Below are 71,629 nucleotides of genomic sequence, written 5' to 3'. Positions count from 1 at the left end.
ACTCCAGCTCAGGCAGCACTGCTGGATCAGCACCCAACCTCAGTTGAAGAGCTCAGCAGGATTCTGTTAATTCCTCCCTTGGTCTTCCTGGAAGAGGAGCGTTGGACTCATCCCCAGATCTGAGAATTCAGCCTGCGTTCCTGGTGCAGTCAGAGATGAGAAACAGGCACAACTCATCCAAGACGTCCAAAGCAAGACAACACGAATTGCCCCTGCAGATGCCCAGAGTGCTGGGGCATGAGTCCAGCCCCCAAATTAAGGGAGGTTCATCCCTCCAACACAGGGAGCCTGACTCAGCCCTGTGACCTTGTCAGTTCCCCTCTGAGGAGAGGAGTCCCCATAGATACAAGGCAGGTGGGCTGCGTCACCATCAGAGATATGACATGCAGCCACCCCAGCTGAAGATTCATCCCTGGGAAGCCATGTCCCAAGCCACAACCCATCCATCTGTTGGACAGGACTGGGGAGGAATCATGGAGTCTCTTGCTATACTTCCATCTCAGACTGGGATAGACCCCCTAACACCAAACGTGGTAGCACTTCCATCTAGATTGCAACGTTTTGTCGATTTTTGTTAAATCCCCTCTTATCCACAGATATAATTTCTCTTCCATCCAACTCACCTGTGTCTGAAAGGGGGTTTCTGCCATGTGCATCTCACCCCAAGCTTTGCAGTGGCAGAGGCAGATGTGGCTCCCTGCTGTCACACAACCAACATCATGGAGAGCCCAAGACCAATCAGTGTTTAAGGGCTGACTCCCTATTTTTTGAGGGTCTCTCTCAGTAAAATGCCCTACTTCAGTTCCTCCTCCAGGACAGAGGTGCTCTCCTGGTTCTGGAAGAAGCTTCCTGCTGCTGTGCAAAGAGCAGTCACAGAAATTCACCATGTGTGGCTGGATGAAGTGGTCATGAGGACCACATGCAGTCCCACATGGTCCTGCAGCTGAGGCCACATGGAATCACAGGATGGTTGAGGCTGGAAGGGACCTCTAGAGATCATCTAGTCCAACCCCCCTGCTCCAGCAGGGACACCCAGAGCACGGGGCACCCGGGCGCATCCAGGCGGGTTGGAGATCTCCAGAGCAGGAGACTCCACAGCCTCTCTGGGCAGCCTGTGCCAGGGCTCCGGCACCCTCACACCAAAGAAGTTTTTCCCCTCATGGGAAAAATTCCCATCTCCTCATCCCTGGTGAGGCCACAAACTGGAAGACAGGCGGGTCCTTCTGGCAGCAGGTTGCCAACTGGGAATGGGGAGGGAAAGAAGATGTTGGAGCGGTGGGGTGATAAGATGGGGGCCTCAGCAATGGAAGGGAAGCAGAAGGAAAAAATTCGTCACCTGCTTTTTGTGCAAAAAAAAAAAAAATCCCAAGCCAAAATGTTTTTAAACCTTGCAGAGAAACAGCATTTATGAAAGAGCCTTGATGACCCCATGGGACCCTTGTGTCCAGTCCAGGGCTTGAATCAATTAAAGCAATCACAGAGCAAAGGTTAATCAGTAGCAAGTACATCTTAAGAAACAAGTAGCCTTTTAAAAAGCAATTCCTCCTGCCAATTTTCCCTCCTTCTTTTTATAAAGTGTCTTTTATTTCTCTGATTCTGGAGACTTTCAGAAATAAGTTCAGTGATTAAGAGCAGCTGGCGAAAGGACGGGCCTGAACCATGCGGGAGCAGAGAGGGCTGGACCTGGTCCTTGTCGTGGAGGCCTTTGCTGGCCCCTTGCTGGACTGAAGCCCTGCAGTCCTTGGTGCTGTGCAGATTTATGAGGCATTGAAACCCTTCCAGGGCCTTACAACGTAGTGAGAGCAGGTGGAGGCTGGAGAAGCAAAGAATTGCTCACAGTTGAGCTAGAGAATGGAGGGAATGAGGAAGAGGGTGAGGAAGAGGGTGACTCAGAGACATTTGTGCATGAGCAATCAGACTCCATCCTACACAGCAAAGACTGCGTCCATCGGACGGAGGCCCTCTGTTCATGGACTATTCCCACCCTCAGTTCGGCCATATCTCCTTGGCTGCTGCTGCTGCATGTGATCTGCCATCACCCTGACTTGGTGAGTGACTAGAGAAAAGGTCTGCCACGCTGTGGTGGCCCCAAGAGCCCTCCCTTGGTGCAAGGCCTAGGGAGAGGAGCCGGGGAAGGGCTCCTTGACCTTCTCCTGTTACAGCAGGCGCACGCTCGCAGCTACCACCAGCCAAGCACCAGACGGGGCCTGGTCCAGCAGGAGGGAGAGCTCTTCTTGACCTGGAACACAGGTCCTCCCCAAGCTTAACCCAGCATCTTCTCTGAGGACACCACAAAGACTTCTAAGGAAAACCTATGGCGGAAGACTAGGACATGTCCTGGGGGGTGGCCAGTAAGAGACCAGAGACCTAGGCGTGATGCAGTGAATCTATTCAGCCCTCCACAGCATCACTTTTTCATCTTTCTTTCCTCCCCATGCAGGCAAGGGTAGAACGGCAGCAAGCACTGAGGTCCTGGTGGCCAGGAGAGTCACAGGGAGCATGAGCCAAGGGCCACTCCCTGTGGGCAGGAGAGTCTCATCAGATGCCAACCATCATCAACCAAAGAGCAGCCTTCAATGGCTCCTTCTTGAACACGGCCAGGAGAGCAGGGGTCCAGGATGTGAAGAACGACGTGAGGATGTGAAAACAGATGAGCAGCTGCAGGCAGTCTGCACAGGTCCCTCTCATGAGGTTCTGGAGCTGCAGCAGAGGTTGCAACATGGAGACCAAACTCCTGCTGCTCTCAGAGGGCGCCTGGCATGGAGGGATGCTTGCACCGGGACACTTTCCGAGCTGCAAATAATCTTACAAGTTATCACCACTTTTCTGTGCTTAAAGATCTGCATTTTCATCTGAGAAAATGATGTGCAAAGCAGAAGACACCAGTCATCTTCTTAGTCCTAATGTCATGGCATAAGAAAGTCACAGAACTGGTCATGAGACCCAACTTTTAATTCCTCTGCAAAGTTTCCAAGTCTCACTGGAAATCTTGCACGCCTTGTAAACAGGGCAATAACGAGGTTGGAAAGGAAGCGATCTCTTTGACTCATTTCATATTTGGAACAATTTTTTTAATTAATATCCAGCTGGTCTCATGGTACACACTGCGTCTCATGGTACACACTGCGTTTCTGTTATATTGTAGCTTAAGAGCTCTGAGCAGCTGTAGGAAATCATTTCCACCTGGTGTCATGCACGCGAGGACGGGTCCTGAGAGATGCTGTATTTGGACCATGGTGATATGAAGGTTGCCAAAGAAAGAGTAAAATCAGCGAGCGGGAGGTGATAAATACCATGGGCCAGACCTCCTAGCAGTGCAAATCTGCATCGTCCAGCTCAGACTTGGCCTAGTGCCTGTCCTCTGGCTTGCATTAGGTGGGCACCCAATCCTGAATGGAAGTTGGGTCTTTCCTAGAAGTCAGGAATCACTCATTTCTCTGCTAGTTGAGTTTATACCCATGAGTATTTGGGTAACAGCAAGCTGAAACGAGGTCAGATCCTGCTTTCTGCTGCAACCCAGCACAGTCTCCTGGGGACTTTTTTCTCCCTCCTGATTTACACCTGCGTAACAGACACCGGCACCTGGCCCACGGCCAAAGCATCCAAGTTGGAGCAAGAAAACAGGCGCACACCAAAAACTCACGCAGCAATTTGCAGCCGCAGGGGGAGAAGCCAGACGGGGCTGCTTTTGTCCCGCGTCACTCCCAGCCTTTCTAGCCGGCTCCTGATTATTTACAGCTGTTGCCAGATGTTCCCGTTTCATGGGTTATTTATTCCCCAATCAAGCTCCCCGTTCACACGCTAGGCAGGACCGCGAAGCAAAAGAGGCCCCTTTATCCATTTTACTATGGAAACCGCCCTTTTATCAGAAGCATCGCGGGGATTTCACCACCGCTTCCCTCCCACCAAGCACCCCGGCTCAAAGCCCTGGACCAGCCACCCGGCACTTGTGCCTCTTCCCTGCTCCTTTTCTCTCCTCAACAACTTAGAGCCAGTTTGCCCGGCAAGCGAAGCAGCACTCCTAACCCACCAAACCCTTCTGGCTTCAACGGGGTGGCCGGGGGCTCCTGCCGAGCCACCAAAATCCCCCGCTATCCAATAACCCCCTTCGCTCCCCATCAAAGGCTTTTGTTAGCGGTCCTCCCCATTCCCCAGCTCTCCAAGCTTTGTTTCCCACTGCAACCCACTGTTTCCACTATCAACCACCCGCTGTTCGGTCCCAACCAGCCGACGCGCGCAGAAGTCCAAAGGGAAAAGTCAAAGAAATTCCCCCCCGTCCCGGTGCTAACTTTTACAGCAGGCAGGAAGGAGCCAGGAGAGGTTCGAGTGTCGGGCGAGCTCACTCACCTCCCCGGGACGCACGTGGACGAGGTGTTTTTGCTTGCTGCCGCTCTTGGATGGCTCCGTGCGCTGCTTGTCACTCTCCTGGTCCCGAATGGTGGCACCGCTCTATGACACCCCCTGTGCGGGAGGCTGCCGGAGCCGTCCCTCCCACGGTAGGAGGAGCCACGTGGGGCTTCATAAATCCAGTCCCAATGGCTGGAAAAACTCAAAATCCAGTCCCAAAGGCTGGAAAAACTCAAAATCTGGTCGTGGGGTGCAGGCATCTCCTCACCGTGTGGATCTGGGGGAGGCTGCGGGCTCCCCGGCACAACCAGCCTTGACCGATCCCTTGCCCTGCACACAAAATGTTACGGATTCATATGAAAACGCTGCTCTGGCAGAGCTGGGTGTGCTGAGGATGGGGTCTGAGGAAATGTCTCCACGGGAATTGGGGCAAGGCATGATCCTTGGCATTAAAGCCACTATTAAACATCGTGCGGCAAAAAACTCAAAACATCTCCCATATCTGCAATCTCCAAGAAAGTATCCACAGTACCAGATTTTTAAACCATCCCAAATATGAATATTCACCTTTTTTTTTTTTCTCAGTGTTTTGGACTCTGATATCTAAATCCTATTAGAGCCATAATGTCCCTTGGAGGGGTGAGGGGCAGATCCGCAAACAAAAGCAGTTTGTGTGCTGGCATCTTGCAGCCTCCAGTGAGTTTTTGAGCCTGAATTTGGCCTTTCCGAGAGGCATCTGTAGAGGTTCTGAGATTAGAAAGCTATTCAACCTCACACAGCCCCTCCTCCTCCTCCTAAATATCTCCTTGCTGCACAAAAGACAGAAGAAATATCCCCCTGCTCCCAGCCCCGGAGAGATGTAGTGCACCAGTAGTGTAGTATTTTCATCCCCGTTGTCTCTCACATTCTGAGTTTTCTTCTTGAATGAAAATATTGGGCCGGAGGGTCCCTCAAAAATGAGTAGCACAAATACAGCGGGGAAGGAACAGGGCAGAAGTGATAGCCTTGCAGTTCCTGGGTCTTTCAGGCTACAGAGATAAATTTCTAATTGTGCATTGTGCTAAGAAATGGGCTACACAGGTGGCAGCCTGATTCACTCTGAAACCTAGTGATGAACATAGGAGATGTAATATTCCCACTGTAAAAGTAGTATTGCTCATCCTCGGGTAACCTGGATCCTCAGATACTATCATTTCCCTTCCAGCTTGAAATATTAAATGAGGGCACTGCAAGATGTGTGCTGAAGGTAAAAGCACTTGTTTTTGCTAGTAAACATTTTCAGCCTCACTTGGGGTCTCTGGGGTCAATAGACACAGCATGGGATTGAGTGAAATTGCTAGTATATTACTTGTTTTATGTTGGGATTCCTGGAAACCTGGCGACAGGAAAGCGTGAGGCTATGGAAGCTGATAGCACTGATGAAATATAAGGAGAAGCAGGAGTAGCTTTTCCAAGTACCTTGCAGGTTGGTGTCCAGCAATATGAAACTCTAGTTAATGTCTTTTTTTCTTTTTTTCCTTGATAGTACATTTATGTAGGAGAAAATGACCTAGACCACATTCACGGGAATCTCCACACATTCACGGGACGCAGAGCATGAGCTGTCCTGTAGCCATCTCCTGTTTGTAAGCTAACATGGAAAGAACTCAGGTTCTGGATGTCTGGGTATTTCTGTGGACTACTAGAACCCCAGGAGAACATCAGCACAGGTACAAGCAAGTCAATCCAGGAAGCCCCTGGGCCGTGTGGGTCACGTCCACCCATTTAGGAGCTGTTGCTGTGGGTCCTTAGGTCCTCTGTGTTTCTTCTTGTTGTGAGGGAGAGAGCCTTGAAAACCCAACGAGGGTGGCCATTAAAAACACGGCCATAACCCCATCCCCAAAGCAGCGACGGGAATTCCGGATATCTCTTTTTTCTGCCCTGAAATAACACTGCTCTCTTGCATCCTGCCCTTTCTTCTGGGTGCAGGGATGCAAAGCCCGCGGCGCTGCGGTTTGCTCCGCGTACGCCTGACTCAATGACGGGGCAGAGGCTGCTCCAGCTCCGGTATCTTCAGCTCAGAGGTCGCTGGCTTATCTCGATCGGAAAATCATCAACCTGTGATGATGAACCCAGCCCTTCCATCAGCTGTCGGTGAAGGCAAGAGAGCGGCGCTGTTACCGGTGGGTCTCATCCAGACCCTTGTTGGTGTCACATCAGGACCTGCTGGAGCCCAGCCTTGAAGTTTATGGGGCCATAAACAGCATCTGCAGGGTCCTGGTGCCATAAAAGCCCACTTGGAGAAAGAGGGGTATCAGCGGAAGGGTTGGCCTTGAACCCTGCCAAGTTCTGATTGAGTTTCCATCTGCAGGAGATAAAACTGCGGTGGAAGCAGCAGGGACGGGAGCGTCGCGCACAGCGGGGATGGACCCACCGGGACACCGGCCAAGATGGGGAGCCCAGGGCTGTGTTTCGTGGTGAAACATGCGTCCATGTGCACCCACCTCTTTGCCCACGCGCTCCCCTGCTTCGCCCAAGCAAAGCCCTCCATCCCCTGCCTTCTCCTGCTAGAAAACCCACGGCTGAGGAGGGCAGAGGACCCCTCGCTGCCCTCCCGGCCCCGGAGAGCCTTGAGGGCAGGTGACTCACGCAGGTAGCGACGTCCCCGTGAGATTAGCAGGAAACTGCACCGTTCAGCAGCGTCGGCATTGCCAAGAGCGATAACGGAGGAGGAAGAAGTGACCTGAAACTTCAGTCTCTGCTGTCTCACAGGACCCCAGCACAGGGCCGCTCAGTGCACGGGGAAAGCAGCATCGTGGTGCAAACGGGGAGCAGCCGCTTTTGCACCCCCCAAAGGTGTCTCCTTCCCCACTGTTTTATTTTTCAGGCTCTGAAAGGCTGCTTGGAGCCTGGGGCCGTTTGTATTTTGAAGCTCCCAGGAAACGTGGCAGCCTCCTCCCAAGTCACGGCAGGAGCAGGGAATAAAGTGGTAGAGAAGCGGAGCCCGTGGAGAGGTGCCAGAGATGCTGTAGTGTCTTCTGCACAAAACTCAGCCCAGAGCATCTGAATTCAAACGCAGAAAGCAACTTGAGGTGGCCAGAATTGCCAGCCAGTTTATTCAGGGGCCAAATACTGCTTCTGTTGTATAAACTAAGCCTCAAGTCACTTCGGTCAGAGAGGAAAATTGATTTGAAAGGTACCCGGTTTGATCGGTGAGGATGCAATGGGAGAGACGCAATGCGAAAACACCCGTTTTCCTCCTTGAGCTTCTTCGAGCAGACGAGAGGAGGGAACCAGCTCCGTGCACGGCACATCCTTCCCCAGGGAGACGCATACGTGGGGCAGAGGGGGAGCAGACTGGCCCCTAGCACTGCCCGTGCGTAGGAAACGGGCCCCGTGGTGCAAATACAGGGTCGTTGTGTGAGCGGAGGGCGGACGGGGGAGCTTTTCATAGCGCTTCAAAGGCGCCGGCGGCGGGCGAGCGGCTCTGCCCTCGCGGCGGTTGCTGCAGCAACTCCTCGCTGTCCCGCGGCAGGGCCGGCAGCGAGGACGCTGTGAAAAGAGGGTGAAAGACCGTCCTCTGCCACAGCCACCTTTATTTTGTAGCTGTTCTTTGCACCGTTGCATCGTTTTTTTCTTCCTGGGGTGAAACCAGGGGCGTTGCAATGCGCCCTGATAAGAAAAGAGCTCGCAACTTGGGCCCAAGGGCCAGGGAAGTCCCAGAGAGAAGCTGCAAGGAGCAGCAAGGAAGAAAAGGATCCAGTAAACCAGCCCCAGGCACCCCTCTTCCTGGTCTCACCTCTGCAATAGGCAGCGGGTCTTTCTCCAGGCTACCCAGGCTGAGATCTGCAAAAGGGTGGGCTCGAGCCACAGAAACCCGTGCCCGGTGCTCACAGCTTGTCCTGCAAAAAGCTCTTGCAGACGGTGAATGGGAATCGAGTGTCTTTTGGCTATTTTAGAAAGATCTCTTAACTGCAAAACACACAAAGAGAACAAATCCTTGTGTGAGAGGGAGGGTTGGAGCCTGAAGTGTTTGGAAAACACAGATTTACCTGAGGAAGTTTCTGCTGGAAGAAAGGGGTAGATATTTCCCATCTGGGGAAACATCATCCTTGGAGAAGCTCTCCTGAGCTTGGAGAAAGAACGAGAGGATGGAGGAGCGTTTTTCAGTCCCGTCACTGCCCTCCTGTGCCAGGAAACTAATCCCGAGCGCAGCTGCCAGGAGAGGGCATCGCTGCCACAGGAATCCCAAAGAGCAGCCAAGAGATCCAGGCTCCCTGCTCCCGCTGTTAGAGCGAAGCCACAAATCCTCCAGGAAGATGAGCCTTGGGAATCCAAATTGGGAGCTCTCCTGGGTGCAATATTTGGCATCTCTTCATGTTTTACCTACTAACTTACTGCTTCTTCTATTAGCACCTCCCTGCTTTGCTCCCAAATAACTGAGATCCTTCGGCTCCGGTTCCCACCAGGACTTCCCTTCCCGTCCTCTGCGGCTGTCTCAAAACTGAGGCCATCTGTTCCCAAAGCTTCTCCTCTTCTATCCTCCCCTGTGGCCCCTGCAATTTAGCATAAGGCATCACCTCTCTGTAAACCTTACGGCTACATAGACCTACGCCGGGATCAAAGAAGACAGGGCAGTAACTTCGGGGTGAGCAAGTAAACCCTGTTTGTGATGGTTTGTGAGAAGGGCTTAAAGATCTTCTCAGGGACGTGCCACACACGCAGCAGTAATTGCAAGTTTAGCCTCAGGACATCCCTCTGAGATAATCAGGTTATTTTCCCTCCTGTGGAAAGACATGAGGGTTGGGAATAGAAGGACATTTGGGACAAGGACATCCTGCATAGGATGCACCCACATCGTGGCACAGGGAGGCAGCCAGGACATGGACCAAGGACCTCCCCGCAGGCCCCAACCCATCCTTGGCAAAAGCAGGGAAAGGGGCTCCGGTTCCTGCATGAGAGCAGTCAGCAAAGCAGCTTGCAGCTAAAGCACAAGTTCTGGCCACGGGGATTTAACGAAGCAACGTGCTTGACCCTGGCAGAGAGCTCTCTGCTCCCTATCAACCTCCTGGCCGCCAGAAGCCGACTTGAAAATGTCTTCCTGGCGCTGGATTTGGTTTTAAATTTAACTTGATTTATTTAACTTCATCAGGGTAAAACGTTCAAGTCTGCCTCGCTGGAACAAGGAGGAAAGGAGCTGCAGAAGGACGAGTGTGGCTGCACAGGGCATCCTGCCCAACACGTGGAGTTCCCCCTTTCCCACTGGAACGAGGAGCTCGTGCGAGAGGCACATGGAAACACCAACTCCTGCCCTTGTTATCAGTCTTAGCTACTAACCCCCCACGAGCGAGTGATGCTGGGGAATAAAATATCCATCCGACAGCCTTCCCTGGCTTCCTTATCTGAACCAAGAGCCTCGGGCACCAGTAATTTCTCTCCTCCTCAAGCTGTGGTCCAGATCCTGCTCCCAGCCCGATGTTTCTCCAGAAAAACACGAGCGACAGGATGCCTTCGTGTAAGCCTGTCATAGGCATAAAGCAAAGTGACTGTGAGAAAGGCAACACCACCATCATTAGCAGGCACGGTGTGATGGGTTTCCTTGCTCATCCTGAAGGTCTTTTCCAACCCTAATGACTCTGTGGTCATCCCCAGGCAGAAAACTGGGGGCCAGGTGGAGTAAGTTGTTTTATGGCTTGGTGGTTATTTAAGCCTTAACTAGACAGACAAGGGAACAGCAAATAGCACCTTAAGTCTTTCTTAGATGTTGTCTCCATATTAAATATTAACATTGAGGGTAGCAAAGCAGTGCAGAAATGTGCTAGATAGGATTTTGAGAAAGTCAGAGCCTTAACTCCTGCAGAATTCATAAAAGAAGCAAAAATTTTTTTATAAACTACCCTCTAAGCAGCTTTTAGCATAAGTCACTTTGCTCCATCAAATAAGATCTGATTAATCTAAAATAGATCAGAGAAGCAAAACTCTGCCTTTAAGCACCCCCACTCATTTTGACTGTCACTTCAAGTGTCTTTCAAATAGCAAGGGAAAGAAAATCTGGTAATTCATTTAGGTTTTATTTAAAGTTTCAGTTTGGCTTTTGAAATTGCTGAGCTGGCCTCATACAGGAAACAAACGGGGCGATGAAAGAGAGTTAAGCCAAGGCAGTAGGAAGAAAGATAAATTATCTAGGCTAGAAATTAACTCTGCCAGCCCCAGAATCTCATGTCCCCATGCGATTTCCTCGCACAGCCGGTGTCTCTCCCCATTTCCCCCTCACAACAAGGCTCCTTCGTTCTGCTTCCCAGGTTGCAGCAGAACGATGTAATTTCTGCAAACCCTTTGGGGTTGCTGTTTTGGCCTGTTTCTGTTCAGTTCTTGGGTGTATTTGCTCTCTTTTATCATTACTTTATGCTGCAAAGACGATTTGAGTCAGACTTTACCTTTGACAATTCTAATGTTGGCGATGTTGGTATCTGCTGTGGAAATGGATTGCACAAAACTCTTAATCAGGAGTGACGTCTAAGTACATATTTTTTATATATTCTGGCCAAATTTTAATGTCAAGTAATGCTGTCAAACTTTTAAGAAACCAAGTACTTATCTACAGACACTTCAGTCTGTTCTTGCATGTCACCTTTCTGTAAATACAGCCCATCTGTACCAAAAAGCAGTATCTTGAGATGCATATATTGGGGCATTTACTGAAATACTGGCTGAGAAGGGACTCTCTTTTTTGTGCCTTTGACCAGGCAAATTTTTTGGCACTTTCTGAAAAGCTGGGAACAAACCTCAAGGCAGCCCCGTTGCTTTGCAAAATCCTGGCTTTTGTCTCCATGTGGTTTTTGCTCCCAAGTCTCTTCTCAAGCTCCACGCAGATCCCTTAAGTCAAGTGCAAGTGTCTCCATGGAAACTTCCTTCCTCAAAGAGCCTCTTTTCCACAGAAAACAATGTGCCCGTGTTGTTTAAGAGGAAAATGCAGCTTGGTAGGGGCATAACGTCTGCTTAGAGAAGAGCCTGTAACAATTAATCGGTCGGATTTATGTCCTTTGAAAACATATTTCATTAAGACATTTGAGGGATGGCTGAATATAGAGGTGCAGTTGCAGCAGCAATAGCCTAAGTGCTTCAGTCCCCCTCCGTCTCTGCCCTGGATCTTCCCTCTCAGCACTGCAACCCTTTTTCTAAAGGCACACAGGGATCTTTACATATAGGAAGTATCATGTAGAAGCCACAATCTGCTCCCTAAATAAGATCCTCAGGGCTTTGGAAGCTGAGTTTAGCACCTCTCTTCACCAGGCCCTGGATGCTATCAGATGTTCCTACGTTATGACGTAGCAGAATTGCTTGGGATGCCTCCAAAAGGAAGGAAAAGAGAAAGGAAAAAAAAAAAGGAAACAGATTTTCAGACTGGCTAGTCAAAAAATTAAATATTTCATGTTCTAATAAAGAAGAGACACTTGAATATTAATAGGCAAATAAATAATTTAAGGCTGTGATTAAAAATGGTTTCAGTTCAGTAGAATCAGATTAATTCATACAGTATGGAAAACACAAAAAATCTGCCAAAAAGTTATCTAGATGGAGGAGGGTTTTCTAAGTTGCTTTTAAATCACAATAAAGTCAAGACGTAACTGGAAAAATAAGCCACATAGATTAATTTTTACATGAGACAGTCACTATGTGAGAGGCAAACTGCTGTAAAAGGATATGCAAAGGCTCACACAGGTACTGGAACTGATGAACAGATAGAAAGGAGAACAAAAATTTCTCAGAAAAAAAAAAATCCTAGTCTCTTAAGCGTAACGTAGCTACAAACCTTTCAGGATTTCCTGACAGCATAAAAACACAACATGCCTGTGGAGGAGAAACCCAGAGGAGCAATTTAAAGGCGTGCAAACAATCCTGGTTACAGTCCTAATGTAAACTGAGCAGTTCTGCTGCAGAAAACAAGCTCAAACCCGTGCTCAGAGCTAAGGTGTATCTGCGTCCAGGCTCCCACCTTGGATGGGGGAAGGCCAAGAGTCACATCAGAACCTCAGGTTTCCATCCAGCTGCAGGTTAGTCCAGTTTTCCAGTGGGGAAAATATAATTGAAGCAACGCCTAGAGGCAGAGAAGAGGCTGATCCACTAGCAGGTCTCAGCAAGAAGCAGGAATGAGTTTTTGTGCAACACAACTGCTTTGGACAGGGAGAGGAGATTACTCCAAAACTTGTTTAAACTCTTTCCCAGGACTGACCAAAGTGATATTCAGAGAGCAGTACAGTCAGAGAAAGCGGCTCCCCCAGCTGTACCAGTCTTTTATCCAGTTCCTCTATGTGTGAAGTTACTCCCTTCACACTTTGTTACTCCACGGAGCTACAGAAGAGCTAAGAGAGAAGCTTAGATCACTTCACCCATCACATTGAAGCTTCCAGTGACAATGACATAAACAATAACCCCAACCTGACACTTCTTTGGTGACAGCGAATTCTCCAGTCCTCCCACAGCCTCAAGTTAAGAAATGCAGCAGTCGTTTTATTAAAAATCAGTATACAGTGTTTATGACAGATCTCTCTTGCACTTCTATATTTCCCGTTTCAGAGACTACAGCAACCAAAGGATTTAGAGTCAGTAGCATAAAGAAACCAGGTTACTCTTTCATTTCAGAAAAATTAAGAGTGACCCTGTGTTTCCAAGAAAGCAGCGTCTGTGGTCAGTCTTTCTGCTGGACTTGATCTAAGAAACAACAGTTTTCAACAACATTTTGCAGGAAAATCTTACCTTATATGGATAGTGGCTGTGTTTGCTTTATCATACAAGGCAGGGGTCTCTAACAAGCCTCACAGCACTGATACAATAACCTTAAAAGGCCTCTCTGGCATTTTCTTCTGCAATTTACCTTCTAGAGTATCAGAGACGCTTAGGAGATCTGTTTGAGTTGTAACTAGGGTGCGGAGGGTCTGATTCACAAAATTTGGCAGAAAGATGATCCATGAATTAAGTTCTGTCATGGCCACAGGAAGCAGATAGAGGGTTCTCCTTGTGCTCTCCAGGCATCCAGCCGTGCTGCAAGGGGCCTTCGGATTCCTGCCCTTGCCCCCCTGTCACTTGCTGCAGATATTTGGATTTCTGCTGGCTGCTTCCTTCCCTCCTCAGGTCATCCAGAGCCCAGTGGTGTAACAGCAGCTTGGCACAAGCAGGAGAAGTCCAGCCAGCAAAAGGTTTCATTTATTAAGATAAACATGGTCTAAGGCTCCACATTTATTTTTTAAAAATAAACACAATACGAAATATGAAAACAAAGTGGCTTTGCTACTTGTAGGTCGGGTTCAGACATCTCGGAAAGATCTTTTCAACCATACAGAGGAATCTTCCCCTCTCACCCCTGCCGAGGGGAGGGAAAGACATTTTGCTACTACGATCAGCAGTGTCCCTCTTGCGTGCCCCTTCATCCAGCTAATGCTACCTCTGCCACCCCTCTGGGGACATCAGAGTCTTAAGAGGAGCCCTATGAAGGAGGAGTGGGAGGGAGGAAGGGCAGGTAATTCAGTCTCTGAAATGAACAGCTAAAAGGCTTGACACGACTACGCTGAACTCCACCACTTTAATGGTTGTTCTTTGCTGCTTCTTTAGCTGCAATGATCAGAGGAGTGAGGCTAGATAGAGGCTTTGCAATTTTCAGGAACTGGTGCTAGAAAAGAGAGAGAAAAAATGGTTAAATTGATCAGAACATGCCGTAGGAATCTAGTGACCACAAGATCCTGGCACCTAAAGCCCATGCAAAGTCTAATGACCTATTCTAATCTCCAAGCACCCAAGAAGTTTGTCACCACCACGGACTTCTGGGGCTTGCCTGAACTGATACACTCCTTTGCGCCCAACATGCTTTCCAAGATCAAGCAGAATTCAGCAAGGATCCCTGGGGGATTATCAACCCATGCAAAATCCATGGTGAAATTCTGTGCTGAAGGAAAGTGCACTGAAAACAGCCCGTGGGCAGCTTGAACAGAAGGAATGGGGCTTCCTGCAGAAACCAGCTCTCTCCTCTGTCATTGTGGCTCTCGTAAAAGCCCTGCAATGGCCTTCTGCACTGCTAGAAATTTGCAAAATAGAACTACATTCTGAGAGAGCAGCACGGAGCCATTCAGCCAGACTCCTATTTTACTTTACAGAGCACCTCTGTTAAGTAAAATACACTAATACATTACAATGTACATGAATAAAATACATTAATATTGAACATAAAGCATACAACACCCTGCACATCACAAATTGCTTCTGGCAGAACCTAGTGTCTGTTGTCTTAGAGCAAGTTTTAAAATATGGTATCTGCAAGGGAAGAAAAGTTTTCCTGTATCCACAGTAACTGGAAAGCTTGTAATACTCCAACCTTGTAGAGGACGTCAAGGTTGAGAACAGAGAGACTGGCACTCAAAACAGCTTTGAGATGAGAGTGAAGGTTATTCAGCTGCTCCACAGGATGTTGTGGAGACAAAGAAACCCTACGTCCCACAGCCCTTCTGAGTACTGGAAGGGGGAACCATCCCAAAGCAGCTGTATTTGAATATGATTCAGAGATGGAATGAAAAAGGAGTTAAAGGCAGGCAAAAATGTTACGCTTCTTGGCGCAGGAGACTGTTTTTGACTGTAGCTTTACGTCTCAAATTTTGGTGCTGGAAAATGCAGGACAAAGAGTGATCTTTCAACTGCTGCCATTCTGCCAGCCATTCATGCTCCATTAATGCTCACAAGGCAGCAACACACCCAAAGCTGAATCCACTTGACAAACTATCAGAAAGAAAGGAGAGCAACACAGGGAATGCCTCACGGTTGAGGTATGAAGGCACCGGATCACCGGATATTTGTTTGGCAAAGGGTTGGAGCACGTTTTCCACCCCCACGGCAGGTGTGACAGAAGGAACATAAGAACATTTCTCATCTCTGCAGGCGAAGCCTGGCAGCTTGGTCCTCCACCTCCACCAGCAGTTCAGACAAGAAAGCCAGGTTTTCAGTGAAATAACAACGCATTTCCCCAAGTTCTGCACTGTCGCCCCCACTGTAAGGAGCAGCATGTGGCAAAATGTGGTTCCACCACCAAACTGTTGCAGCTTTTGCAAACATGCATGCCTTGATTGAGCCCAACTTCCCAGCATTTACCTGTAGGAGCTCTTTTGCAGAACCTCTCTTTTCTACATCCATTTCAAGACAGCGGTTTAGGAAATCTCGGAATATGGGCGAAAGCTTTTCCGGATTCTGCAGTTCCGGAGTCCCGTTGGTAGCAATGAGATACAGGGCCTAGAGCAGGACAAGCATCAAAGAGCCAGCAGGTTATGGAAGTGAGACTCCATCTCCAAATTCCAGACACCCATTTTCCTCTTCCTCCCCCCAGTAGAAAAAATAAAACTTATCAGGGAGACTATTCAATGATTAGTTCTCAGCAAAAATAGAATAGCTGCCTGCCCTATTTTTATGTGGATGGGATCCAATCCTTTATTGTTTTACCCTTGTAATCTGGGTTTGGATCCTGCAGTCATCTCGAGGGATTAGGAGGACAAAAACAACATTCCAGACTGTGTTTACATAGGGAAGTGAACTGGCACGGCTCTGCCAGCGTTAGTCTCCTGCAAAAACTATATCCTCATGGGAAAGGTGCTCCTGAATAAATAAGAGATTTAGTTCTGTCAGTAGCTGCCCCGTGTGGGCAAGGCCTAGAAGCTTAGTCCTCTAAAATGCAATTGGCTTCTTGGAAGATGTTCAGTAGATCCTTGAGCAGCACTTATCATCCTGAAGCATCATCCCCCCCACACACCCAGGCAGAGTTCATCTACTTCAGAGATCTCCTGCAAGTGAGAAACTTCCTGGATGGATTTTAAAAGGAAAAGGAATTAATGTGCAGCCCTTTTGAGCCCACCACCCAGCCAGCTCCCATGGGAGCTGTCTCGCAGCCTGGGAACTGGAGCAAGTGGAGTTAAATGAGGCCAAAGCACTGAGTTACTTAAACATCCTCATTTAACACCAAATACCTGCCCCCTTCAATCTACTTTGCTGCTATTCTTGTTTCCCCAAGTCACCCCCAGTGCAAGAGATGGAGACAAAAATTAAACAATATTCATCTAACTCCTGTGATCCTGTTTAGCTGAAGAAAAACCCATCAGCCTGGCTTGTGTTAGGAACCACTGCATCCCAACAGGATCTCTCCCTTGTTGTCTAGGCTTTAATTATCTGTGGGGTTAAACCCTCTTTAAAGGCTTACTGAACTTGGAGCTTGCAAGGAAGAACTGGAGGTACTGCTGCCTTTTTCCTGACACCCACCAGTAGGAAGATGCCACGTTTATAGACAGGTGACAGCTGCCCTATTTTTAGGGCCCACGGATAAATCTTTTGCCCAGTCACTGGGCACAAGGCTTGGAGAAACCAGCTGCTGGGTGCTGCAAGGTGCTCTTGCTGCCTCTACGAGCCTCTCCGGGAAGTGGGAAAACCTGAGTGCACACGTCTTAACTCATCAGAGCCTTCCAGAGAGTCTGCATCAGCAGGGGTTACACCTCAGAGGATAAAACAGCTACTTCCAGGGCAGAAAGACCCCACACTTCTGCTCTCTAGGACCATCTGGGGCTTTTAACCAAAAAATGAGCCAAATCGTCTTACTGCAACATCTAAGGAGATAGGGAGTGTGGGGAAACCTCCTGGGAGGATTCACCTCTCTTGTTTATAGCCTCATTTGGTTGGAAGGGTCAGTGAGAACTTAAGGCACAGAAGGACTTACTCGCAGGGGGTTCTCATTAAGGTAGGGGGGCTCTCCTTCGATCATCTCAATGGCCATGATCCCCAGCGACCAGATGTCCACTTTGGGCCCGTAGGCTTTCCGGGTCACCACTTCAGGTGCCATCCAGTACGGAGTTCCCACCATGGTGCTCCGCTTGCTCTGCTCAGGAGTGATCTGGGCGCAGAAGCCAAAGTCAGCTGGAAAAGTAAAGAGAGGGGAAGAAACAGACTTAGAAATCAGCAGGTTTCTCCCCAAACAACACTTCTGCATGCCACAGCAGTAGGACAAGTTAACATGCTGCACTGTCTGGTATGCTGCTTGCAACTCCAAAAGGAAGGGTGGCTTTGTGGCTAATACTGAAAAACTATGTGGAACAGTAATTTTCAAAATGTGACTCACTGAGGCCATCAGGACCAGAGAGGTGCTGACTTGTCCCTGTGAACGATGGGGATCTGTAAACAGCCTTATATGGATATTGAGAAACTTTGCCGTGCCTGCAATGTCAGGCAGTTGCAATATACTACACAGTATACAGTGTAAAGCGTGTTCTGGGGTATGTAAAAACACAAATCAATACGCAGTCAGATCTAAATAACAAAAACTGCACTGTTCTGCCTGGTAATGTCCCAGGACTATTACTTCCCCAGTGGATATATCATCCCTCAAACAGGATTTGCTTTACAGAGCAAACCTCGAGCGTTCAGAAGAAATTCAATGTACCTAAATCTATATTGATTATTTTAAGTAGACAGAAAGATTTAGAGCCTCTGCATGAAGAGTGCTGGCCCCTACGTCCTATTTGTATTTAGCTTATCAAAAGAAAACTAATTCTGTTTTTGTGAGGCCAGCAGAGTCCACACAGCAAGATGCAGTGCCCAGCCTGACTCCCTAGGGCACAGATTTAATTTTAGGCAGATGAAAATTAACCTGATCCCCAACTGAGTTTTCATCAAGGGTAACAACTAGGAAAGGTACATATGGTTAATAAACAGAGCAGATTTCCAGCAGAGCCAATAAGAAACTCGTGTCCAGAAGGTTCCTGCATCATATCCACAGGGAGTTTTCTAACTTCAAGCTACAGCCAGGTACCTGCATGTTGTGCTCAGAAAAGTTATTCCATAATGAACAGGAGAGCTTTGGCCTCCATCTGCCTATTCCTTGCCCAATACTGCAGATATCTGACTGCACCTAAGTGCAGCTTTATTCTAAAAAGCAATTATGTGCAGAAAAGCACCTTCTTACTCAGCATATCAGCGCTGTGTGAATTTTGAGTCATATCTGCTGTCGCTGCCGACAAAAATAGATTTATTCATGCTGGTTGGCTGCTAGCCAAGAGACTTGTCGGGGAGAGAAGGGGAGCACAGCCCTGTTAAAGTTATAGGTGGAAGATAATCGCTCAGCAGTTTCCAGGGTTATCTCTGAATAAGCAACCACAAGTGTAACAGTTACCCTAGCCCCAGAGGGGCAGAACAGTCTCAAGGTCTTCACTGCTGCTGATAACGCAGGAGGCAAAGAACATAAGAGACCAGTCTGGGCTTGGAGTTGCTGGGTTCAACATTTTGTTGTTATGCTACGTTTTCTAGTTGTGTTTTCTAGTTTTCAGCTCCACCCTCTCCAAGTACTGGCTGTATTTTCCGCTCTGAAGAAAGCTCACAGATAAGACCTGTGATCCTATGTCTTCAAACTGAGCTTTCCAGACTGGAAGATGCAGTAAAACTGTGTGATTTTAGTGAACAAAAATGGATGGCCCAAAGGAAAGGGAACCCCAAACCTCCTTTCAAGTCTGGTATCAATACACAAGGATTTATGCTTGGCAATACCCATTAAAAGAGATGCCACAGAAAAACCTGCAGGAGCATTTTTATAGTCTCATCACTATACTATCAAGCACCTCACACTCATCTTCCCCATAGGCCTGGCCCTAAGCAGGTAACAGGACAGTTAGCTCCTGGGTTGATAATTAAAAATTATCTTCAGATGTTCCCTGCATACTTAGTTTGACAGAGCCATCCATTCCCAGCAGGATGTTGTCGCTCTTGATGTCTCTGTGAATAACTTGGTTTGAATGCAGAAATTCCAGAGCCTGGAGACACTGGGGGGGGAAAAAAAGAAGAAAAAAAATCATTTTTATTGTGCTTGAGGTTATTCACCTGCCATGATTAGCCAGCTAATGGAAGAGTAACGTGCATTTTCAGTAGCAAGGGCTTGTTTTCTTAGAGGCTTTCTTAGATGCACACAACATATGCAGGACTGTGCAGAGATATCCCACTGGGATCGTCAGGTTCTTTGAGGGCAAACTGGTCCCTGGGATCTCTGGGGAACGGGGGTAACCAACAGGATCCCAACTCCATTTGGCATTGCAGCTCTCCCTCTTGGCAGTATCAGGCGTAGGCTGTAATCTCTCAAATTAAATCCATCCCAAGAAAAAAATCTATAATTTAATGGCAAGGCAGCTATCCCTAGGGAGCCAGTAAGGCACCGTGGGTAGCTCCTGTCCCCTTCTTGATCCCAGGTGGCTCCCAGGGCTTTACCTCTCGACACACTGCTGCGATCTGTCCTTCGTCCATGCACGTCTCCGTCACAACGTCTGTCAGGGAGCCTCCTGCCAAGTACTCCATGACTACCCACAGCTCTTCTCCTACAAGGTAACTGAAAGCCAGGAGCAGGTTATAAAATAGGCAGGTATCTGCACACCCCCATTTGCCAAGCCAGAGCAGACGGCATTTTAAAGCTATTCTATAAATGCAGACAAGCCATGAGGCTTCAGCAGCACCTTTAGCAGTACTGGGGGTATCAGTGATACTCTGGGGGATCAGATCACAAATTGATGGAAGAAAACAATCCACCGTTTGAAATTTCTGTCAATTCTGGGAAAATACATCAATGCAATCTGCCACTACATCAATGCAATCTGCCACTACAGAGGGAGCTGCACAAAACACTCCTGAAGGAAGGGACTATCAGCTTGAAAAATGTAATACGCATTTTCTCAGCCTATCTCCACATTTTTAAAGGTCAGGAGACAGGTGAGCCAAGAGAGAAGGCAGAAGTCAAATTAACAGCTTTGCTGACATTAGAGTGGAGCAAAGCTGTTGGCTTGCTCAGAGACACTGATCCTGTGGAATAAGGATTTTGCTGAAAGCCAAAACCAAAAAGCAGGACAGGTTCTGCGGAACAGTTAACTTGAGAGGAACTGTGAAGGACGAAGAGGTTATAAAATGTGACGGGGTTCAACGAGCAGGCAGAGATGACTGAGATAAAACCCACAAGACTAAGAATTGTGGTCTGAGCTGGGCCAGGATGACATTGTTCCCACTTAAATATCTTAGGAAAGTGTCCCCAGCTGCCAATCCCTTCCCCTCAGAGGGGCACACCGGTCAGTCAGCATCCTAAGCCTTCTTTATGGATAAACCCTTAAAGTCCCCTAACATTCTGCTTTGCTCAGGAGACAAGAACATTAGTTACAGGTTTCTGCAGCAGTGACACCACTCCAGCACCATCATGTACACAAGAAGTTAGTCTAGAAAGAAATCAGTGTTTTCTTTTCTTTTAGCATTTCTGTGCCACACTTCTTCAGTTTTTTACATTGATTTTCTAACCTTGGTTCAGTTTAGAAAGGGGACTGTGATTCCATAATGATGGCCACCATGTAAGACGAGGATTTGAGGGGTTTATTACATGAAGAACAGCTTTAAGAAGAAACCAGGGGCAGATGTTGGCTTTGCCTGATGCTCAGCATCTCACATCTCACTTTGGGTATTGGGTCTCCAAGACCCTCTTTCACACCGTGGGAGAAAAAGAGGCACTTCCAGGTGATTCTGCCTCAATAGCTCCTTGCCGCACAGTAAGAGGAGTGTCCTGGCAGTGCTCAAAAACGTGCAAATGAGGCACTTAGGGACATGGCTGAAGCTTGAAGGAAGCTTGAAGGAATCCCCTGCGCTCATCGTGGGAGCTGCTGTCTCCATTTACCACAATCCAACAAAAACGAATCCCTCTGAAAAGGGTTAGTGAGAGAAAGGTAAGGACAAAGGCAGCAGCTCCTGCAGCTGGGAGGTTAAACAGGAGAGCAGGATGTGCAACTACCCTACAACTAAGATGTCCTGGCTGGGCAAGGCAAGGGCTTGTGCATGGAGATGCTCAAATGGAAGAGTAGGTGTCTAAAAGAGCTATGCCAAGAAGCCTCTAATTAGCCACGAGAAATACTCAGTTTCAACCCGTATGCACTATTTTTAAGTGTTCTTTTCTATCTGTTTCATTCCACACAAGTAATAATCCTGCGCACACACACCTTCTACAAACAACTTCCCATCCCTTCAGGACAGGAGCCCTTTACAGCTGTGCACACAGGACACAGCGGCATTTGAACTCAGCATCAGGATTGATGCTGAAGTATTTGTTGATATGAGAAGTATTTGCTTTGGCTAAGACATCCAAACAGGCCTGTTAAGGGAACAGCAGATAGGATTTTGAGACACATGCTGAGTAGTACCCAAATATTCTCTCAAAGTTCAAGGGAGATTCTAGGCCACGTCCCTCCATAGTATCTTTAAAAGTAAAACGAGCTGCCAACATTCAATTCTGCAACTCAGCCTCTTGAGACACCGTGTTACCCTACAACAAACCAACCCTATAGTTCACCAAGGCTGCTGGATTGTGCCACGAGTGCAGCAGGCTGGAAATGCTGCTGCAGCTTCACTGCAACCAAGTGCTGTATCTTCAACGTGAGTGAAGGGTTCAGGCTTGATCACACCAAAGCCCAGTACAAACGACCACACAAAGCTGCTGCCTGTTCAGCTTTTACTGCTCCCTGGATTTCAGCACCTGCAGCTTGTGACTGTTTCCTAGAATCCAAGCAGAGGATGCACAAGCAGTCCTTGAACTTTCAAAGGCAGCTCCCTGCCCCAAAGAAGCACATTTACCTGTAGCTCCTTCTGAAGCTGCCAGTCTCTGAAGAGCTGATGATGGCAGCACTGCTACCATCGCCCTTATGCACAGCAACAACATCCCATGTACAGGAATGTGAGTTTTTACCTCACTCTCAGACATACTTGTTTGCAGACTTAAATATTTTACTGCCTTGGACTACAGAGTGATCACAGTGTTCAGGGCCATGCTCCTGGTCAGGACTACACGAATTTATTTCAAGAGGTTACACTCAAGGCAGCTGGCCTGACTACCACCAGCACACACACAACAGCAGCAGCGCTGCTTTTTTCTGTTCCTTGTAATCCTGACACAAGGAACAACAGCCCAGGGACAAGAATAGCAGGTCTGTACATACACAAGCTCCTAGGTGGTGCTCTGCCGTAAGGAGAAGAGGGGATTCAAGGGGCAGCCTCTCCATACGGATGCAATGCGCCCAAGGCTAAGCAGAAGTGACCGTGCAAAGTCCAGCTTTGAGCAGGGAATTATCTTGCTCCCTCTGTCTTCCAAAGTTGTTTTTTTATTTTTTTTATTTTTATTTTTTTGGTCTTTTTACCTACTTACTGTGCCAGATCTCTGACCCCAGACCTGCAATTGCATCTCCAGGAGTGAATTACCAGGAGCACAGTTATTTTTACTGCTCACACCCACAAGAGAGCAGCCTTGCCAGGCTATGTGCCACATATCATTCGTCTTCACCAACGTTATGCTATGGTTCAAAAAAAAATTATAGCAGACAATCAAAAGGAAAAGATTATACTTCTTTGCAAGCAGAAAGTGGTGCTCAGTGGAAGAATAGAACAAGAACAGCACAGTTCAAATTGCTGCCATCTCTCCCCCAGTTGCAGGAAGGAAATGACTTAAAATGTTAGATTTGGCAAAGGAGCGGAGAATCAAGCAGAATTCTCACAGCCTGCAGCTAATGTCTTTTCTGCCATGATCCCTAAGGAGAGCCTGGAAACAATGCGGATTCATCTCCTTCTCCTGGGATATAGATAAAGACCTATAAGGCACCCCCAACCCAATGTCGCCACATGCACTGAGCACTGCAAAGTTGTCCTCTACGTGCATGAAGCTGAGGATCGCTTAGGATGGTGACAAGGAAGGGCCAGAGCCCCTTTGTGAACTCTTCAAAACATCACTTACCTGTCCAAGTAGTTGACAATGTTGGGGTTTTTGTTTTCCCTCATCACAAGAATTTCATTGATAATCAGTTCTTTTTTGGGCTGCTGCTGCAAATTCATCTGTTTGATTGCAACCTGTGGTGAAGCAAGATGAAAGTGTAGAGCATAACTAAAGGTTTGCCTAGAAACCTGCCAGTACCAGTGATTATTTTAGTGCCATACTCACAAAAACAAAGGGGGAAGTGGCTTTATCAGCATGCATTACTGAGCCATTTCATAGCTCGGAGTTCCTCCAGCCAGTCTGTCTCCACACATATTGAGTTATTAATGCCAAAAATATCATACTGGACTTTTCATATTGGACTGTGGTGCCATAGACATCTCAAAGCTTTTGGTTAAAGAGCAGAGATCCCCTTAATCTACTATAGACTGATTTATCAAAGATGTATTTCTTTTAAAAAGATTCTTATTAATTTTATTTTGGATCCTTATTAATTTTACTTTGGATCAGTCATTTCTGGACGCTTGGGCTTCTCTCCATCTCCAAACAATTCCTGTGCTTCTAGAGGGCTGCAGCAGGGCAGGAGATCAGGGAAGAGATAAATTATATGGCCTAAGCATAGTTCGACGAGGTAATATGTAAAAACAAATTAAATAAAATTATTAGTCATCTGTCACAACAAGACCTAGGGGGAAAGAAGTTCAAAGTTTAGATACCTAAAAATACATGAATTGCATCAGCTTCATCCCCAGTTGTAACGAAAGGAAACAGGGGTGGATTCTCAGCTGTGGTCCTTTGGCTTTGTCACACTTTACCTGTTTCCTTATTTACCCACTCTGCACAGAAATGAGTCAGATACAGCGTGCTGCAAACTGCTACAGTCAACTATGTGTAACACCAGTACTTCATGAGCGACTGTACCTGGTCCTAAGACAAGTCTGCAAATCTGTAAGACTTCTTAGCACAGCAGGAGGCAGAAATGCTCCAAAAGATGCTACAATCCAACTGCATTTGTCAATATTTAGGCAAAGAAATGCAATTGTGCCTTTACAAAGCAGCTACTTGCAAAGCAAATGGCAGACGCTAGAGAATGGGAGCCAGAAACTGCAGCTCTCAAAAGTAAGGAGTAAGAGGAACAAGCCTTGGAGTGCTGATATAGAGATACAATTATCATTTTGATAGCATAGCAGGAGACTCTATATAAAGTCCTGACATGTGAGATAGGAAGAACAGACGAGGCACCATGCTGCTTTTCCACAGTACTTACAAGGTTGCCAAACTTTGCCCAAGTTAGACAGACACAAAAACCCCATGAGGCTTTTGGAAAAGACCAGAGAGGAGAATGGAAGACAAAGAGAGGGAAGACATTTGCTACATACACAGAAATCCTCGGTTCAGTGCTAAACAGGCTTCCAAGAGGTCCCTGTGCTTCCTCACTCCCATTCAGGGCTAGGCCTAGGTGTATAAAGGGGCATTTTCCTTACTGCAGATGTGTGTTATGAAAAAAAAAGCATTTTTACTCCCAAGAGTTGCCTACAACTCTTGTGTATTGCACAGGAAAGAAATTTCCTTCCAGGGCTTCTAAATGGAGCAAAAAGGACTGGTACCAGCAGCCACCAGCCCTTGAAAGAATGGAAAGAGTTAACAGAATACCAAGACTTCCAGTGATCCCCAAAACCATTCTAAAAATCAAGGGCCTGATCCCACTTGTATAATGGGAATGATTTTAAAGCCTGCTGTAATAATAATTCACATGTAATAACATTCACATGGGAGTCACTGAAGAGGTCCAGAAGGAAAGCAGAAAACCATCAGAGAACCTCCTCCTCCTCCTATAAATTTCCCATTGCTTCAAAATAAATGATGCTCCCTTTCTTCAGCGGCTGCAGCTGAACCATATTATTGCTTTGGGAATTGGAAAAAGGGGTAAAGTACTTAGCAAAAGGCAGAGAGTTATGAAACTCCCTGGTGGGCAACCCTGACTTTGTACCAATGCCGAGCAGCCGAGCAGTGCAGCAGACTTCCATAAATATATATGGAATAATGCATACATTTTTCTCTTTAGAAATCTTCCACCGAGCAATATTTGTTTCCATAGATGCTGCATAGCCATCACGACGAGTTTATTATGGATAAAGGCCGTATGCAGGGCACTCCTGAATGTTCAGGAAAAAAAAAATTAAACGTATTCCTTGCCTCAGTTCAAGGGCAGAAAGTGAGAGGGCAAAGGGTGGGTGAGGAGCTATTTCTATGCAAGTCAGCTAGCGTAAGCGTAGGAAGCAAAATAAAGAGGAGAAAAAAATGGGGAAAGACAGGAGCCTTTGGGATGAAAGAGATAGGAATCTTCAGGGTCACAGAAAGATTCTTTACAAATACAAAATGGTTCAGGAATGAAAATGTGGGAATTCATTTTTTCCAGTTGTCTGCTCAGACCACTCGACCGTGCCTCATTAGGAAAGGAAATAAATACCTCATTAAAAATGAGGTGTCATGAACCCCTGAAAGAATGTCTTTGTTTTGTGCCATCAACCAAAACTTTCAAAATGCACTAAAGGGGTTTTCCAGCAGCACTTACCTCCTGTCCTGTAGCTACATCCATGGCTGTGTACACGGTACCTGAAGCTCTAAACAAAACAGAAGAAAAAACCCACATTTATTAGTGCTTCCTGGCTAGGCTGAAAACTCCCTGCTCTGCTTGTCCTCATAAAACACTCCGATTCCCTTTCTTTTCCATGCAACAATTTCAGAAGTAAACATCATCTGAAATATTTCTGTATTTCTGAGCCAACTTTGCTGGTAAAGCAGTGGCCAGAGAGCCTAAGTGGAATGAAGCTCGTGACATGGGACAGGAGGTGCCACACGGGACAGGAGGTGCCCCCAACCCTCTCCTGCTAAACCAGCAACAGCTGCAGGGCCATGAGTTGATCCCATCTCAGCTGGGATCAGAAATCACCATCGTGGCCTCTGCCCTGAGCCCTTTTCTGCTAAGGGGGACACAGCACCAGCATCAAGGAGAGATAATTCAGAAAGCAAATCTGTAATTTGAAGGTTGTCTTGTACACTGAAAATAAGCGGTTTCTTCCCTGGCTGCAGCTATATTTAGCAACCTCATCATCTAATGACATATTTTCTCGTATTAAAACACAATCACACAAAACCCCCAGTCACTGTGACTCGACATTTGCCACGAACAGGAGAAGAGTGGAAGGAAAATATCACCATCAGCATTCCCACAAGCTTAGCCTGGTTGCTCTGCTTCCTTCTCAGTACAAGGAAAGGTACAGGACGGAGAGGGAGCCGATACCAACCCTTGTCCAATCTTCTCAAAATGTGTGTACTTCTTCTTGGGATCACCCACGCTCACGATACTCCCTACAGGAAGAGAACAAAAGAAAAAACAACTGAGATTTTTAAAAGTTCTTTTTAGCACAATTAAAAGAACCAAAGCCTGGGCAAGCACATGGCAAGAGCGGCCTCGTGGCCGCACCGGGCTCTGCAGAGCCTCGGGAACCACTTGTTTCAAATCCAGACGAGCACGATACCAAGGAAGTCCTCAGTTATTTACACTCATCATAGCTGTGGCCTTCCCCTCTCACAGATATTTCCCATCAGAAGCACCAGAAAACAAACATTACTCACATTTACAGCCAGTTACTGCACGCTGCTCTGCACAGGATGTGGATACACTGCCCTGGCCTGTGCAAATAGTCATTTGCTGAAAACCTGTGATTTTCAGTCACCCCAAACTTCAACAAATTGGATGACCCAAGACTCCTTGTCCTTGTGACATCTTCAGAATCTGGACTCTGAGGTCCCACTTTCCGTAGAGCTCATGGCTGCAAGCTAGCCCAAGACTTCCCTACTCCCTGACAATTCCCAGCAGAACAAAATGTTTTCTGTGTTTCCACACAAAGCAGATGCTACTGACGCAATGCCTGCACTGAAAACAACTTAGGGCATATTTAGAGACCCTTCAGAGCAAAACTCCCCCAGGATGGCCCAGGCAACACTCAGCTGCTCTGCTGGGAACCTGATGGCTGAAGGAAGTGGTTCTGGTTTCAAGAGCAGTTGCCAAGGGAGGACAGCACCGCTTGGCACCATCTCACCTCATTCCTCCTCCCGTGGCTGTTCAGTTGGAATAAAGCAAATTACTGCATCCCTCCCAGGGAAGACACTTGGTGCTCCGCAAAGCGGGACCGAGAGGGGCAGCTTGGGCTCAGGGAGGATTTGGCATCGATAAGGACACAGAGCTGCTTTCACAGGGGCTTGGGGATGAGCCTGGCAAGGAAACTGCACTCAGTCATCAGGCCAAGGCACCCAGCAGCAAACAGAGCACAGGCTGGTTATTTTCAGACATCACTGGAAAGCAGCCAAACCTGCAGGATTCGGGGTAGATAGAGGTAAGGGGAGGGGAACATGATGCACCTTTGCACAGGAGAAAAGGAAAAACTAGACTATATAAATCCCATTAAGAGCCCTAACAGCTGCACTTGCATTTCTCTTGATTACAGGAGTGAGTCTATTCACACTGCAATAACAAACTTCTATCAAGCAGTCCCTGCTTGTTGTGCCTGTTCACCAAAGGCCTCCAGTTCTTAATGCTACATGGGTCCAGCCTGACATCAGTCAAGCTGCTGTTATGACATGACGGGCTTCAAAAAGTAGTTTTTAGATAACAGTTTACATGGCACCAGTTCAATTTAGACTCCATTTTAGAAGAACAAAGCACTTAGATACCTATTTATTACCTTTTTAAGCCATAGCTTCATATTAAATTTCACTTCATCCAGCTATTAGCTTTCCTTTCATAACATAATGACTTTTTGGTGAGCAAACCCTCAACAGACACGACAAGTACGACTATAGGGGTGCTAACCAACTGACAAACAAAGTCTGTATGTCATTAATACAGGATTAGTAGTTAGAAAATCAGGTACCCTGCACTGAGGAAAGCAATCAATGGCACGGATGAGCTGGGCCAGCTGTCAGATGCTGCCACCAGAGCGTATCCAAACCATGCCAGGCTGTACAGCAGCAAGTTAAATAAGACCGGCGAGCTGCAGGTTGGGACTGTTAAAGGCAGTAGCAGGACACGAGAGAGACATTGATAAGCCATCATTTTTTTCTCAGAAATGACCACTAATTTGGGTTATCCACACCCTCCCTCTGTGTTTTAGCCACAGCAGGATGCTCTGCTCACCTCAGGTCTAACATTTCACACTCCTGAGCTGCGGAATATCAAAATCTGGGACAATCTCAGACTTCACACCTAAGGAGATGTTACAGAACCAGAGCTTGTTTTGCAGACCCTGAGGATCTGCAGCTCCCATGGGACTTCAGTTAACAAAGTCTTCAACAACAGATCATAAAACACTAACATCCTCATGTTAAGAAATAAACACAGTAAGAGCAGGACTTTAAAAATCAAGGAGGACCTACTCAGTTTTTCCAGTATCTCTTCATCCGACATTTTTGGCTTTTTCTTCTGTTTCTCCGTGTTCCTAATCAGCATGTCAGGGGCTGCCGTGTTGTTTTCGGTGGGAGAAGAAATCGGAGAGGTGGCCATGTCTTTGGTAGGAGGAGGAAGGGGGTCTATCACAGAGCGGGTGTATATCTGATTGGGGGGGTAAAAACACACACATCAGTAACAAGGCAGATCAAGAGTTGACCATTTCTAGTCATCTCTTGCTCTGATGATCTTTTATTTTTTGGTCAGTGATGTATTTCTGCAGCTGATGTTTTAACAGCTCCCCATCTCCTCCCTCCTGCTCCCAGGAGGGGCTCTGCCCCAGTCCCCACACGATGCATGAGGAACCACAGCCGAAAGCTGGCTGCAAAGGCAGGTTTTGCTCACAGATTTTGTATGTTCCGGGCGTGGAGCTATCACAGGGGGTGGAGCTGCGTCGTCTTCATCGTCTTCATCTTCAGACACCGAAGGCACTGCGGGCGTCTCAGACACAGCCTTCACGTTCTGCACAAACAGCAACGAAACCCCAAAAGCCTCGTTAGAAGCAAATCACAAATATTGGGCGATGCTCACAATAAAGAACACACTGAAGCAAGCACAAAAGGAGAAAGAAAAGATATAAAGTTGCCGTATCTAAAAAAATCCAAACCCAGATGGCTCTCATTCTACATGGGAGGCATTTAGGGGAGCAGCCCAGCCCACTCTGAGGCTGAGTTCACGCACAGCAGATCATTCACCCCTCTTCATGTTCCTTCTGTTCTGCTGCTTGTGCTGAGCCCTAATCATGTAGAGATTTCAGTCTTCCAATGATTTATTTACACCCAAATCTAAATGCTTTCTCTAAAAATTGGGAGGTCAAGTTAACATCAGTTTTGGTACTGTGACTCACACTCAAGTAACTGGAGATTTTGGAAACATGATCTGGTAAAAATCTTTCAAATCCCTACTAAAATCAATTCCAAAAGGAAAATCTTACGTAAAATAGGAACAAGAAGTTCTTTAAAAGCAACACAAGCAGTTAAAAAATAATCTGGAATAGTGTGGTTCAAAGTCAAAGCCATTTCTCCCCTTATAATTTGAAACAGACTGGATGTGAAGTTCACAGCATCCTTCACACTAAACATTTCGGAATAAACATAGCAAGTCTCTCAATCCACTAGACCAGTTATCCCTGTGCTCTTGCTTCCAATTTGTTTTCTATCAGCTACCTAAGAATGGCAAGGGAAAAAAATGGCTTTTAAAGCATTACACTGACATGCTCTATCAAATAAAGGAGAAAATGTAACATTTCACTGAATCAAAGGGTTTTGAAGTCACTGGCATTCTAACATAAAATTGCTAATGTGCCCTTGACATATTGCAAAAGCATAACATGTTCAAAAAAACAATGCCAAAATGCCTACGTACTGGGAAATTTTCTGGTTCTCTCCAACCTTAAAGGTTATCCGGTGCCTTATGAAAAAGAATAGGCATCTCAGTAGGCTCGTAAGTACTACTACTTTCAGGATTTACTTTCAACTCCAAAAGCCTCAGGCATCCTAAGCCCCTGAGCACTGGCACACAATGAGGCGAAATAATTCCTAGAGAAAAGAAAAGTTTCCTTTTTATTTTAGCAGAGAGCCCCTAAATGATCCGATAGGAAGGAATACGCTGGCTCCGGAAGGGAGCAGAACAAGCCAACTCCAGATAATGTCCCAGCAGTGAGAAAACAAGAGACGAGGGAACTGTGGGGTTTTATGAATCATCTTCAATAGAAAGTTTTGTTTATTCCATCCCTCCCCTCACCCCAGACAAACATTACAGAGCTTTTCAGTTCTGCCTCCCAACGTGGAGGGCAGGAGCCGTGTCTGCTATGGATAGAGGAAAGGTCAAGGAGAGAGGAGGAGAAGGAGAGGCTTTTACTTCCCTTTCTGCCAAGGGTGGCTTGGTTAATCAACACTACTTCAGTCAGACTTTGCTGGTTAGTAATTAAACTTCACTAGATGGCAGATGTTTACAGAGACAAAGCCGACAGGTTATCATCATCCTCGAGATTCCCACACCCAGAGGAAACACATACAGAACAATTTCTATGGAGAATTCACTATTCACTAACAAAAGCCTCTTGTGTCTACTTGATTCTCTCACAGCTGAAAGAAAAAGTTCAGATAAGTTGTCAAATACATACACACATATGTATGTTTAAAAATAGGTGAGTGGGAAGTGTTCATAAATTAATATGTGTTTAAAGGCACCATAGAGACACAGCTAAAAGTGCGTGGCTACACTTTAGATAGCCTCAAGATGACAGGGAAGGCTGATGAAACAGTTTCCATGTAGCTATTCCATATGTGCTTTTAAATTCACACACTTGAGAGATAACATGAGGTTAAGCTTACCAATGTGTTTGATGAATGGTATTCCTCCGTTGACTTATCTGAAAAAGAAAGATACTAATAAATAAATAACATGAACAATATGGAATTATTTGCAAATGTGGCTAAACTGGGGAAGGAGAGAGGAAAATGGTCCCTTCGGAAAGTGCTAGACAGGGAGAACTGCTGCTCTCAAGTCCACACTGTCTTGCCTGAATTTCCACACTATCTTGCCTAATTTCAAACACTTTGGCAAAGGCAGTTGCTGTAGATTCTCTCTACAGACAGCAGAAAAAAAAAATATATATATATATATAGACCAGCCTGTCACTCAGATGGAGTGTAGACGATGGACAGGGAAAGGAACATCTCATTTAGGCAGAAAACTGACCCTCTCCTTCCCAGCTACAGCCTGAACTTCCAGGCCAAAAGTTTTCATTAGTTCTTCGACCTTAAAACCCCTGAAGCATCTGAAGTCGTGTTGCTGCCCAGCGTTAGGACACCGCCAGGATCCAGGACACAAGCAATCCTTCTGCAGGGTATCCAGACGGATAGGTGCCCTCAAAGCATACCAGGAAAAGCCAGGCCTGAAGAGAGGCACCATTTGCTTTCAAAAATGAAAGAGAAAAGTCTCTCATGACAGACCCCACCTTCATGCGTTATCTCAGGACACAGCAATGTGAATCACAGCTTACAGGCAAGCCCAGAAACAAAATTAATCATTTCAAATCCAATTAAGCTCAAGAGAACAGAAGGCATTTTTTAAAGGTTTCTGACTTTCTGGGGTTGTTCTCCTGGAATGATCTATAGGTTGGATGCCATTTAGAGGCCCTGCACCCGAGGCCCTTTTCCGGAGCAAACGAAGTTCAAAGGGACTCCGCAGAGCAAGCTGACACCTGGCAGGTGTGGGAGCAGCAAGTTCTGCAGACAAAGGCAGGGGCCCCTGCTGCAGAAGGGTGGAATTTCCCAGAGCAACACCTGCGAGCCAGAGCTGTCATCCATCTTCATGCCCAAAACCTTTTCAAGAGGCTTAGGAAGGGCTAAGTCAGCAGCTAAGGCACTGCAGCTCACCTGAGACCTGCACGATGTTCAGATTGGGCCACTAAAACTTCCTGGAACAGCAACCAAGGACCCCACTAGTTAACCCGTGGGCTGCTTATCCAACTGCCCAGGCAACACTGGGAGAATCTGCATCTTTATCCCTGGAGACTGCCAGAGTTAACAGCAGCTCTGGTAATATGCCTCTTAAAAGAGTCAAGGCAGGGGGAAAGCTTGAGAAAGGGAGTGAGATTTGACAGGGAAAAGGAGTGGTGATTGCAGGAATTCTCCTGGAGGCAGGTAATCCACACCAAGAAGACAGAAAACCTCAGCAGCTTTGATTTATAGGGAAATGCAGCCAGCAGCTATCAAGTATCTAGAAGCTGAGCAATATTCCTCAATCAGAGCATACGGGGAGCAGAGAAAGCTCTCCCCAAGCACATGTGAAGCAACATCCACATGAGAAGCAAAATTTAGTGCCTCTTTTCTCCAGGGATTTTCATCACCTGGGCACAACACTAGGATTCTGGGATCTGCCTTCCAGGTGTTGTTTGCAACTTCCAAAAAACCCCTCTGTTTTTGGAGTTAGCCAGTTGCCTGACCTCCTCCTCCACACTCCTTCCCAATCTCCTTCCCAAGTTTTTGAAAAGGTGGATCTACTTGCCGTTTCAACCAGATACTGACCCGACTGTATGACATACGCAGTGACCCTAACGAAAAGCTGAACGAAGCAGCTTTGAGGCATGAGATGATGACCACACACCTGTGAAACTCATGTACTTCTGGCTGTTGGAGATCTTTTTGGAGTTGTAGAACTCCAGCACATCCAGCACTGCCTGGGGGTTCTTCTTCTGCTCCGACTTGGTGATGTTGGATGTCTGCAGCAAACGGGCCCATTGCTCTGGCATTCCCTGTTGGAGACGGACTTTGTTAGACTATAGTCTGGCTAATGCGAGTCACAGCACAGGTACCTGCCATGTTAGTCCTGTTGCACTGTTTCTGGGGTTATTTTTGGTGCTGTGAAGAAAAAGAGGAGAAAAGAAAAAAAAAAACGAAAGGCGGTGGGATGATATCATCTCATCCGTCATCTCTGTTAGAAGTCACATAAATACCACATATGTGGATACACAGATGCCACCGGATCTCCAGACACTTTGCAAGCTCAAGATCCTCGGAAGACCAAAACTACAGAGAAAGACACGATGCTGCATTTCAGGAAAAGCCTCAGGAAAACGAGAAAAAAAATCTTTGCACAAATATCCAAGAGTGACTACATAAGTAACATATATTTTACAACATCTACTACAGTAGCTGTGCAATATTCATTAAGATCTTCTTGTACACTATAGCATTTTGCTAAGAGGGGTTTGGGGGTTGTCGGGGGTTGCTGGGACAGCAGCGACGATAACCTCAAATAGGAGGTCAGAACTTCACTACAGACACATCATTTCCAACAAATCTGGAGGACAATTTGACCTGTGACTTCCTTCCCAAGCAAGATCAACAGCTGGTGCAGGTGAAGCAGGAGGTCACTGGGATTCCTTTTGCTCAACACCGTTACCTTCCCTGTATAAAGGGGCAATGGATGCACCACTCGGAGCCAATGCCCAGCTGGTACATCCAGGTTAACCTGGGCAGGTCTAGACGCAAGACACGCACAACATAACTGCACACATGGCTCAGGCTAGGAAAGCAAAGGCCCTGAAGGAGCAATATATTAAATATAAGCTATAAGCAGCTTGCTCATAAAGAACTTTTGCTGTTAAATCCTACCTTGAGATCAAATTAAGAAAAATATGATGAAGTGCAGTGGTGGCTCCCTAATAATTTGGATGTCAGTAAGAAAAAATATGTAGCAGTATCTGCCACTTAGCCTAAGGAGGACACATGCACAGGGACACAGAGCTGGCTCTCTCCTAAAGGGAGCTCTGAGCCCCACTGAGAGGGCACAGACTGTGCAGTAGCCCTAATCCAACTCTAGAAGGGAGTGGAAATAAGGGGAAATGTGTTTTTGCCCACAGCAGCTGAAAAACAGGAAAAGGAAAGTTTGCTGGGATGTGCCACATTTGACAAACAATCTCTCAGCAGGAATGAGGGGGCAGGCCCCTGCAGATGTTTTTCAAGCTCGATGATGGTAACAGCCTTTGTGGCATTGCTGTATGAAAGATTCATAAGCCCCAGCTCCTCCCAGTGAAGAGCAAAACCGCACGATCCCCCTTTCCTCCAATGGACTCACTGTGAATTCTCCTGTGACTGCATCAAAGCCCACATGGATCGTGTGCTCGAAGTCTGACGGGAGGGAGATCTCTGGCCGCTCTTTCTCCTTCTTTTTATTGGCTAGAAGAAATCAGAAAAGAAAGGAAAATCCATCAAGAACTACGATCTCCCCGACCGTCTGCAATTCACCCACCCATAGACCCACTTTTGCCAGTCACAGGATTTCAATCTGAGGCAGATGTTCAGCAAGTTAAAAACAATGTTCACCTCATTTGAGAGCAGCTGCAGTCAGTGAACAATGAAAATCAGAGTCCCCCAGCACAGGACAAATATAAGACAAGGAAATTGATATTTGAGAGTACCAACTGGCAGAGCTAGACTCAACAGCACAAGCACTATGCACCTAAAACACTCACTCAAACCTACGTAGGTCAGAGTGGAAGGAACTGGAGCCTTGGAGCTTTGACACGCTTTGTTTAGTTTTAAGCAACATATGGAAAGATCCTTAAAAAAATATATGCTGTTAATATGCACTCACCTCTCACATTAGAGAGGGACAAAACTAACTACAAATACCATTTATAAATTAACTTCCTCCATCCTACACCATCAAAACAGAGTTTATAAACAAATGTAACATGGGCACGCTTCTGCTATGCAACTTTACACAAGTAAGAGTTATAAGAGTTATATCCCATCTGTGCAACCTCCTGCTCAAGGAATGACCTAAACTTGGTTTTAATGATGAGCTCTGAACACTCAGCAAGAAAACAGAGCAGAATGTGGCGGGCGAGGAGCAGAAGTCATGACAAACAGGAAAGAAAAGAAATCAAAACAGCTGCACCCTTAAAAATATAAGATTATCATTATGTCTCCTATTAAGTTTATCTACATGGAATATGCAATAAAAACTCCACCTTTTTTTTTAATCTGCACACTACTCAAGAAACTGAGATCACTTTAAGGAAGAACCACGTTCTACTCCCATTTGCTGCTCCTTGCAGTTAAATAAACAGAGCCAGGAGAAGGTGACTAAACCACTTATGTTCTCCAGCTGCTGTGTTATGTATCTGAAGTCCAAGAGTTGTTTTGTAGCTGATGTTTTCCAACACAAATGCCAAAAAACAGGTATTTCAGAAACATGCATGGCTGATGTTTAACGCGATTATTTAAGCTGCTTCTGCTGGTGAGATGTGTAAAGACACCGAGAGGACCAAATTCTGCTTTCTCCAGTGATGGGCTCTGGCACTGCTTGCTATTTCTGGAGAAAGAGAAGACTCGGATGCTCAGTTGGGGCATGGAAAAAGAACAGATTGTTTCCCATTTCCTCTTTCAGACAGGAGAATGGGGGAACTTAATCACAGAGGAATGACTGACTTACCAAAGTAAGTACAGAAAGCTGAAAGATGCTGTAATGCTGCCATGGGTGAAACCACAATTGCTCTGTATAGATTTTAAATCTGTCTGACTGCCCCACTTGGGGTTTTATAGCACCTAGTCAAATACAGCAGCACGTGAGTCCACACGTAGCCAGAACAGGAACTCAAGGATATTCCTTGAGGATTCTCGCAGGACAAGGAATGCCAGAAGCTTTTCATCTGAAATGTGATGGATCTAAAAGCCTAAATGTATTAAAATATTAATAATATAATTGCTTTCTGTAGCAGGTATTTATGTTACAGCAGGAGGTATGAGCTAAAAGGAATTAAGAGAGAGACAGGCACTCCCAACCTGATTTAACACTTAATCCCCCTTTACAGTTGGATTAGCCTTGCCATAAAAGCCAAAAAATCCTCAAGAATCTTAAATAAAAGATAAGTACAAACCAAATACCTGCTTGGTTGGCCTACCAGCGATTGCTTTATTCCTAAAATACCTCCTCAAGAAAAAGGTGACACATCGGTACAACAGCCACTCCGGAAGCCTCCTCGGGATGCTCTGGCAGCTTCACAGCACAATTTCCAACAGCAAAGCGACATGGAGAGCCCATCCTAAAGCCTTCTGAGATGAGAAAGGTCTTTTCCACCAGCTCAGAGGAGCTGTGTGTGGCACACATCAACCTAAGCCTGCTTCCTCTCCCCAAACAGGACTTTGATTAGGCTACAGCCACAAAAATTACAGTGCTGCCAACTCGTTTTGGAAGCAGCAAACAGATGCGGAGCTAGATCGTCCTGTACCAGGCCAATGTGCTTTTAAATACCAGATTTTGGGTTTCGCCTGGGACAGATGAAACCAGGATACCAAATCATGTCTTAGTTTTGCAAACAGAGCAGGGCAAAGCAACCTAACAGGGGGACACAGATTAACAGAAGTGTGTGCGCCCTGCATGTGTTGAGGGCCAGGATTTAGACCCACATGGATTTGCACCATGGCAAATGAACAGGTCACAGATTTCCCTAAATTAATCTACTCCAATGGAATAGAAAAAAACTATACCAGATAAACCAACAAGCAGCATCCAAAGTGTTTCAGGTACAAAAGAAAAAAACACTCTGTAATAAACTCATTTACTACAGCAGCAGGCGCTGGGAACTTAGTTGCCATCTTAAAGGTTGGAAGAAGTTTTCATTAGATGAAAAACAACGAATCCTGAGTGAAGGTGACAGCGTTAAAGGCATTTTTCTGCAGAACAGGAGCTAGAGGACAGGAGCAATCACTGCTGCTTGAGCAGGTGCACTGCAACAGAAGGCTCTGCTGGGCTTGGCTACACAAAAACCTCTCGTGTCTCGAAGCATCTGCCACGTTGGCAATATCTGCAGGGAACGCAGGCATCTTAAAATCAATCTTAAAATCTCATTTTACCTGAACCATTCACTTTTTGCAGCTTTCCTTGAAAATACAGTTCAAACTAGCATTTCAGCCTTTTAATCTCTTCTAAATTTCAGGTGATTTCTTCACGTTCTTCAATTGTTGAGATTAAAGTTTTTTTTTTAAGATATTCCTTTAAAATAAGCCAACCAAAAAGTTTCCACAGCTCTTTAAGATTAATACTCAAAACAGCAAGTTCTAACCCAGCTCCTGCAAGCTTTTAACACTGAGTTTATGGATTACAGAATTACACGGAGTTCACGGATTACAGAATCAAAAACACTGTCTGAAAACAATCCAAAGTTGCCAAAGGTATTTGATGCTTAATAATGAATACATTTTTTTTTTTGTAGAAACGAAAGTTTTCCCAGAATACTATCTCTCTTGCTTATTTAAAGCAGTAGAATTACCACTCCGAGTGGCTCTTGGAAATTGAGGAGATAGCTTCCCTTCTGAAGGTCATGAAACAGATGATAACCAGACTTCACTTCAGTTACCCGGTGTCCAAAAAGCTGATGCATTAGAAATAAGAACTCCCAAAATAGGCCAGATATAAAAAGAAAGCACAGGTTAGAGATTGGATTTTTTTTCCTGACATCACTTCAAATGATTCACATGATATATGTATTTTTAAAATACTTTGATCCTAAAAATTAGAATCGTACATACAGTTCACAGCTCTTAGCCCCATTTCCATCTGTTGTAGTTCCTATAGCAGGAGAAAATTCCTTCAGTTCCCAAGAAATGTGCAAGTATTTAGAGAGACAGATTATTCTTAACAGCAAGTAGACAGTGTCTGAACCAAATTCTAAAACAGGGCAAGATGAGAAATTACACTTTTGACAGTAAACTTGCCATAAGAGACCCTGTAGTAACATACGACAGCCCTGGCAGGAGATGTTAGACACGCGGACTCAAAATTATCTGCTGTTCAAAAGAGCAAAGAAACAACCTGCCCTCATCCCTCCAAAGGGATTGCCAGTGGCCACCTTTGTACCAACTACAAGCAGGTCAGCTAAACATTTAAATGACTTTCCAAGATCACTGAAGTTGAGGTGGGAGAAGGAAAAGCTAGTCCCTGCTTTCAGGGATATGGCTATTGTAATTTAAAAAGAAAAAAAAAAAAAAAAGAAAAGCACAAAACAGATTAAGCAGGACTGATTAATTGTGGCAGGGTTAATTATTAGAAAACCACAGCCAGCAGCTCATGTCCCCTAAATGACCAAGGCAGCTGTGTATGAAGAAAAAGCGAACCATCTCCTGAAAACTAAACCATAATTAAGTGGTTTTCATCTAAGGTCATCCTGAGCAGCGAGAGGTTTGTAAGAACAGTGAAAACACTGTACTTTTATCTCCTGGCAAAATAGATCGGTAAAATCGGTCTCTCTTTTTCTTCTCCTCTGGGTTGGGAGGCAAAGGCTTTGAGCCGTGGTTTAAAGTCCCAGCATCTTTGCTCCCTGATCCGATCATGGTGCTGGTGTTTCTCATCGGAGGAGCAGGCGGTTTGTCTTCTGTTTCAACTCCATTGTTAGACATCTTCAGGTGCAGAAGCCGTTACTAGGAATAGAAAAAGAAAATTAAAATTAGAAGTTTTTTCTCTTTTTTTCCTCCAGTTAGATTCACATGCTGTCAAATAAACCACACACAAGTGTTTGCAGGTTACGCTACCTCCAGACTTTGTATCAACACAGACCAGGCATCAGCTCAACAAATTCCACTCAAATTCCAAGCGACTTTTGCTGACAAGACTATGTTTAAGTGTTTGTGTCATTGGCTGCCTTGAAAGGCTTATTTTAAGGTTTCACATCTGCCTAAAAAGAGTCAAATCGCTTCAGCATCGGACTCGCTCAGGAAGCAGCAAGTCTGTGTTCATGTTAGCACGTGGCCTTCCCTCTCCACAGCAGCAGCACCTCCGAGTGCAAGTCAAAGAGTCAGATACAGCCAGACGCTTGACTGTACTTTGTGCTGTTGCAAGGGTCACATAACACTGAATCCCCAACGTATACACTAATCCTTAAACAAATAACCCCGCTGTGTGAAGCTGGAGCAGGAAGCTTTTGCACAGAGCTGCTCTGCAGTGACTGGCTGGTTCCATCCAAGTGAGACCTGCGCTGCTCCAGGTACAGCCTGACTGCAGCGAGATCCTCCTGGAAAACTAAAATCCTCTCAGTTTTCACAGGAAAGTTGGGAGTTAACCATAAAGCAAAGGGCAAAGCAAGAACAATTTGTCAACAGGAAAATTCAACCGCTAAATGTCGCAGCTGCTGGTGAGGGCAAATCTTGTGTGATATGAAGAGCCTGGGGCCTCATGGGGAGGCTTTGCACGTTGCCACATCAGTGACATCGCCACGGAGCCAGCACAGCAACAGCATCCAGAAAAGCAACAATGCCAAAGTGTCACCTAAGATCTGTGGGGTTTGCACGGGTGCACGTTTAGCCAGCAGAAAACTCACTTATCCAGAGCGGTTCGAATAAAAGAGCACCCAAGGATCCCCCTCCTGCCTCCCAGGAGCTACATGTGCCTCTGAGATGGCAGGAAAACCTCCCTGGCCACCAAATCCCCCTGCAGTAGAGCAGGGAGACGGGGAGGAGAGAACTGGGGTTCTCTCTCGTCAAGAGGCACAGGATTAAGCAGGGCACAAAGTGAAGTTTACCATACGGGGAGCAGATGCAAAGCCGCGCTGCAGGGTGGTAAAGAGCAGAAGAGCAAGCGGTTTGGGGCTAGAGGGGGGAAAAAAAAAAAAAAGTGAGAAGAGGAAGGAAAAAGCCCACAAAACAGCCAGAGGTTGACCTAGGGCTGAGCAAAGGGAAGAATGAAGCTAAGTGAAAAATAACCACCCCCATTTTCAGCAAAGTGTAAAGCTCCAGGGACATCTGCTTCCAGTTTCTTCACCATAAGTGGGTTTTCAAGATCCCTCAGATGGAAAGGAATAGCTGTTTTACCACAGGCCTGGAAGCGCTGCCAGTACAAGCGCTCCGTTATGTTACACTGTGCTGTCCCCTGCCACCACTGAGAAGTCACAAAGCCCTAAGGAGCAACGTTCCTCAACACCTCCGCTCAAGAACAGGGACGTTCACATGGCCCAAACCAGCAAAACGTCCTCTCCTTTCTCCTGCTTTGCTCAGGCTTCCCAGACCTTCCTCCTCGCAGGGTCACGGAGCGGATGAGGTTGAAAGGGGCATTTGGAGAGGAGCGAGTGCAACTCCCCTGCTCAAGCAGGGTCTCCTACAGCACGTTGCTCAGGAAGAGCAAAATCTTGTGCGTTGATATCAACCTGTTTGGAGAGGAGGTGGGAAAAAACCTTCAACCCACCAAAATGAGGAGATCTGGTTCTGTACTAGTTGTTACCTGCAACAATAGCCCCAACCTAGAGGGCTCCCAAAACCCTCCCATTTTCTATAAAGATTTTTGAAAGAAGGGAAAAATGCTTTACACACAACTTCCCACTGTGAGATAGGGATACGATCTATCCCCAAGCTCAACATCTTTATATTTTAAGCCTGCATTGGCTCCAAACAACATGGCTAAAATCCTGTCCCGAGGGAATTACATCCACCTCTCAGTGCAGCACAAATGAGGGCCCACAGATTTCCCCATCCATAGCCTGTTTGACTGCGCGAATTCCTTCCTTCCTAAAAAAAAAAACGTGCTGCCAACTCGCACACGAGCAGGATTTTTAAAGCACCTCCCATGCGCCGGCTCCACTTGAGCTTAGAGCCCTTCCAGGCAAGCGCTTCTCCAGCGCTCCGACACCGGAATGAGTCACGGCACTCCAGGCGATCCGCTTTGACCCGACCGCGCTGTCCACACAACCCTCCTCGAGAAAGTTCACACGGAATCACACACAGGATGGCTGGGGTTGGCAGGGCCCTCTCGGGATCCCCCCGTGCAGTCCCTGCTCCAGCAGGGACACCCAGAGCACGGGGCACCCGGGCGCATCCAGGCGGGTTGCAGATCTCCAGAGCAGGAGACTCCACAGCCTCTCTGGGCAGCCTGTGCCAGGGCTCCGGCACCCTCACACCAAGGAAGTTCTTCCTCACATGGACATGGAGCTGCCTGGGCTTCAGCTTGGCCCCGTCACCCCTTGTCCTGGCACCGGCCACCACCCAGGAGAGTTTGGCCCCGTCCTCCCTGCACTCTCCCCTCAGGTCCTTGTCCATGTTGGTCACATCCCTCTCAGGCTGCTCCTCTCCAGGCTGGACAGGCCCCGCTCGCTCAGTCCTTCCTCACACAACAGCTGCTCCGGTCCCTTCCTCATCTTCGTGGCTCTGCCCTGGCCCCTCTCTAGCAGCTCCAGGTCCCTCTTGTCCCGGGGAGCCCAGAGCTGCCCCCAATGCTCCAGTGCGGCCTCCCCAGAGCTGAGCAGAGGGGCAGGATCCCTCCCTCGCCCGCTGGCAACGCTCCTGCTGCAGCCAGGAGCCCATTGGCCTTCTTGGCTATGAGGGCACAAGATTTATCTCCCATTTGGGCCTCATAATTAAATGAGCAACAGGAGCAATTAGTGCACGGGGAATCAGACGAGGGAATACGTTGTCGATGTAGACACAGTTCTTCTCAGCTGCTATATGTAACACCAGCACTCAAAGCAAAGCCCACGGACACTGCTGGACAAACATAGCCGTGATCTGGGATTGGAAGTCAGGAAACGAAACCACTCGGCAGCCCAAGACTTGTCTAACTCAAAACCATTAACCTTATGCCTGTATTTTTGCTGTAAATCAGGTACTTTATCCCTAGTTGTTCACCTAGCAGAGCTAGGATATTCGCTAAGACGTGGAGTCTTCTGCTATTAAAAATACACACAGACAAGGAGAAAAATAAGAGATGAAGCGTGACAGGCAAATGACTGATGGCGAAAGCAGAAAGCCATTAAAAATTCAGGTGGAGCTGAAACCCATGCTGCAGTAGATGCCATGAAGATAACTATGTCCAATGCATACTAATTGCTGGAGTCAACAGGAAAACTCATAAAGGAGCCATCTATAATTCATGCACGCTGGCAAGGCAGTAGCTGTAAGCGACTCACTACAACTTATAGATGAATGAACTATATTAAATGGGAGAGGGGGAAGGGAGAAGCTCCAGCCACTGGTTTCCCCCCTCTCTGCCTACCAGCAAAGGCGCCTTCCACGCCGAGACGGAAGGATGGAAGGAACCCAAAATATCCTTCTTGCAAGTCCTGAAAAACTTACTCAAGTTTTAAACACCTTTGCCAAAGCACAGTACGTACGTCAGTGGCTTGTCAAACGCAGAGATGTGACATTTGTGATGAGAGAGGCAAGGCACGTGTCAGAAAATATGTTGAGTCGGCAAACGCACAGAGGACAGTTTAGTGCTGTGGTCAGCAGGAAACCCTGAGTTAACCCGTTCCGTAAAAGCTAAACTCTTCCTGGGAGAAGAAAGTTGCTGCAAAGAGGAAAGCAAGGGCCTCGCAGAGGAAAAACTCACCCAATTCCTGCGTCTCGGGGAGACTAGAGAACAAGACGACTCATCGTCCAAAGCACAAGCATCGTTAGTGGATGAAGCTGCCCGAGAGCCTCAATTAGACCGCGAGGGAATCGCCACAGCAGCTCGGCCCTAATTGGAAATGCAAACGTTTACCCTGCGCGCGGTGCCGGCCGCCGTGCCCGGCTCCCGTGTCTTCACTGCAGCTAATGACGCCGGGAAGCCCCGTGTTCAGTAGCGTTTATGCAACGGACCAGCAAACCTGTCACATTCCCTTAACTGCCAGCCAGGATGCTCATTGTGGCAGCGCTTTTTGTTTTTCATCAATTAAATCAAATCACACGACCTGCTTCGGTTTCACGCTGCTTCTTTAAAGGCCCGGTTCGTCTTCAAAGTTGGGGAAGGAGGCAGAGCAAAGCGTTTTCCCAAGATAAAGGGGGCTTTGTAGCAAACAGGCAGTTTTGCAGAGACACATGGAAAGCAAGAGCAGAGATCCATAACGGAAAGAGCTAATTTACAATCGGCAGAGACAAAACAACTTAAGAGGCAAGTGTAAATCTGCTTCAAGTCGGCAATGATTACTCCCTCGATTACTACACATTTAGTGCTCTAAAAGCAGTTCATTTACAGGGCAAGATGAAAAAAAGCCTGAAGTACTTTAGGGTTTTCACACAACTTAGCTTTTGCAGTAGAGCCATCCTCAGTCTATAGCAAAAAAATATAATAAAGCACCAGTTCTGTGCTTATAATAATATTCTGTTTAGCAAAACACTCTATTGAACACTGTTAATAACCCCAGTATGTGCAGAGGAAACTGCTGCCCTGCAGCAAGCTCTCATATTAGCAGACGCTGTTACTTTTATCAAATGGGCTGCATAACTTTCACTAGTCCATTAAGTATCATCATTATCGTTTATTTTATTTAGTAGGAGCTTCTTTTGAGGAGGTACCATCAGGCATTTTATCACCATCTTGACATGGATCCAAATCATACTTACTGCTTTGTGAGGAGAGAATAAAAAGCTCCGAAGGTTAGAGTCCAGTGTGCAGCCTAGCAAGGCACAGATGTTCCTGATCATCCCTTCTTAATTCCAGCAATGAGGATTCAAGGATATTCGCTACCAGCACGGCCTGGCAGAACTTCCTGCTCATACCCTCACCTCAATGCTTCCTTGGGGCCTGGGTGTACAAAACACCTCTCACCTTGGTGTGAATTGCCCATATCCCTGCCTCTCCTATCACAAATCCAACAGAGTGCAAAACAAGATGTTTTAAAATTGAACTCAAAAAGTGAATTTAATTCACTTATTTGCTTAAAACCTCAGATGCAAACAAGGCAGGCAGGTTCAGAAATAGCTATTTCACAGGCCACTACAAATCCCACAGGCTGGTCCCTACACACCAGCAGGAACGTGTAGGGCAGCATTTCCCCAGCTAAACTTGCCCCGTTCACCTGATTATGGGGAGACCCCACAACTCAATCCACAACAGAACAGAATCTGATGACTTAAGGAAATCCTCTCCTTGGCAAGCAGATGGCTGCTCTTTTCACTACTGTTCTCCCATCCTTCTCTTCAAGCTGGGTTTTCCTCCATTCTTGGTGTTCTTGTATTGCTGGTACTTGCAGGCACTGAGCATGGCCTCCCAAATTATCCCTATTTGGCTGCTTTTAATTTTTAGAGAATTCATTTCAGGCTGGAACTGCATTTTTTTTTCTCTCTGAACATGCTTCCCCATATGCCTAATTTTACCTGAGAACCTCTCTAGTCTATCTGAGGACCTGAGAAAATACACCACCCTAACCACAGCCTCAAAGTTTTATCTCTGCTGTCCTACTGAAGTATTATAACAGACATCCAATTCTGTGGTCTGTCATTATCTAGCTCCCTTTAGCACTAAAAACAGAAGTGACATCCGAGCCTGATATTTCAGCAGGGTTTGAATTTACATCCCCATACCTGAAACTCTCACAGGATTTTGCTGCTTTGCTTTGAAAAGGCTGGACTGAGCTATCTGAAGCAGAAGCGGCCAAACCCCAAGCCACGACTCTTTGAAATGGGCTCTCAAAAAGAAGATCAGTGCAAACCAACCCACAAATCTGTCATTTTAGTATCTCATGCCATCAGCCTGCAGCTTGTAGCTTAGATCCAGGGTGATGTATTGTTTCCAAGCCCAGCTCAGCTGCTTCCTAACAGGCCCTCCCCTGTGGAGCATCTGTATTTTGGCTATTTCCTTGAAGATTCATTAACCTTTTCCCTCCTCAAAGGTTGAGATTATTGGCGTTTTTTCCTCGGACTACATTTCTAAACATTCAAATGACCTGTCAAAACAGAGAAATAAATAAATCCAGGGAAGTATCAATTTGTAACCTCTCTATCAAGGCATCCTAGGTAAAAATAAGACCTAATTTTTGGCTAACGTATTTAAGCACTATTTGCTATTTAGGCATGCCTGTATATCATTTACATATCATTTTACTCTTTCTCTTAATGGCAGTGTCCTCAGAGGGAAAGGGTGAATTAGAATACTGGTAGCTCTAATTAAGGAGGCAATTAGATCTATGACAACAATCCATAGCTGAATGTATGCTAAAAATAGTTTGGTTAGAGTTCTGCTTTAATTAAAAATCAGGCAAATAATCCCATTATCTTGAGGATTACTAGTGGTGTGGTTCTGCTCCAGCACAAATCTTTTTTTAAAATAAAAAGTCCTTTAGTCTGGCAATTGAAAAGCAACTGCAAAAATCTAACAGAAAATTGTTCTGTCTGCAAAAAAAGTACCTCTCCCAATCACAGAGGTCAGAAAATTTGAGAAAGATTATCAGTGTCATTCTACCACTTGCTAAACTGCTAAAAACATTAAAAAAAAAAAAGGCAACTCAGTTCAGCAATTTTTTCCTGTTCTTCTACCCGCTACCTGCAAAACCTGCCTTAAAGGGGTTTCTTATTATCTCATATTCCATCCTTGGTTTCCTTTGTCAAGGAGTAGCATGCGACTTTCCTACAGCTGCACAGTTCACAAGTTTTTATTAAAAAAGAAAAATAAAAAAGAAGTATTTTGAAAAACATCTTTCATTTCTGGATTTGCTCTCACACGCTCTGTGGGGCCCTGCTGCGTAACAACGTTTTATCCACAGAATACAGCAGCACAAGGCAGATTAGTTGCCAGAGCCTCTTAAGGGCTTGTGTCACTGGGGTGCACAAGGAGAGAGCAAAAGGAGCAGGTTTCCAGAGAGCAGCAGTGCAGAAGCAGAGCAAGCCACTCATATAGGTGACTTGGCAATTTGTTTACTTACAAAAAGCAGAAATGTATCTTGTAAGAATCCAGAACGCATAATTATCCTCAAAAATATGAAGTACTACCTGTAAAAAAGAAGCTGTAAAAAGCTATAATATACAAGTAGTATTCAGTATTACTCAGTGGCTTCCCTACTTCTGTAACTATACGTACACCCGGACTCATCTTTACTCACTTGTAAAGTTCCTGACACCCTCGGAATATCCCCACACTAGTTATTTTTAGCACTTGCGTGTGCAAGTCCAATGAACTGGTGAGTGGAAACAGATTTTGCTCACGCTGGTATTTAAGAGCAAGACTGTAATGAAGTTTTCCTGCCTCCTCCCCAGCCTGTCTCCCCCAGATGCAGGCTGGCAGCTAGAGAGGATGGTCTGAGAATGCTATTGGGGATGGAGCAGGGGATTATGGAGTGGGAGGATTTTCCTTATTAGGGATCAGAACAGCCAGAGACTTTGAGGAGCTGTGAGGAGACTAAAGCTTCACTCCCTGCTGCTAGGATAGGAGGGATGCAGCAAGACAGCACGGCCCAAACACCCCTTTGGGGACCCACTCGTGGCCACGCAGCTCCTTCGGAAGGTGCCACTTGCTTCTACAGCAGCAGCTTTTGGCCAGCACTGATTCTGAGGGCTGGTGCTAGATCCTGACCTGATGGAAGCGCTGGGAGAAGGACAAAAAAGAGACACAGCTATCAGCCTCGTTCAAAGAGCTCCATCCTTACGAGTTCAAAGCAGCACCAGAATATTTTCATAGTTTTGGGGCTGGAAGAGGATCAAGCTGGCAATAAATGCAGGCTTGCAGCGTTTCTAGGACGCTTCTAGCTTTAGAGTGAGGCACAGCTGACACAGACGTTAAAAAAACTAAGCGTGTTCGCCTGGTTCTCAGGGGGATTTAAACAGCAGGTGAGTAGGGCTGGTCTCTGGGACATGACCTCTTATTTCAGCTATTTAGATGCAAATTGCTCACTCCCCCTCTCCCTCTTAACACCATCTGTTACCCCAGAGGTTTAGCCTAGGCCTAGGTTTGGGGGGAAGGGGGTATAAATAAAGCATTGAGAAAATTTCAGGCAATACCTCTATTTCCTCCAGGGCACAGTTTAGCGGGGAAAAAAAAAAGAAAAAAAAAGCCACTTTGCAATACTACTAAGTTATATTCTTATAACTTAGAGTTATATACTCTTCTGCCACACTGTAACCACTTACCTCTTGGATCTCCTACCCTGGAGAGCATTTCCTGCCCCGCCAGCAAGGGTGCAGAGTGACACTTGGTGCAGGCTGCTACAGCGTCAGCACAGGGAGTAAGTTGGTAGCAGGGCAAATACACAAGCTTCAAGGAATTGAAGGGTCAAAAAATAAAGGGAAAGCCTATAAGCCCCAGGATTAAAAGATCTCAGTCTTGGGGAAGTCTCTGTCTCACTTCTCCCCAACAGCAGCTCACGTTCTAGAATTGTTCAGGGACCTGGTTCATTAAACATGACACAGAGGGCTCTGGATTCCCCCAAAGGAAAGATCCCAGGTGAGTAAAAGGCCAAGAAGATGGTTAAGAAAATGGAGCATGTGGCATGAGGAGAGGCTGAGAGTGCTGGGACTGTTTTGCCTGGAGAAGAAAAGGCTCAGGGGAACTTTATCAAGATGTATGAAAACCTGACGGAAGGACGTACAGGAGACTGGGCAGGAACCTTCTTGGTGGTAGCCACGGAAAGGACCTGGTGGACACAGGCTGAAACATAAGGAATTTCACTTCAACATAAGAAAAAAACCTATTGTTACTATGAGACTACAGCAGACTGGGTTGTCCAGAGAGGTTGTGGAGTCTCCAAACATGGAGATATTCAAAAGGTGAGTGAACATGGTCCTGAGCTCCAGCTGACCCTGCTTGAAGCAGGGAGGTGCGACCATCTCCAAAGGTCCTTTCCAATCTCACCAATCCCGTGATACCGGCCTCAAAAAGTGGCAGGGAAACTTTAATAGAGAGACATTTCCATGATCATTTTCAACTCCTTATTTGAAGTAATTGGATTTCTTTTTTTTTTTTTTTTTTTGGGGGGGGGTGGTTCAAAAGTGGCTAAGGCTCCAATTTAGTGATGAAGGCAAATAAAATGATAACCTGGAAAACAAAGTCAGAGAGAGTTTGGAACAGATACTGCAATGTCCTTGTTTTGCTCAGTTTTAAGGTGTGAATCACAGTACTCGTACTTGGGAGATGCAGGTTCTTGTCCTGGTTCTTGTACCAACCTATTTTGTGATTTTTGGAGGCACTGGGAGGCAGAAGAAATTACTCTTCGTTTCTCTTCATCCAACTCAATCTTTGGAAGAAAGGCAATTCAAGCAGTTAAAACACGACTAGCATGAAAAAAAAAATGATTTCCAGGTGCTTCTGCAATTGCAGTTACCACAAGCAGAAAAAAAGCTGCCAAAAACAAAATAACCCCTGGCAAATCATCCCTGACACATGTGATTGTGATGGGGAACAAGAGCAGAGAAGGGAGAAAGGGGAATGAAAGGATGGTGGAAAAGCCCTCCCCACACTACAGGTTGGATGATGTGACAGGAAAACCCTCCCTACTCTCAGGTAGGAATAAGAGCACACTGTGTGAAAAGTGTGAAAGCAAGAAAATGCAAGAAAGAATCAGCTGCAAAGCCTCAAGCTGAGCAAATTCTTAGGTTATTCTTGTGCAACATTAAACATTGAGACAGTTTCAAGCAGATTTTGTAGTGAGGTGCAGAAGAGAAGTTCTTTCTTTGGCTGGGAAATACATCCTGCTAGGCCAGCTTTGCACAGCAGTGGTTTTTAAAAGTTTGGGGATGGTGTTTGGGCCTGCCTTTTTTTTTTTTTTTTTAGTGCTGAGATTTTGTGTTGGTTTCTGCATGTGGACGACACATTTTTCCCCCTTTCTTGTACATGCAGGCCAGGAGCCCATCACTTAGTGCCAGCCAGAAACTTCAGGTACCTACCACCTTCCAACTAGTAACTCCTATTGACAATAAGCAATTCAGAATCTCCTGCAGCAAAGCAGTATTTTGACAAAAGTTGCAGGTATTTCACAGCATCATTTTAGTAGAAAATCAATTATCTCAACAAACGGTGGTTTCAATAAAATTGTGACATTCTGAAAGAACTCCAAGTTTTCACTTCGCAATAAAGTGGTTATTTTCCCTCTGTTTATGAAAAGTGGAGTATTCAGGACAGGAGGGCTTCCCCTGCAGAATGAAAGTAATCTTTATGATGCTCTAAAACATCAGCTAATTTCTATTTCCAGATCTCTGGCATTTGACCAGCATTATGGAGGATCCAAGAAGCAGTTGGTGGAAATGTTTTTATTTAACCAACTTCTTGTTCCCAAAACCAACTGCATGTATGAAGCTGAAGTAACATTGGCCTGGGTTGTAATCCTGCAATCTGATCTGTGACACAAGATACAAGTGCTAATTTTCAGTCTCGTTGACTTTAAAAAGACAGAAAGGTCGTGGCTGACCTAAGCTAAAGGGACACGTGGTGTTAACGTGAGTTGCCCACCGAAAACAGTGGGAATTTGGCGCAAATGAGGTTCTTGGGATTTATCCCTTGCAGCGCTTCCCACGCGGCGCTACCTGACAGCTTCCAAAATGTGAAGGACAAGACAAGATCCGAGATGGGGTTTCCAGGGGTACATTCCACAGCAAGTGAATTCAGCCAATGTACCTTTATGTGCACACATTAACTGCGGTTTTTAGCGTGCTGATTTTAAAAGCACATGGTCAAAAACACAGCTCTGCAGGGTACTCACAACCAAAGCAGCCAGGCTCTTCAGGGCAACGACCCCACAAACATTTGCACCCAGGGCACCACTGAAACTTCTTAATAATCCCACATTTTACTAAATCCTGCCAGATTTCCTGCTGTTATCAGCTAAGCTACCCCAGCAATAGATGGATGCTCTGGAAACCAGTCTGTTACTGGTGGAGGGACTTCACTATCCCCATTCAACACTCTTATCTAGGCAATATTTGTTTATACGACCTCTATGATGGTGTCAAATGACTTTCCACTCACTGGAAAGTGGCTAACAGCCCAATCTGACCTTTATCTTGTAAGGAGCCAAACAGGCCGCCCGTGTCTTCCGGGAGCCAGAGGTCTCCTACAGTGTTGCTGCTCTCAGCAGGGCCTGGATCCTGCCCAAACTGAAGTCACCGATTTCAGGAATTCCAACACGAGGTCTGTGGCACCTGCTTCTTAAACGGATTACTTATTCAGCTCTGCACCCCTATAACTTATCAATGCAGCACCCCTCCAAAACCAAAATAAACCAAATATAATTAGGAAGATAGCCAAGGGAAAGGAAGTTTGACAAGGAGCCTTTTGGGGCCTGGAATAAGCCTCATTTTGGAATAAAGAAGTCAAACTAAGCACATGCTGCTGAAGGGATAGGGCAGCTTCCATTTCCAAAGCAGCACTGAGCTCTCAAACAACAAGACAACTTCCACAGATGAGTTGAGATGCTTGCAATTTACCCTGAAACTAGTCTTTTTCCTTTTTTTCTTTCTAAGGACTAACTATCCAAGATGCAGGTGAAGGGGAAAAAAGGCTAATGGCTCAAAGAAATAAAAAGGAAGACAGCAAAAAAATCCTACAGTTGTCATGTTTATGACTTACATTCTCTAGATAGGAAAATCTTTGGAGCAGGCAGAAGTCTGTTTGCCCTCCCCTTCACAAGCCCCTAACATTGTGATCCTGTTTTAAAACAACCTGCCTGTTTAAAAAGCTGCAAATTAAACAGTGTAAGTGACTGTGACATCTCGTTTAAAACTGCACACCAACATGAAATAATCTATTCCATGCCCCATTAAACTAGTATTTACAGTGTAATAAAAAGCAGTCACACAGAGATCGCTGTCACCACCGAGGAGCAAACCTGGAAGCCTGAGCGTCACGCAAAGTTGGTGCAGGGTTTTGTAGGGCAAAGAGATCTTAAAATCCCAGCTAGCAGAGCAATTGCCCCATCCTGCAAGATTTACAGTCAAGAAAACTTTGGAATTCTCCATTTCAAGAGGCATTTTTAAGGCAAAAGCAGCAGAAAGCTTTGCAAGTGAGGAGTGGATGGACAGGGAGCCGTGTTATAACTGTATGTTATTTGGACAGCAGGGCATTGGTCATGGATGGGGACAGCTGCAGGAGAGCAGGGTTTGCAGGCAATACTGAAAGCATTTGATTTTTACAGAGGGAAGCAAGGAAGGAATGCGGCAGAGCCCGAAGCGAGAAGGCAGCCTGGCAAGCCAGGACAAGAAAAGCAGCGAGCTCTGCAGTCTAGACAAAAGCCTAGTGCTCTGAGGCCTTTTATTTTCCCTTCCTCCTCTATAGTTAAAATTAGGATGGTACTAGTTCCTGCTTCCTAAATGGAAATGCTTAGAAAAGCAAACCAGATTTCAAAGCTTTCCAATGAATACACGGAGCTCAACATCCGACCTCGCTGCTGAGCATGGGCGTTCAAGGCTATCCCAGGGCAGCCTTGGGATCGGAGCGGAGCTCCAGTGGGATGCTCTCCAGAGGGATTTTAGGAGAAGAGAATCAAATTGCCACACAGGCATAATGGCCAAGTTTCAATCTAAAGATACCGCAATCTGTTTGACATATTTTATCGCAGAGGAGAGACTGGTAGAGTTACATTTTGTTGTTATTAAAGTGTCCAAGTCCCTTAACTCAGGGTCCATGTATTTAGCGAGAGGCAAATGCCTTCAAATTCTGTTTTGACAACAAAAAAACATTAAAATCTTTTGTGTAGCCTAGGAAAAGGATTTGAATAGATTGAGTTAAAAAAGACAGTCCACGGTGAGAACGGTGGAAATGGCTATTCTTAAATGCCCTACTCCCAGCTTGGCCCATTGCAGGGCAAATTGCTGTTCTCGTATCAGAGAAACACCTGATATGGAACCAGGAGCTCAACAAAAAACATAGTATGGGAGACAGGAACACTCTCAAAAGTTGCAAAATCAGACAGGATAATAGTAATAACCCACACTGCAACAAACCATCTGGAAGACAGGATATTGCCCCAATCCCACAGTACTTTAAAGTGGTCGATTTGTGACCCCTCTAGAAAAGGCTGCCCAGAAAGGGTGCACGACATTGGCATGTTCAGCATCATCAAGCCCTGCAGACACCCCACGGTATCCCAGAGAACAGTCCCAAGCACTCTCACCATCTGCAAAACCCACAACGCAGAAGATCCTTTAAGAGGGGAAAGTCAGTAGTAAGCAGCAGGTACAATTTCCTCTCCACCATTTTTTTTTTTAATATTTTTGTCCCAATCCTTGCAGAACTGGAACACCAGTTAAAGAAGACATTTTCTTCACAGCTCTATGAGAGATTTTAAGGTTGAAGAAGAAACTGAGCTACCGAAAAACCAAGTGGTTTGTCCAACTGGTTCTGTCAGAGTAGGGAACTCTACCAGGCTCTTCAAGTCCAAGGTAAGTGCATTCTCCACTAGATGAGTCTTCTTGAACAGAAGATTGGCACGGGAGAGTGAAAAGGAGCTTCGGATCTACTTAACAGTGTATGATTTCAAGCACCATTTTGATAATCAGGCTGAGCATCCACACACAGAAAAGGCTCCACCTGTAACTCAGCAGAAGGACAGGTACCTATTTACAGCCACAAGAAAAAGGCACCAAAAATCCAGTTTTCCCTAACACCTTGGAGTTTGGTTCTTTTCCGAGTCATGGAAGGAAACACACACTACTTCTGCTCTACTTTGCACTGGGTTTGGTACACAGCCACCTCTTCCCCACAATTTTGGATGAGATAAAAAATAAAATAAAATAAATGAGCGCTCTTCAGAGTGTAAGAACCACATCTCTGACTCCACAAGCAAGACAGAGTACTCAAAAGCCACGCTCTATGTAACAACCCTTTATGGGGAAGCTACCAAAAACACGGCTGCCTGGAACTGGGCAAACCCCAAGCGTTTGCTAATGTCACTTGAGCAGCATCCGCTAAGCTGCTGCAAGACTAGAAACACGAGGTCACTTGCAGAAATTCACTTGCACGCACAAAAGTGGGGAAGGAAATGGCACAAACCTCTTGAACGCCACCTCAGCGAGCTCTTGCACTGCTTACTGAAAAGCCACAACCTGATTTCATTTCATCAGCTGCTCACACCACTCTGGAGCGCCTGCCCGTGCTGCAAAGACACCTCTGGTGGTGGCACAGATAGAGCCACGAAGACACAGGCACAGAGGCAGGCAACCCAGATGGCAATGTGACAGCACTGTTTTAACAGAAACTCGAGAGCAGTCCCAGTTTCCTCTGAAAACGAAAGGCCCGTGAGCTCCAAGGAGGCAGTTTGTGTGATTAAAGCTGCACACAGACTTAGGAACTTGCTGGGTCATGATGTGGCTGATTCTGAGAATTTGTATGCAGGCAGTTTACCCAGAAATTAACCTAGGGCCTTGGAATGTGCTGCTTAATTTAGAAGAGTGATTACTTACAGCACCTGCTGCTGCCCTCTTGGGATTTGATACGCCGGCTCCTCCAGAATCAACGCAGTCTTGTCTTAATTACAAATGTAAATAATTTTAGAAGAGCTGAAAAGAAAAAAGCACTAAATGTATAATGTAGCAATCAGCTTGGTTCTCAGGAGCAAGAGAAACCAGGATTTCCAAAGCAAAGAGCGTTAAGTCTTGGCAGTTTGAGCCGTGGCCCCACAGTCGAGCCTTGCAACATGCATATCCTCAATGCATAGGCTACACAAAACCAAGTGCATATGTGCCTGGCAGCCCCACCGGAGAGGATTTCTACACAGCAGGAGAACCTTTGCATGCCTATAGACACCATCAGCCAACAAGGGGCCTCGCTGTCCCCTAAAGACAGATTACCTGGAGGCTTTACATCTAAAGCCAAACGCACAGGATGATTGTCATGCAAGTTGAGCGCAGCAATGCTGGTGTCAGCAAGCCAAGGAGGGAGGAAGGGAAGGCAAAAGGAGCCCTAAAGAACAGGCTCAGTCCTTTGGATGGCAACTACTCTGAAATTTCTGTTTAAACTTATGTACAAGATTCTCCTACTCCCATAATTCTGCCACAGTGGCCAAAATTTTGGCTATTGACAAACCCATCTAGGTCATTTCAAGTAGTAGTTTATTATATTATTATATTCGAGCAGGATATTTCTGGTGGTGGAACTATACGCACAGGAAGAATAATGGGCATTATGTTCTCTCTCTCCTTCCCCACTCTAGACAAATAGTTATTCTCTTAACCAAAATAAGCAGATGGGGACCCAAAACACATACGTAAATGTGTACGGGCATTGAGAAAAGTACAGCGTCAAGAGAAAGTGCAGATCTTTCTCATCTTAGCTCTAATTGCTGCACGTGCACTTTTGTTCTGTTTGAACAACAGGAATATTTCCCCAAGCATAACTGATGCTGGAGATTTCTTTCCAGAGCATGGCAAAGTTCAGAGTTAAATGTGGAGTCCTTTTTGAGTGGGTCTATCTCAGAGTGAAGAGTCAGCCCACTCACACATGTGCACAGAAGTCCAAAGCGACTCAAATGTTGGGGTTTATTTCTGCTCCTAATCAAGACAGAGGTTATTTGCAAAGTTCAGCAGGGATCTTAAAGCTTCCTCAAGCTTCATGCATTCAGGAGGACTTTTTAAGCAGCTTGAAAACATCGAACAACCTATGCCTGCTTCCTCCCTGACCCAAATATATCCTCCCATAAAGCTGCAAACAAAAAGCATTGCATTTTAGGAGGTGGAACAAAGAACCAAGCATTCCTGTCTGAGTGTAATAAAAACAGTTTGAACAAGCATTCAAAAGGTCGCAGTCATTACAGCCTCCCCAAACTGGGGGCACCCAGTCCCAGTCCAAGCTGCACAGCTCATCTCTTTCAAGCCTGAAAGTTTGGCTAAGTTTGCAGGTCTTTTGGGGACACTGTGCAGGGCACTAGACTGCCTCAGCTCCAGATATTGCCCGTCTCCCAAAGCCAAAGAAAACAAAGCTAAACCCAAAGTACTGAACGTCAGGAGATCTGTGCAAGCAAAACCCCAATCCACCCATCACTTTTTAGCCATGTAGCACTCCAGAAACCATCAGGTTTCATGTTTGTCCTGAGGATGCTCTTATTTCTTTGCTTATGGCTTGTGTATGTGTAAATCTTCTAATCTGTGCAGCCTTCAAAAAGAACAAAGCTGTTGTTTCACTGCCCAACTAATTAACAGACACTTGGAATAAAGAAATATGCTGAAATAATTTGCAAGGAAAAATAAAGAGCTTCTGCAGAGAAGCTTCTCTCTTTCTTGCCAACTGCTGCTATCTAGGAAAGAGGTAATAAAGCTGCAGGATTCTTTTCTGAATTTTAAGCAACACAGAAAATGATTGCTCTGTAAAACACTGTTCAAAAGCAAAGCACTAGTGATGGGGGTGCAGAGAAGCAGAGGATACCCACAATTGTACAGTACCACCCATACTAGCTCCTTACCCACATATAAACTGAGAGCAGCTTCTAAGCGAGCTGGGGAAGGTCATCCAGGTTTGCAACAGACAGGCACATTGCAGCTTTCCATCTCAGCTCCAATCCCCTGCTAATTTTGAAAATGGCTGAAGAGCGAGGCACAGAGCAGGGATCCCAAGGGGCAGGACATCAGGCAGAAGGTGCTAAAGTTTGGAGCCACACTGAAAATGAGAACAGTGAGGAAAGCAGAGAGGGAGACAGCAGCCTTTGCCTGTTTCCTGTGCAACTTTCCAAGGTGGGGGACACACAACAGTGGAGATCTCAGTCTTCTCAACACACAGAATCACTACTAGGCATCACTCTGCATTTTTCCCTTCCTCCTAAATGAGCTTCCCAGGTTTGTCTCTGACTAAAACCACTGATTCCAATACCTTGCCTTATTCCTTCTAGGACACAAGTAGAATCAAGTATAGACTTGAATTGAAGCTCCTGGTAAAATTCATGGGGGTTTTGTTCTGATCTCCGATATCTGCAATGAGATTTTTTATTTCAGGCCTCTCTCTGTAAGACCATTTCACCATGTGAAATAAGTTTCTGCATTCTAAGGTAATTGAAGTCCTCTGCAGGTCCTCTCAGATTCACATCACTGATACTGTACTTGCTCTTCCAGAGATATGACCCTGATTCCCTGATCTGACACGAGCTGCATCCTCTGCTGCCCTCCAGCCTATAAGAAAGGGAAGCAAGTGCCATTAATTCAGCGTTCAAGTTTAACTGCACTCAAGCCACACACGAGGCAGTGACAAGAACACGGTGACTGCTTGAAGCACAAGCCCAAACTTGACAGCACAGAAGATCCAAGATGTGACAGGATCATCAGATTCCCTTCTGTGTGAAGTGTATCCACTTGCATTTCTCTGCTAAATAGCTGGAGAATATCTATTCAGACCACAACTTTCTTTGCCTTGCCTCCTTCCTAAGCTGTTCCTCCAAAGCAAGTTTCTTCCTTTCACTAAACAGCAAGGCAGGTGTCCATCAGTTATGTGCAATTTGCCATAGGTCACATTACAAAAACCCAAGTGTCCCCTGTTATTTCCCACCAGTTTAAGCCCTGGACACTTTTTACATAAGCTGCATGAACTGCCAGTTCAACACAGCAAGAGCTGAGTGTATAACTCACCTCTGATGCATGTAAGGAGACGGCCTACTTTGGATTACAAAGAAACCTGAACTCCTAGACACCCTTCTAGAGACAGTTTTCTGTGCAGAGAAAAGCAGCAGAAATCCTTTATGGATGAAACTCAGTGGCATCAGCTTTTTAGTTCAGATTAATTTAACAGAAAGGAAAAGCATCTGCCCCTCATATCCCTGGATGCAACAAACACGCCAAAACTCACCAGGCTTTTTGCTTTGGAAAAAATAATTGAGAGCCAACAGGTTCAGCCAGAAACTGCAAGGTCACGACAGTGCAGTCTATCAACAGCTTGGCTTCTTCAACAACACACTGAAATCCTGGTAAGAAACATTCTCTTTGGAGGTAATAAAACGCCTCCGGCACGCAAGGCTTTCTCCAAGGGGTGCTCACTTCAGTTGCCACATACAGGCAGCAGATGTTAATGACAGACCAGGTTTGACTCATAAAACTCATTAGCCTCTTTACGGAGTTTGTGGTTTGTTTTTCATATTTGTCTTTGTGCACAGTGAGAGAGATCCTCTTTTGTTTACATGCTCTGCTTCCAACAAGTGAGTATTAACACACTTACCACTTATTTCTTAAGAGAAGCAAACAAACAAACAAACATAAACAAACAAGCACCACCCCGGATTTTCCCTCCATAACGATACCAAAAGCAGAAACATTTTTCTTATCTATTCCCTCTCCCATTTCAGTGTTAGAACTGAAATTAAATCTAAATAGACAGCCTTAAATATATACATACAGTATATATATGTTTGTGTATATATAAGCATATATATACAAACAAAACACATTTCCAGAAGCATCTGGATTTGTGAACAGAGACAGATCCAGTTGCAGTGTCAAGAGCTGCTCTCACCCCAACAGTTTCCCTCCCTGTAAAAGATGGGCAAATCAAGTACTGTAATTCCCTCCACACTAGGCACAGTGGAAGAAGTCCTCAGAATGAGCACAAAGCCACAGAGAAAAGGCTCAGAATTAAATCTGAGTCCCATTTGGCTGTTGCTACTATGGGGACAGCCATCTAGATGTGCCCACAGCCATAAATCGGCGCCTCAAAATAAAGGTACGAAGGAGACTGTTGATTTGCCTCTCTGCAGTCAGTCTTTGCAGCCAGGGGCAAGTCCTCCAGGTAGACTGGACCAAGAGGGCTCTGAATCAGACCTGCCATCTGCGAGGCGACTGATTTTGCCGGCCTTTTCATCATTCCCTCTGGGCTGTTTTCACTCTCTCATGAGAATCTGGTGATACAGTTATGTAAAACAGATTCCTCGCCCTTAATTAAAGCAAAGTTCACATGCACACCCTGCTGAAGACAGCGTTTAAAAAGAAATCACTTCCATGAGGGATAAGACACTTTTAATTAAAATATATATATATATATCTCAGCTCACACGCAAGGAAAGTCCAATGTTTGCTGCCCACTTGGATGATCGTTTCCCATGAAAAACTCATGGAAGAGAATTCTGGGGAGAGGAAAGGTCCCAAAGATTCTCTTGCGAGGGCAACGCACATGGGATTCATCCGGTTTAGGACCATAAAGTCTATGGCCATTGCACCTATTCTGAGCTATGTGCACTGATTCTTCCCCACGTTCCTGCAGGTGACGGAGATGGTTTTGTCAGAATTGCTCCCTCTCTGCTCCCTATCCACATGCTCAAGAATTAAAGGAACCCATAAAAGAAATACCTCGCTGGGTCACACCTGTCATCCACCTTCGCAAGACCTTTCCCTCACATCTCCCCCAGCAACTAGACCTGTTTTATCAGGATAGAACCCTGCTTAAGCCTTTTAGTATCCATATACAGACCTGCTGCCCATAAATCCATATAATCCTTTTTTGAACGTGCTGATACTAAAGTAGCACATTCCAGATGTTCGACACCCGCTGAGCAAGGAACTTTCTTCCATTTGCTTTAAATCAATCTCCTCTTGGTCTCATCAAGAGCTCCTCAGCTGCAGGAGCATGAGATCAGATGGACAGATTTCACATTCAACTTTATCCAATGACTTTATCCTTTATACAACTCATCCATGTTCCTTCCCTCCCCTTCTCCTGAAAAAAAAAAAAAAAAAAAGAAAAGAAGAATCCCACTCTTTTCAGCCCCTCCTGAAGGGGTCCATCTCTCTGATCATTTAGCTGCCCTTCTCTAACTCCTGTATCCTACCTGTTGTGTAGAGCCCAGAGCTGCACTTCTGTGGATGCACCTACTGTAGGGGCAAAATTATAACCTCCATCCCCTTCCTGAGGACGGTGGCAGCTTTTTTGACCACTGCTGCACAGCGACGTTTCCCTGAAATAAGCAGCTCTGTGATGACTCCAAGGTGACTTCTGGAGTTCCTCGTCACTGGGGTGGCATCCAACTACCTCCAAGAGTTTAAGATCACCTGCAAGCCTGGAGATTTGGCTCCTTGCTCCAGGCTGCCATATGGACCTAGGGCACACCCCGTGATGAGTCTGTGCCAGCCTGAAAAGTGAAATCAAGCCCTGCCCTTTGCTTCCTGTCACTCAGACTGCTTCCAAAGCATAAAATAGCCTTTCCTCCAAACCCCCAGCAACTTAGGATCTTGTCAGAAAGTCTTCTGGAAATCCAAATCCTCTTCTTACTGGCATCCCACATTACTAGGACAGCAGGATTTCCCTTTTCAGAAGCCACGCTGAGCATTTCCTATTAGGCCCCGTTTACTTGTGGATTCAGAGCTCTTTATTATGGCTCCTCCTGGTAAGATAGTAGTGCGATATGCCGGTTTGGTTCCCAGGATCCCCTCCAGAACCTTTTTATAGATGGGAATTATACTGTCAACCCCATACCCCTCTGGTACAGCAGCTGTCTGTAATGATAAATTATATGTACAACTTGGCCAGCAGTTTTGCAGTTCCACATTCAAGCTCCTCGGGACACTCGGTTGAATGACATACAGCCCTGGTGACTTATTAACACCTAATTTATCTATTTGGTCTAACTTTTCTTGTACATTTACCTCAAATTAGCTTCTCTGACCTATCTGCTACTACAAATGCATTTGGAGTGGGAATCTCCCTAACCACTTCAGCTGTAAAGACCAATGCAAAAAAAGAAAATTTCTGCTATGGCTTTAGCAGCCCCAAAGGGCATTTTTACACCTTTGTCATCAAGCAACCCCTGGGGTCCCCTAACTGATATCCTAATGGATAGAAAAAGCAAGGCGTTAGCATCTCAGGAGAGCAGTCCCAAGAGAGACTCTTGCTTATCCACTATCTCTGCATGTCCCTGAGCCTGGACCCACTTGTCACCCTGCCCACCCTCTCTTGTCCTGGTCTTTTGAGACACTACAGAGAGATGGGTGAGATTAATCCGTGTCCCCATGGTAGCCAGCTCCCGTTTAGAGCTCCAAGCACTAATGACAACAGTTGGGGCCAGGAGCAACTGGGTCCTAAGGAGGTTTTCTTTCTGAGCTGTTCTTTGTTGCAAAAACTGGCTGAAATAGCGACTTTTACGCAAGTTGTGGTGACCGCACTGATAGATGCCAGGCAATGAGAGGTGCAAACAACTGCAGATTTAAGTGTTTTTAGCCTTAAAGTGAAGTATCAAGGCACGAACTGTTCTCCTTGCCAAACAAAGCCTCTCTCCCTCTCACCAGCACATCCCTGGAATACTCCAAGCAGAGACAGACATTCAGTGAAACTGCTCCTTTCAGCAGAAACCGTGAGGGAAGCTACCTGCCTGCACAGGCACTTGCAGGGTCGAGACCAAAACAGTTTCCTTCCTCCACACCCTCCATTCCTTGGCATTTATACCCTTCTGAAGCCCATAAACACTCCTGCCCTCCTCATTGTTTTATAAAACTGCATGTGTAGATACCTCTTTTATCTTCCTCTTGCGTCAGTCCCTCTAGCCCCAAAGTCATTGCTGTTGCTGTCCCTCAATTTCCTCCTGTTTATCTGTTAGAAAGTAGCAAGGATCAAAGACTGCGATGACTTCAGAATGAAAAAAAATAATCCCCTCATCCTTCGCACTGATTAGCGACATCAGACCCAATTTCCAGAAAGATATCTAAGAGGTTTTTAAAAATACTTTACCAGCCTCAGTGCCAAATCCCGGCAGTTTCTGAAGGAATCGAGCACCCACGCGCTTTCTGGATTCCCACTAGCTGCCCACCCACATTTTTTGGTCTGTAACCGCATGAAACACTCCACTTTTGATCTCAAGGTTAGGCACTAAGTGCTGTTAAGACAGCCCCCAAACAATCCCACTGAAACCCAGAGGTGACTGATGGAGTTATCTCCATAGGTTACACAAAAAAAAAGAAGGAAAAAAAAATCCTTTAGTTAATAGACTTTTTCTTTCCTTCATGTTCATCAGATCTTACTGAATACCTGCTGCACAATTGCCATCAACATACAAACTTCTCACTTTCTCTAGGAATTTCGATTGCAAAAAATCATTCTGCACATATTTGAGGCAGCAGCAACATCCTTCTGTTTTGGTTTAAAATCATAGCTTTTAAGCAAGAAGCTGAGGTCCACAATGGAGCTTATAACCTGCTGCAGAAGGCAGCCCTGCAAATCCACATCATTTTTTCAAGATTAGAGGAGGACAAATAACACTCACCAAAGGAACAGATGTAAAAGAACACTGCCATAGAGGTGAGGAGATGTATGTTCCTGTGGTGCTTTACTTCCACGCTCTTTCTCCCAGTTTCACAGAATCACAGAACAGTTGAGGTTGGAAGGGACTTCTAGAGATCATCTAGTCCAAACCCCTGCTCAAGCAGGGACACTTGGCAATTCATACTTATTAACTTACACTTATTAAGGACAGAGAACCACCCAGACAATCAAAATCCAGTTTGTATCAAGGGCTTTCAGATAACAAACATAAGCATGTCCATCAGGAATTGACAGCATAGGTGCTAGAAGTTCAGAAAGTTGGGGGTTGGAGGAAGTTTAAACAGAATAAAAATAAAAAAGCCACACAGAGCAGGTACCACACATCTTGCAAGAGCAAAAAGGCACAGAAAAGCTTGGGAACTGGTGCTGAAAAGCCACCAGCTGTAGCAAGATCTTGCAGCCTTCAGCTCCAGGTTTCAAACCTGCAGAGAGTTCCATGCCAAGTCCTTTAATACTACACCACAGCCGTGCTTACTCGTGGGCCTGCTCTGTTAAATTATCTGCCAGGTCAGTGTTACAGCACAGGGGACTGCCAAACATCTCAGGGGAAAGTGCCCCTTTTGCCTGTGGATGGCAGGAGGCCACGGTGAGCTCAGCCGTAGCGAACGTCACCCTCCAATGAAAGCCTCATGGAAAAACTCCAGCCAGGAGCACGTTCCCAGCAGGTGCAGGGAGAAGCCTCCCAGCCTTTCATCATGAACGCGCTACAGGAGAATTCAAATTCAGAGGTATGTTTTTAGTATTATTTTTTAGTTGCCCACATCAAAAGGAAAAGAGTGGCTGAGAGCCACGTCTTTGCCATAGAGAGGTTTTTTTTTTTTTTTTGCAAGACAAGGTAGGGGATAGGGGAGAGCCTGGCTTTTCAAAACACAAGCAACTCATCCACTAATTGCCAAGAATGCAAAGTAACAACAGACTCCCTCTTTCTGAATATGTACGTTTAGTTCATTAAGAATTTTAGTTCAGCGTTTTCACTAAGAGGGCATCCAGGCTTAGGCTAAAGTTAACACAGGTTGTGCCACAGAAGCCTCTGGGTGCTCCATACACTCATACCCCAGTGAAAAGAATAATGCTAACAAAAACCTCAACACACAAGAAAAGCATATAAATTTATGGGAGAGGAGGAAGACAGACCATAGAGATTACACATGCTCATCCTAATGGATTTTAAGGTATTTACCTGCGGCTGCAGGGGGTGCAGATGGAGCAGGGTTCAGAAGAATCTCAGCTCTTCAAAACCAAACACAGCTACACCACACGTAGGAGGAGATCAGTTTGTTGAAGTCACTGCACCTGGATAACAAGCCAAAATAACAGGGTAGGATTCAAAGAGCAACTAAACATCTTCAGATATGCAAGGCACCCCCTGCAATACCAGACTTAAAGCCTGATGACACAAACAGGTAGGATGTTTAAGGCAGAAAGCTGCTTGCTGCTTGGGCAGGATTCTTTTCATCTCAATGACCAGGATCTCTTGAATTGCACATTGATGCAGTTAATGCTGTCCCAAGCCGGCATATGATGAAACATTTCTAGAACAAATAAAAAACCCACACAAGCCCCGTTGGTGGTATTTGGATTACGTCTGGATGAGTAAAGTACTGGATCAGAAGGCAGGAAGGGCTCTTGCAGGAGGTCCCTAGTTAGTATCATAGAGAACTGGCTCCTAAAAAGGTAAAAGGTTTCTAAAATAAAATTTATGATGTGAAATAAACATAGAGAAAAAAAAAAAAGCCACCCTCATGTTCCCCTAATCAGCTGCAGGAGACCAAGCTAATTTTGGCATCATGACTTTTGTAAGTAGCCAATAACTTCAGAAAAAATACACAGCACATAAAAGTCATTTTGACTGAAGTAAGGAGATAACTAAGTCCTTACAAATGTGGCCACCTCAACACTCACAAATGTTCTTTTGCAACAGGCACTCACATGAGAGAAGCACAGAGCAAACAGAAAAGCAGGCACTCAGACACTTACAATGAAGAGCTAATGAGATCTCTGATTTTTTAAACTCTCTGACTTCTTCTTCTGCTCCATTCCCCCTAAATCTGACTTCATCACGAGTGAGACACAAGTTTGGGAGGAGGTGCTGTCAAAATCAGCTGAATGCTGTAGCAGCAAGTACTACTCTCATCCTAAAGCCAGAAGTCCCATTATGAGAGTGCAGTGAGTCACTTGATGACAAGTCCTTGAAGCATTTAGACACTTTTTGAATACTAACAAATGATCTTCTTTTGCCTTTCCTAACCAAAGGATGTGCCTTTATTGACCCTAGAATTCAAACACGGTGCTTATGAGCAGCTGCCTCTATTTAAAGACCTAGCCAAGCATTCTGCTTGTGCTCCACTTTTCTTGCTTTTAAAAGAGCCCTGACACAATTTAGGCATTTTGGGTTTCTTATTCCTGCTGTTGAAAAGAAAGACCACCCCTATTTTTGCCAGCCCCACCTTTACCTCCTTAGCCTTTCTGAGTGAGGTCCACAATTAAAGACTCCTAAACACCCCATCAGCAGAACTGGCTCCTTGACAGAGCAAAGCATCGAGTCCAATATTTCTTCCCTATCCAGCCTTCACCCCCTCCAAGGCTTGCAATGGCATAAGCAAGGACTGGAGACAGGAAGAAAGTCATGCACAAAAAGTGCAGAAGTTAGTCCATCCTCATCCCACCTCTCCATTTATTTTTGATATAATCAAAAATGGTACAAAAGGTACAAAAGTAGAACCAAGTGCCAAAAGAAGACACACCAGTCTGACATCAGCCTACAGCTTCATCAAGATAAAGTGTGAGTTTAATTTTCTTCACCCAAATCTCTCAAAAATCTTGTTTAGGAACATGAGCAAGGGATTAAAGTGGGCCTGGGAAAGTAATTTATTCCCACTCTTTCAGACTCTATGGGCACCGGCCTAGCAGGAGAGGAGAACTTTGCTGCCTTTGTGAAGGCCTTGCTGCAGCATTTTAAATCATAATTTCAGCTATCAAGGGAGTCAACACTACATAAGAGAAGAATGTAAGAGAAACAGAAGTGGAAAAGACTGCATTTTCCTCAGTCACCTTGCTAACCAGCTTTACAGGCTGATGCAACAGGGAGAAATTTGAGGAGCATGAAATTAAAAGGCAGATATTTTATTATACCAACAGAACTGTGATCCAATATGCCTATTGCTGCTGCATCTCCTTCTCCCTCCCCTCACATCTCTGCCTTTCTGCAAGGTTACCCAGTGAAAATCTCAGTGATTTGGGAGAATTAAGCTATACTGTTAATAAAATCATATTAAGACGCAGTAAATGCCACTACTTTTCCCACACAAAATTAGGAACTAGAAGCTCAGATCAAAGGCTCTGCGTGCTTAAATTTCATTATTTAAGTTTTCAAGACACACTTGGATCCAATTCTGTCATCTTCCTTTACAGATAGGAGTGGGAGAAGTTTCTTTTCACGGAAACTCTCAATTACTAGAAACTCTCTATTACTAGAGAGTCTTAGAAGTTACACTGAATATCAGGAACAAGATGACTCGGCTAAGGGCTCTCATCAGCATTCAGTTCTAGGCTACCTGTTCTGGCTCAGCCCCAGAGAAACAGACACTGAACCTGAACTCACATCTTATTCCAAGGCAGGACCCAAGACAGGCAAAACAGCCATGAACTAGAGGCTTGTGGTTACCCTTTGGTGGTTAAACGGGGGAGTTGGCTCTCCTGGGCAGCTTGGCAATAAAATTCAACCAAATAGTTGTGGAAAAGTGTGTTAGCTGTGACCACATCCATGAAAATGGCAGTTCACTAGAACCGCCAGAGAATCTGGATTAAGATTCAGATTCAGTCACTCTAGGATCTTCATTTTACATCTTCATCTTCCTCTTGGCCTCCCTCCTGTACGAAAACTGAATATTTCTATGGCAGTTTCTCATTTCATGGAGAAGGGCCAGGAATTGAGTAGCTCAAACCACAGCTTCAGCAAATCCTTTATTAAAGGTATTATTTAACAAAGCACAATACTTAGGAGAGCATAGAGAATTACACTGGAAATCCTGCTTAAAGCCATTTAGGTTTCTCAAGGCAATAAGATCTGTAGCTGGAAAACCACATTTCTGCATTATGGAGATTATATACATACTTCTGAAGAATTTCAAAAAAATGACATTTTTTTCCTTTCTAAGAACCCATATTCCCTTTCACAAACTTTTCCTTTGAATTCCTGAGTTTAAGTCAAAGAAAGTGTTCTGCTACACACTTTGTTTTTATATAAACTTGTCCATTTTGGTAAAAATTAACCAGTCTGAAGAAACTCCCTCTCTCAGTGTCTTCAGGTAAGAACTAGTTACACAAGATTCATATCTGAAAAAAAAAAAAATGCTTTTGTCTGTAGCTTTTGAATGAATCTGGATCTCTACCTTAACTACAGTGTTGTTAGTCCAGTAATACACTGGCTTAGATTACTCTCACTAAAGCAATTCTTACCTAGCACATGCTACTACGATTAAGTCTTCCAGAGCCAGGGACCTTTAAAAAACAGTGTTTTAGTGAACAGATCACAGACAAATTTGGGCTTCACTAAGAGTTAATACATTTTTTGTGGTCTGTGAAAGAAATGACACTATACTTAAATATTTTAAGTGAGGTGTTCTTTAAAGGATATGCACATAAAAATTGTTCTATCTCCAGAAAAACTGAAAAAAATGTAATGGGAATTCTATAATTGAGTGTCTTATTAATTTTAATGAATTAATCAATACTGCATTTCAAAGCCTGATGTGTCTATCTGCTGCTAATTCTCTTTCTTATAGTACGCACTCCCTGGTCATTGCAGCTGCCACCTGACTATTAATTTTGGCTTTTAATATGAAAGGCACCAAAATTCAGACTTGGGTGAGCAGCTTAATGAACTAGAAAGGCAAAAGATACATTAGCAGCCTAGATCCATCTTTCTTCCTCTTCCTCATCACACAGGGTCCCAGAGCTCAGCAACAGCCTAAGCCACCAGCTGCACCTGATACTGAGGTCAGAACACAGTCCTCAGCTGAAGGGAATGCAATAGCTTTATAGTAAGAACAGGATTTACTGCTTATCTATTCCCAAACTCCTTCCATCATCTCTTTTTTCTTTTTCCCTCCCGTATTCTGATCACTAATATTTATGATTCAGCCAAAACCCAAGGTCTTTCCACCTTTCAGGTGGGACTGCAGAAATATATTAGGGCACCAGAGTGCTAAGTGGTAGAAGTCTTTAAAATAAATATATCTATTTAACAACAAGAAAAAGCCAACAGCTTTCCCTTCTTCCCAAACAACTTTGAACTTTCTAGCTTTTCCAGTGCAAGACCGAAATAAGACATTCTTGAAATGCCTACTGAAATAAAATGATGAATTCATTCTGGCACAAAGCCTTCATATTGAACGTGATGCTGAAACCCCGTAATGTTCCTTTATAGAAAAGTGGGGAAATTAAATCTAAATTAACTTGTACAAGAAGAATCATTTCTCCAGTCTATGAAGGAGTTCAGGTTAAATGACCAAGGCACCTGTATCTTAAGATCAGATTAAAATGTACTATTTGGGAACATGAAGTGCAGAAAAATATATATATTTTTTTAAGCATAAAGTATGGTTGTTTCACATTCCACAAAGCTTTCTATATGCAAATGAAGAAAAAAAAATACATACAGTAAGACACCAGCTCAAATTAAAGATATTTCTCAATTAAGCTCCTGTATCATGAATCAGAGCCATCAGAAACAGGCTCAGCCCTGGAAAAGAGGCACTACCTAGAATACTGTTATATCACTTAGAGTCATTAAGAAAGCAGACTGTTCAGAAAGCACTTCAAAGTCCAACAGCAGTGCTGTGACACCTTAGCAAAACAGCCTGCCAGTCTCTCCCCTGCTCCTTCCTATTTGATTTGCTTTCTCCCTGATGCCATCTATAAAGCCAGCGAAAGGCAGGATTTTACAGCTCATAACTGTAGGCACCTCAAACCTCAGACACCTGGTAGCTATGCACAACCAGCTCCTAAGGGCAGGAAACGATGCTTATGGTAAACACATACAACTTCCCCTGCAACATATGCACACACACACACACCAAGTAAAATAATCTTTTTCCTTCCCTGCTAATCTTTTTCCTTCCCTACTCTCCACTTTGATTAGAGGTATGCACTGACTCTACACAAAACAAGAACAGAGGCCATGAAAGGGCCTTACGCCCCATATTAGCCCTGATTAATGTACTTCCTCACAGCACGTAGTTATCATTTGATTTGTCTGCAGTCCTAGTAAGATCAAAGAGATATTTTCAGCTAAATGTCATATACCTCAAGGCAGCCACAGGATATTATGTCCAATACCTATCACACTGCAACTGACACCACAAAGTGCTACTGTAGCAGAAAACATTTATTTTCAGAGAACACCTTTTGTTACTGCTTCTAGAGTCTCCTGATTCTGGCTGCTTCTCCCAAGGTAATACCTCTTTTCTGTCCAATATATATATATTTTTTTTAATCTAAGATGAGAAAATGAGACTTGACTTGTCACCACTCGACTTCAGTGATACTAGAAGGGAAGCAGGAAAAACAGCGATGTCAAGGCAGTTGTACCAGTGTAAGAATGGCAGTAATAACAGTTATGTAGCAGGTTCAAAGAGCACAGATTACAAGAAGGAAAGAAGCTATATAAGTTATTATTTAACTTGCAACTCAGACTAGATGCAAGAGATATAAAAAAAGCCATCTTTAGCTACAAGCTCTTTAGCTACTATTCAAGGCCTGAATACTTGGATGGCCAATTTGCACAGTTATTCTTGAGCTTACACAGTTTACCAGAAGCATACTGGTGAATAAACCAGAAATCAATAGTTTTTCCTCCGAATTCCTTTGGAAATGCACTTAATCATGTGACTTGTTTCTTGTTTCACCCACCCCAACAAACAAGCGCTAAAATGGGGGGGAATTCAGGAAAGCTGAACAGTGACTCCCTGTAGATTTTATTTTAGAACTGCTGCCTGCACAATTAAAGTGAAATGAGTTTCGCTAACTCATCTCACCTACCTGCCACCACGTCCAACACATGTGAAGTAAAAGAAACTAGGGTGACCACAAAGAGAAATCAGCATTGCTAGACTGCAACTCATCTGACCTACTTTAAAACGCCTACTAGAGGATGCTGCGTAGCACATCCTAAAGAGGCCTTTTCCTCTCCTCTTGATTACACAGGCAGCCTGCGGAGACAAGCTGAGTCCTGAGGATCTATGAGCTAGCGAAACAAATGCCATGAAGGGCCCCAAATTGCAACACACAACCCTCTTCCATCTGCTGGAAAGGAGACAGCGTTGGAGGACCCGAGGACTCCATCAACAGCTCTTGGGAACTGCATGGCGAAGGACAGGACAAAGTCAGGGGCTGTTGCCAGCAGCAGGACTGAGTGTTGCCACCTTCAAGCTTGGACTTAAGTTTAAGCAAAGGTTTGTCAGCCTTAGTGGCATTGGGGTTTTTAGGCTCTTCATTCCTAAGGAGCATCACATGCCTCATGCTCCCAAGGGAAGAATTGATCAGGGTGACTTAGGTCCTGCATTAGTATCTGCTGACAGTCCCAGTTTTGCTGCCCCTGAAGTCAAGGAAGCTGCAACACTTCCATCTCTGGAAATAAGATTCCAAGGTGAGAACCATGCAGAAGGATAAGAAAGGCATCAAACTAGACCAATGACCTTTTTCTCCACAAGAACAAACCCCTGGCATCAAACAGAATGTGTATAAGTTCCCCTCAACTCCTATACAGGCCACGGTGTGAGTAAATGAGCCCAATTCCCTGCAAAGTGCAGAAAAAGGCTTTTTCCACACAACATGGCCCTGGCACACAACATCCTTTCGCCTTCATGCAGCTGTAAACTCCAGTGAGACATATTCTTGTACCTGTCAAAGGACTAACAACAGGCTGGGCTTTAAAGAAATATGACTTAGGCTTTTAGTTGTTTAGTCTCAACCTGTTTCTTGTACTTCCTAACAAAGGGTGGTTGTTTTGCAGATCCCTTTACAAAGTCCGTTGGCTCCTGTTATCATCTGCTGCTGACAGGATGAACTGTAAACCCAGATCATTTTAAGGGTGGAGCTCTGGGTCATTGCTGCATTTTGCTACCTTGAAAAAAAAATCTATTTCAGCTACAGACAGTTCTGCAAACTCTTAAGACTATAAGGGAACTGGGCCATAATAACTAACTTTTGAAATTACAAAATTTCCCATGCCTAGGAAGTGAGACAAGTGCACAAGAGAGAAGTCAGGTTGCAGCTTACTCATATTAACAGAGTTAGTTAGCAAATTCAGTGAAATCCGTGAACTTGTAGTCAGAGCTGATGAAGTTCCGCACAGGCTTGGAAAAAAACACACAAGTTGGTAGCAATCAAGCAGTTCTTTGACCTTTTTGACAAAAGAAAAAGCTAACTTCAGTTTTCAATCGAATGCAAGCAAGGCCATGAAGAACAGAATAAGCAAGAAATCTATTTTCATTTGTGGAAGATGAGCTCAGCTTGTCACGCGTTTCTTCTAATAATCCTGTGATGCACAGAAAAGTGTGAGCCAAAAGCCTTGGAATTTGTACACTTTTCTCAGACGACATCTAAAAAGTCACAGCGTACTCCCTAAAACCAGTCCAAGCATTCGTGCTGTCATGGTACAGGAACTTTCCTTTTCAGTTTTATTTTTAGCTTTTCCAAAAAGCCCCACATTTCTAAGGCAAAGAAAGGCAGCTACATCATCCCATTTAAAGCAGCTCGGAAAAACCAAAGACCAACCTCACTTGGCAATCACTGTTTCTGAAGTCCAGCACTGTTATACAGCACAGTGAGAACTGCTTCTGTCCCACAACACAAGAGCACTTCAGAGTTTAGCGGAGTCAGTATTAGGATGCATTTAAAGGTCTGCTCTCCATACGGAGAGCTTTACCCCTCGACTAACTCCCAGAAAACACACGGGGAAAGGCAGTTTCTAAGCACCCAGCAGACCGCTCCATGCAAAGAGGAGGTTTTCCAGGCTTACCCTGCGGAGCCACGATCCGCTCAGCCACCCGGCAGGATGTTAAGAGGAGCCACTCCAAAGATGCTCCCTGCTTTGCCGGGCAGCGTGCGCCGCACCAGGAAGCTCCAGGTACGGAGAAGGGGGAGGTGGTTCCGTGAAGGGCACCCATGAGTCACTGTACAAAGAGTGAGCGCGAGCGGAGCGAACAAGCTCCCTTCCGCCTGTGCACACAGCCATTCCACCCAGCTACAACCCCCACTTTCACTTTGAGAAGCTTAGGCAAAACTCAGCAGCTTTTGCAAGCAGCCTTAAGTATGTAAAATGCACCAAATCACCACAAAATGTACAAGCCTTGCAACGGTCCCCAGCCAAAAGGCAGATCTGGACGTCTATTTATTTATTGGGCTTGTTCCAAAGACAAACTCCTGGAGGCGGCGTCTGAGTAAGGCTCAAGTAATGCTCGGTGGGAGCAGATGCACCATGACGGGCGGATGGAGCCAGCCAGTCCCTACAATCATGAATTTTAAGCCCACTGGACAACAAAAGCACCGCGAACAGGGATTGCAGGCAGGGGAGAGCAGTAGATTAGGGCATTTCCATGTGCTGAGGAAGAAAGGGGCCTCATTGCCCCAAGGGGCTCGTCCTGCTGGTGCTGCCTCTCCTTTGGGCTCTCAGAAATATCCAAGAGCACCCACAGAGGTTCCTTTGCAGGCACCCGCTTCCCAAGCAGAAGACCCTGCTCTGAGCCGGGTGCTGGGCCAGATCCCACCCCTAGGGTCCCTTTCAACCTGAATTACCTTAGTTCAGCTTTGCTTTTAAGCACTTTAACAGCAAAAAGCCACGATCTCAACACAGTGGGCTGGGGGGGCGGGGAGGAAAACACACTCCCACCTCGCCTCTGTGCAGCAGCCACACAAAAACGGGGGGGCTCCATCAGCCAGCAAAGGGTCCCTCCAGCCCCCCAATTCTTTGTGCTTACCTAAATCCCCCCACACACACACACACACGCAGCCCGCTCCCAAGCGCGAGGACCAGCCCCTTTGTTGAATGAATGAGCCGAGGGGTGGGGGTAAGGAGGATGAAGAGGCCGTTTTCTTCCTCCATCCCCCGCTGCCGGTGCCCCCCAGCCGGCCAACTTCGCGGCCCCGGCGGGACTCACCTTCCAAACGCCGCAAGGTGCCGCCCGGCTCTGCGCTCCCCCCGCGGCGGGGCCGGCGCCGCCTCCCGTCGCCCTCCCCGCCTCGCGGCTCCCATTGGCTCCGCGGGGGCGGGAAGGGGAAGGGGTGGCAGGAAAAGGGGCTGTCCCCGGGGCTGCTCGTGGCACCCCGGGACTCAGGTTGTCTCTACCTTGTGGCCGAGGAAGGTGCGCGCTCGTTGTGCCCGTGCTCCGGAGCCTCTGCATCTCGTGTCCTCGTGGGGAACAGCAGGGATTTTGGCTTGGTGTGGGGCTCTGCGGAGAGAAAAAGTGGAATTTGAGAGCACGGATACACTAAGTTAGGGACAGGCTGCTATGGGAACATAGGCCTGCTACTTCACTGTACACTTGAGTAACAGAGTGAAGTGAAACACGTGCATAAGGCCAGAAGGGAGAGGCGCAATGGGGTCAGCACAG

At 45.6% G+C, this 71,629-nt stretch overlaps 1 protein-coding gene across 1 annotated transcript; it reads right to left on the bottom strand.

Moving 5' to 3' along the window:
* Positions 1-12,811: 12,811 nt before the first annotated feature.
* Positions 12,812-71,291, bottom strand: PAK1 (p21 (RAC1) activated kinase 1). Its single transcript, XM_088534992.1, has 15 exons — positions 71,177-71,291; positions 38,344-38,554; positions 34,209-34,309; positions 32,736-32,883; positions 30,959-30,996; positions 28,968-29,084; positions 28,553-28,727; positions 26,422-26,485; positions 25,689-25,737; positions 23,135-23,247; positions 19,597-19,714; positions 19,058-19,157; positions 17,066-17,262; positions 15,460-15,597; positions 12,812-13,993 (listed from the first exon to the last, which is right to left on the bottom strand). The coding sequence occupies exons 2-15, from the start codon at positions 38,531-38,533 to the stop codon at positions 13,907-13,909; spliced, it is 1,635 nt and encodes a 544-aa protein (XP_088391118.1). The 5' UTR covers positions 38,534-38,554; positions 71,177-71,291; the 3' UTR covers positions 12,812-13,906.
* Positions 71,292-71,629: the final 338 nt, after the last annotated feature.

Source organism: Tinamus guttatus, unplaced genomic scaffold (assembly GCF_059628265.1).
Source record: "Tinamus guttatus ecotype Peru unplaced genomic scaffold, ASM5962826v1 Tinamus_guttatus_pri_ptg000602l, whole genome shotgun sequence".
NCBI lineage: Eukaryota > Metazoa > Chordata > Aves > Tinamiformes > Tinamidae > Tinamus > Tinamus guttatus.
The sequence above is the reverse complement of the archived record's forward strand: the minus strand, read 5'-3'. Positions and strand labels throughout refer to the sequence as shown.

What these genes read in the sequence shown, in the direction of transcription:
- PAK1 (XM_088534992.1), bottom strand. Translation starts at nt 38,533, where the DNA reads ATGTCTAACAATGGAGTTGAAACAGAAGACAAACCGCCTGCTCCTCCG. An exon ending in GAAGTACATGAGTTTCACAG is followed by an intron (nt 30,997 to 32,735) that starts GTGTGTGGTCAT and finishes TTTCTTTTTCAG; the next exon opens with ATAAGTCAACGGAGGAATAC. An exon ending in GGATGGCTCTGTCAAACTAA is followed by an intron (nt 17,263 to 19,057) that starts GTATGCAGGGAA and finishes TTACTTTTCCAG; the next exon opens with CTGACTTTGGCTTCTGCGCC.